Genomic DNA, 72089 nt, shown 5'->3' on the forward strand with positions numbered 1-72089 from the left:
ACTGATATAGGATGCTCATTTCTGACCATTAAAGCATATCCGGTGGTTCAGAGGAAGAAATTCCATTTCCCTTGAGATTATTATTTTTTTAAAGGAAAACACTCTCTGTGCTAGTTTTCATGTAATCCAAACTATGCCCATCTTTCAGTAGTCTTAAGAACAGGGGGCTTTTTGCAGAGGTAAAAGAAAACACAGGCAGTGAGAAATGAAATTCCACCAATTGTCCTAAAAGGTTGCATGTAATCGTGTTTTCCTCTCTTCTTAAATTCAACAACACACTAAAAGATATGAAAACATACTGGCTTGGCAACTTATTTTGTTCCGAGATCAGACAGCCCCTTAATGGCCCTTTCAAACATACAAATTCCGCCCCACACACCCATTCCACGTGGGAGGTCACAGTTTCGAGGGTGACACCTGCCTCCGCCCCCAGGTGTCTGCTTTTGAGTTTCAGGTGCACCTCGATGCCGCGGCCCCGATCTCGCAGGATGGAAAGCTTCGGGGCGCGGCCAAAGAAGTCGCGGAAGAGCCGGGCTCTTTGAAACAGGCGTTTTCGGGAAAAGTTAAAAGCCAAGAGGGTTTGGCACGACGGCGGCAGCCCCGCGGGGAACGTCAGTGGTTGTTCTTCGCTGCCTCCTTCGCCGCGATGATCAGAGGAGTGAGGCTGGAGAGGGGCTTGGCGATTTTGAGAAACTGGTGCTGGAAAAGAAGGAGACGGGTTTCGGCAAAGGAAGACCGGCTGGCTCAAGCGATAAATCAGTGGCGGTAAATTCAAAGGTGGGCTGGCACATGGCAAGCTGCCTGAGAGCAGGTGAGAGCTTTGTCCCAGTTAGCTCAGTGTTGTGGGAATGTTAAAGATAGTAGGAAAGGATATATTGGATAAGTAGCAGATTCCCCACAATATAGCTGGAAGCTAGTTTGCAGATTCGTTTGAATCTCTCAGTTAAGATTATTTCCTCGTGCCCCCATTAGATCCCTCTTAAAAGAATGAAGTCACAAGAGTCTTTCTGAGCAAAGCAACAAAACGTTTACTCACATTTCCGTTCACGATTTGATCCCTGAAAGGCAGACTGTACTTAGTGGCTACACAAAGAAACTGTGAGTTGGTTCATCTCAAATGGAGACTGAACTCACGTGCTGCTGGCTGAGAGCCAGCAGACAGCAAAATTACATTAAGAATACAAAATGGCTGCAGGAGAGCAGCATGGCAGCAAAAGATCGGCAACAAGACAATAGCAGTATCAAGATGAACGAAATGGCTGTGTGACTTGGCTCTTTTATGGAGTCGGCCAGAGCCATGCCCATCTCCCAGATCACATGGAGAAGCTCCAGACCAGTGGAACAGTTGTACAGGTGAAATTTGAAAAATTAGAATATCGTGGAAAGGTTCATTTCTTTCAGTAATTCAACTTAAAAGGTGAAAGTAATATATGATAGACTCATGACATGCAAAGCGAGATATGTTGAGCCTTTATTTGTTATAATTGTGATGATTATGGCGTACAGCTGATGAGAACCCCAAATTAACAATCTCAACTTTGGGGTTTTCATTAGCTGTACGCCATAATCATCACAATTATAACAAACAAAGGCTTGACATATCTCGCTTTGCATGTCATGAGTCTATCTCATATATTAAACTCCAGTAGCGAATGAAAACAATTGCTTACATAAATGGACTTTTCCACGATATTCTAATTTTTTGAGTTTCACCTGTAACTGCCTATCCCCCTGCCTGTGCCCATGCTAGGGAAATAAGGGATGTTGCATTTGACAGTACCAATGGATTGCATCCCATAAGTGGTGCCTACACTGACTGGCAGCAGCTCTTCAGGGGTTTTCACGTAGGGGGATTTACCCAGGCATTCCTAGAGATGCCAGGGATTGAACCAGGGACTTTGCCCTTCCCCAAAGAGCTTGCCCCAAAGATGCTGTCAAAAGAATTGTACTGTATTCTCCCCACACTCCAAACTCATAAATTACTACTATTTAGGGAAGTTTTTAAGGTTTGATGTTTTATTGTGTTTCTGTATTTTGCTAACTGCTGCTCAGAGTGGCTCAGTGAGGTAGGCGGATTGATATTAGTCCTTTTGGTTGGGGATAATTCAGACAGAAATTCCCAGGTGTCAACAAAGGTTATTTATGTATGCCAGCCACTACCGCAGCCCATCTGGGTTGTTGTTTTTAAAAGAGCGGTGGTGCAGGATAAATATTCTGTGCGGCTACCTTTCTCCAAGTTGCTGCACTTACCTGGAGGAGCTCTTTCGCAGACCCCCTCTTCTCCACATCCATCTCGAGGCAGCGATTGAGGAAGTCTCTAAAGATGGGCGAAAGCTTCTCCGGGTTCTGCAGCTCGGGGGTCCCGTTGGTAGCAATAAGATACAAAGCCTGAAAGAGAGGGCCGAGGCGGGTGGGAAGGAAAGAAGAAGAAAAAGGGCTCAGCTCAGAGGTTTTATTTTGTGCCATAATGCAGGGGTCGGCAACATGCGGCCCATGAGCCGGAGGCAGCCCACAATGACCGCTTTACCGGCCCATGAGCCGCTAAAGCAGTGCAGTGCGGGGACTCGCCAATTGGTGCCGGAAATGGACACTGCGTCTGCACATGTCCAGACACTGAAAATCGTTTCTGCGCAGGCGCGATTTTCGGTGTCTGGGCATGCACAGAAGCCATTTCTGGCATCGCGCTGTGGGAGTGATCCGGCCCATGGCCGGTAAACCTTGCTGACCCCTGCCATGATGGTTACAGTGTTGGAGACCAGGGTTCGAATCCCCACTCGGCATGAAGCTCACAGCATGACCTTGGGCCATTCACCATCTCTTAGTCTAACCTACTTCACAGGGTTGTTGTGAGGATGATATAGGGAGGAGAACCATGTATACCACATTGAGCACCTTGGAAGAAAAAGGTGGTATATAAATGTAATTTAAAAAAAATACCAGAGATACCAGTGCAAAGTCAGATAAATAGGGTGGATTTGATTTAAATCAAATCGATTTAAATCCACGATTTAAATCATGATTTAAATCACGACAGGGGTCAGCAAACTTTTTCAGCAGGTGGCTGGTCCACCGTCCCTCAGACCTTGTGGGGGGCTGGACTATATTTTTTTTTAAAAAGTATGAACGAATTCCTACGCCCCACAAATAACCCAGAGATGCATTTTAAATAAAAGCACATATTCTACTCATGTAAAAACACCAGGTAGGCTCCACAAATAACCCAGAGATGTACTTTAAATAAAAGGACACATTCTACGCTGATTCCCGGACTGTCTGCAGGGCCGGATTGAGAAGGGGATCGGGCCACATCTGGCCCACGGGCCTTAGGTTGCCTACCCATGCACTTGTCAGTAAGACTTGATTTAAATCATTTTTTTTTACAGAAAGACTCAATCTCGCTGGTATCATCTTAATATTTACAACCAGATGAAGGTTTCATTTTCGGAATAATAAATTTTCAGAGTAGTTTTTTTACAGTTATATAAAAAATGACTGATTTGGTTATACTATTAGAAATACATAGACAGATAATTATGAAGTTATTGTGAGGTTTAATAAGTTAACTGTTTATATTTGGAAAACTTTTTTCTGCTGTACTTTATTGGAAGGAGAAAAATAATCGTTTCCTTAATAACAATTTAAACAATTTATATAACTAAAACAATAACATTATAGCATATGTATCCGTGTTTGTTAACTGATGTGGTTAAATAACTTTTTTTTAAAAAAAACCACACTGAGTTTTAGCACACATGAAAAACTTAAAACAAATCCTTATTTCCTGATGAATAGCCTTTGGACTATAATGTAACTTAAACAGAAAACTATATTTGGGGGGGGGGGGAATCCTCCAAAAGCATTTTATTTGAAAAATCCAATTTAAATACAAAAAACAAATATCCAATTTAAATTTTAAAAAAATCTGTTTATTTTTATTCTAAGAAATCATTGATTTTTATCCACCCTGGGTAAATGAGAAACATTTATAATCCCCAGTGGGACAGCTGGCCTGAGCAAACCGCGAGAGAGTCTGGGAAGCCTTTTCTGGAGGGACAGTGGCGTCGCAAGTCAGTTAGAACAAAAATGCTTACCCTCAGTGGATTTTCGTTGAGGTACGGAGGTTCCCCCTCTATCATTTCGATGGCCATTATCCCAAGAGACCAGATGTCCACTTTGGGTCCGTAGGCTTTCCTCGTCACCACCTCGGGCGCCATCCAATATGGCGTCCCCACCATGGTGCTGCGCTTGCTTTGCTCGGGAGTGATCTGAGCACAGAAGCCGAAATCGGCTGATGGGGAAGGAGAGAAGAGAAGAGAAGAGGAAAATTTTAAAAAAGAGAAGGAGAAGGAGAAGGAGAAGGAGAAGGAGAAGGAGAAGGAGAAGGAGAAGAAGACGTTTTCCTTTCTTTTAGCGAAGTCCCGGGCAGAATTTGGTTTTCGCGTCAAAGCTTTAGACTGCAAGGTCTTATCTTCTTTAATATTTATGCTCTACTGGCTGAGCCATTCCAGGGGAGGCAGGAAAATAGAGCAGGGCTACAGCTCCTTCCCTTCTGGAACACCTTCATCATCATCATCATCATCATCATTTATTACTTATACCCTGCCCATCTGGCTGGGTTTCCCCAGCCACTCTGGGGGGCTCCCAACAGAATATTAAAAACACAACAAAACATCAAACATTACAAACTTCCCTAAACAGGGCTGACTTCAGGTGTCTTCTAAAAGTCAGAATAGTTTATTTCCTTGACATCTGGTGGGAGGGCGTTCCACAGGGCGGGCGCCACCACCAAGAAGGCCCTCTGCCTGGTTCCCTGCAACCTCACTTCTCACAGGGAGGGAACCGGCAGAAGGCCCTCGGAGCTGGACCTCAGTGTCCGGGCTGAACGATGGGGGTGGAGACGCTCCTTCAGGTATACTGGGCCGAGGCCGTTTCGGGCTTTGAAGGTCAGCACCAACACTTTGAATTGTGCTCGGAAACGTACTGGGAGCCAATATAGATCTTTCAGGACCGATGTTATGTTGTCTCAGCAGCCACTCCCAGTCACCAGTCTTGCCGCCGCATTCTGGATTAGTTGTAGTTTCCGAGTCACCTTCAAAGGTAGCCCCATGTAGAGCGCATTGCAGTAGTCCAAACGGGAGATAACCACAGCATGCACCACTCTGGCGAGACAGTCCGCGGGCAGGGAGGGTCTCAGCCTGCGTACCAGATGGAGCTGGTAGACACAGAATTGACCTGCGCCTCCACGGACAGCTGTGAGTCTAAAATGACTCCCAGGCTGTGCAGCTGGTTCTTCAGGGGCACAGCTACCCCATTCAGAACCAGGGAGTCCCCCACAACTGCCCATCCCCTGTCCCCCAAAACAGTACTTCTGTCTTGTCTTGTCAGGATTCAACCTCAATCCGCTAGCCGCCATCCATCCTCCAAAGAAAACAAAACAGGGTGGCTTCGAAATTCCAGGTGTACAATTCTCCCCAACCATCCTGTCGACATACTTAGCTTGACAGAGCCATCCATCCCCAGCAAGATATTGTCACTCTTGATGTCCCGGTGGATGACTTGGTTGGCATGGAGGAATTCCAAAGCCTGGAGACACTGTGGAAGAAGAAAGAAACGGGCAGCAACAATCAGCCACAGTACTGCAAACAACAAAGGAGGTTTTGTGCAGGCCAGTGTGGTGTAGTGGTTACAGCACTGGACTAGGACCCGAGAGACCAGGGTTCAAATCCCCACTCAGCCACAAAGCTCGCTGGATGACCTCGGACCAGTCACTCACTCTCTGCCTAGCCTACCTCACACGGTTGTTGTGCGGACAAAATGGGGGGGGGCGGAGATCAACGTACGCCAGCTCGAGCTCCTTGAGGAAAGGCAGTGCATAAATGCAATTAGATAAGTATATGTGTGTCACTTCTCACAGAAAGCCTTTGCAGAAAATTCATTCTGGCTCATATAATGACAGGAAGGACTGCCTCTCCCCATATAAACCACCCCCAACTCTGAGATCATCATCTGAGGCCCTTCTTTCTGTGCCTCCTCTGGGAGAGGTCCGGAGAGTGGCAACACGAGAACGGGGCCTTCTCTGCAGTGGCTCCCCGGTTGTGGAATATGCTTTCCCCAGTGAAGTTCGCCTGGCGCCTTCATTATACACCTTTAGGTGCTAGGCAAAAAAAGTTTAATCTTCAACCAGGCCTTGGGCTGATTAATATTCTACAGCGTTTAAAATAAAATAAAATTGGGGGGGTGTATTTTTTTTGTTTCATTTCAACTATTTATTTTGTGCTTCTATCCTGTATTTTTATCCCCGAGATCTTCGAACAAAGTGCGGTATATAACTTTAATTAATAAAATTATAAACAAGTAAACTGCAACTCTCGTCGCAGCTGGTCTTTGGCCATGCTGCCCGGGGCATCGGGGAGGACAAAAGTTCCCCCATCACGGACTGGCAGCAGCTGTCCTAGGACTGAGGCAGAGAAGGGTCTTTTCCATTAGCTGCTACTTGATCCTTTTTAACTAGCAGCGCCAGGATTTGAACACAACCCCCTAAAGATCACCACTTTATTTTTAGGCACCTGTTTAAACTGCAACTTTTATCCAGCATTCATCCTTCCTGATCCGCTTGCAGGGCGCATAAACGTCTTCCTGTTCATCTTTCATTCATCCCAACACTTTGCACTGCATTTCCCCGTGACTTAGAAAATGTTATTTCTTTTTCTTTCTTTTTTTAAGTGGGTTTGTTGTGGACGCACTCCAGGAAATTCAAATAATTCCATCTCTCTCTCACACACACACACACATAGGAACTCCCAAGCGGCAGCAGAGCCCTCGACTTCCATTCGGAATGAAATATATATGGAGTTTTAATTCCTTACCTCCCGGCACACGGCGGCAATCTGCCCTTCGTCCATGCAGGTCTCTGTCACCACGTCTGTCAAGGAACCGCCTGCCAAATACTCCATCACTACCCACAATTCATCCCCCACGAGGTAACTGCGGGAAGCCAGAGAAATAACAGACGGTCGTTGTGTCCCCTTCGCCAAACACACACACACACACACACAACCGCATTGCCAAACCAAGAGAGCAGAGCTATTCTGGCAGCAGAGCGAGATGGTAGCGCAAAATGGGACAGTGGAAAGTAACAGGCTTGCGGGTTGGATATGGATCGGGCTGGGGGGGGGGACCCGGGTTCAAATCCCTGCTCCGTGTTTCAGCTGCCTGAGTGGCCAGGGAGGAGGCAGTCTCTCGCTCGGCCTTGCCCACCTCGCAAGGTTGTTGTGAGGGCGGAACAGGCAGAAACCTTGTGGCTATCTTCTAAACCGTAAGAGGGATGGTTGCAGGACCGATGGGGGTTTCTATATGTGGCCGAGAAAGTCCCTGTGCACCCCCCAAAATGGGTAGGGGGAGAGAGAAATGGCATGTTGTCTTCTCCCCATCTTGAAAAATGTCCCCCGTGAGTCTAGAAATGAGCCAGGGAAAATGTGCTAGCCCTGGGAAATTTGCGGTGAGAATTCATTTGAGTATTTTGCTAGCAGAAAAGGGTGGAAACACCAGCAGAGAGAACTCTAGTGGGGCGTCCCCACATTCTGCGACCCTGAAGGGATGGCACCCCAGTCCCCAGTTTCCATAGGACTCCTTTGAGCATGCAAACAAACCATCCTCAAATTTATGAACCACCCTTCACCAACGAGTCCCAGGGTGGGTTACAACAATTTAAAATTAAGAACAAATGATAATTATGGGAATAAGGTGGGTCACACATCTCAGGTGTCAAATGACGGGGGGAAGAGGGGTCTGCATCAAACATTGCTAGCCTGGTAGCTTTCAAATGCTTTGGATCACAACTCTCAGTGTGGCCAAAATATCTGAAGGGCACCACCTTGGTCATGAAACATAAGCAGATTAGTTGTTGGAATCCGTCTGCAATGGACCAAACTGACCCCACCCCACCCCACGAGGCACAAGCCTGGACTGCCCAGACAACAAGATCCCTCTCTCAGCCTCGCTGATGTGACCCAAAGGAAAGCTGCAGGGGTTGCCGGAACGAGGCGTACAAAGCGCCGTCCAACCATCTTAGGGACTCCAATCCAGATTTGTGTAGGGTTTACTCCATGGCCTGTTCTTCTCCCGAAGATATCCCTCAAGGCAGCAGAGGTTTAGGATCAGAGCTTTCCTTCTCCTAGATGGGCTCCCTTCCCAGGTGGACGAGCCCCGTCTGCTCCGAGTCGTACCTCGGAAGTCAAACGGAATCCATTCTGGAAGTCCGCTCAACTTCCAAAATGTTCAGGAACTAAGGCGTGGCTTCCGATTGGCTGCAGGAAGCTCCTGCAGCCAATCGGAAGCTGCATAAGCCATGACAGACATTCGGGTTCCAAAGAATGTTTGCAAGCCGGAACAGTCACTTCCGGGTTTGTGGCATTCAAGGGTCAAAAAGGTTCCACTTGCAAGGCATTTGACTTCCAAGGTATGACTGTACTTTATAATGAATCAGGCCACTGTTCTATTTTCATCCATTTTGTGTACACTGCCCGGCAGTGGTCCTCTGGGATACCTGAAGGAGCATCTCCACTCCTATCGTTCTGCCCGGACACTGAGGTCCAGCTCTGAGGGCCTTCTGGCGGTTCCCTCGCTGCGAGAAGCCAAGTTACAGGGAACCAGGCAGAGGGCCTTCTTGGTAGTGGCACCCGCCCTGTGGAACGCCCTCCCACCAGATGTAAAAAAAAAAACCAACTACCAGACTTTTAGAAGACATCTGAAGGCAGCCCTGTTTAGGGAAGCTTTTAATGTTTAATAGACTATTGTATTTTAATATTCTGTTGGAAGCCGCCCAGAATGGCTGGGGAAACCCAGCCAGATGGGTGGGGTATAAATTATTATTATTATTATTATTATTATTATTATTATTATTATTATGACAGGGGATGGTTCCATCCCTACCTGGCAATGCCAGGAATTGAACCTGCGACCTTCTATGGGGAAAACAGATGCTCTACCACTGAGCTATAGCCCTTCCCCAACCTAAATGACCCTTCTAGCAGCAGGGTGGACCCTTCGCTGAAAGGTATTGCGGCGAAAGTGGGGGGGGCGTTGCTTTGGAAGTGTGTGCTAGATTTGGGCATAAGTTCAGCGTTTGGGGCACTGGACTTGCATGCAGAAGGTGCCTGGTTCAATCCCCAGCATCCCCAGCTCTGGCCGGGGGTCTTCCCTGTCTGAAATCCTGATGCTGCCAGTCAGTGTATGCAACGCTGCGCTAGATGGACTCAGTATGAGCCCCTTTCCTATGTTTCGAGGTTAGTTTCCCCACCCTTCGTTTCCACCCATGAATTTTCACAGCCCCCCCCCCCATCTGTTAACGAAGATATCCTGGTGTTTCTGTCCTCCTCCCCACCAAAACAACTTACTGCCGTTATTCAGAATAGGCTAAAACGGCTTTAAATGAATGAACAGGGACTGGGCTGCCGGAGAGCTGTGACAGCTAAGGGCATCTGTGAGGGCCGCTTCGAGGACAGCCGCGGCAGGGGACTTTTTCAGTCCGGAGAATCTCAGCACAAAACATGTTTCTGGCAAAGGCAGCTGAGCCATTGCAGCTTCTGCCCCGCTGGGAAAGGAGGAAGCGAAGTGTTCAGAGCAGCCGCGAATTCTCCTCCCCGGAGGAAAGAAAAGGAGCCAAAAGCAGCAGGAAGATGCTGCTCCCCCTTTCCGACCTGAACTCACAGCATCCAATGTCTTATGACCGTATGGTCACCAGCTTCTCTATAATTTTTTTTTAAAGAGTTCGTCAATTCCCCTTGCTAAAAACAAAAACAAAAAACAGATTATTGTCAACCTGACAACTGCCATCTGTTCCCATGGGCTTCTTTCTTATTGTTACGGCTTCCAACCAATTCTTTTCTTCCTTGGCTACTTTACCATGTTTTTGCAAACGTGATCCTCTGCAGTGTTAAAATACTTGAACGGGATTACCGTATTTTTCCGTCTATAAGACACCCCCGTGTAATTGCACAAAGCTACTATCCTACTTCGTGGGTGGCGCTGTGGGTTAAACCACAGAGCCTAGGGCTTGCTGATCAGAAGGTTGGTGGTTCGAATCCCCATGACGGGGTGAGCTCCCGTTGCTCGATCCCAGCTCCTGCCCACCTAGCAGTTCGAAAGCACGTCAAAGTGCAAGTAGATAAATAGGTACCGCTCCAGCGGGAAGGTAAACGGCGTTTCCGTGAGCTGCTCTGGTTCGCCAGAAGCGGCTTTGTCATGCTGGCCACATGACCCGGAAGCTGTACGCCAGCTCCCTCGGCCAGTAAAGCGAGATGAGCGCCGCAACCCCAGAGTCGTTCGTGACTGGACCTAATGGTCAGGGGTCCCTTTAACTTTACCCTTTTACTATCCTACTTAGGAGCTGGTGAAACTACTGGTGGGAAAAATAAGACAAACATTTTGTGGGGGAACCGCTGGTCTTCAGAAGCTGCTAAAAAAATTGCTTCTCTCAACTTTTTAACTGTGGTTTAATTTTAGAAGACAGTTTGGGCCAACGTAAGATGTGTACATTTCTTGCTCAAGAGAATGCTAATCATTGTTCTTCAAATAAATTGCCCCCCCCCTTTTTTTAAGTGCATGTAACTTGCATAGTAACAGCAGATATTCTCTGAGGCGCTTTATGTGGCCAAAACTGTATCACCCACACACTAGAAGGAGGCATCAACAGATATGATACACAACAACGAAAATTAGTGGGGGGGGGGGGACTTGGATATGTGCAAAGCATACAGATATGAACTTCAGGCCTTTTTGTGGTTGGGGTTGAGTGTTGCAGAGGCAGGCAGACTTGGGGCTTGTGGAATTAATTCCTAACTGAGGAATTTGTTTCAAATGCCAAAACCTAACAGAGCTCACTTCCAACGTTCCCTCAAGACCCACCTCCCATTTTTTTCATTTTGCTGTTGTCATTTTGTAGTTGCCGTTATTAAGCAACGATGGGTCAGAAATGAGCACCAATCTATTTCAAACTGCCTCAAGATCTGCCAGTAGATATCAATCTACCTTCTGCCTGCCTCTGGTCAATACTACAAAGAGGGACATCTAGTGTTCCAATCAGGTTTTGTCCCTAACCAAGCCTGAGCACAAGAGCCCTTCTCCCCTCCTGCAGTTTCCAGGAACTGGCAATCAAAAGCATTACTGCCGCCAACCTTGTGTGTAGAACACAGCAATCACAGCTAGTGGCCACCAATAGCCCTCTCCTCCTTGAATTTGTCCAAAGCTATCCAAGCTGGTGGTCACCACTGCTTCCTGTGGCAGAGAGTTCCACTGTTTAACTACACGCTTCGTAAATAAGTGCTTTCTTTCATCTGCCCTGAATCTTGTACACATGACATTCCCTCTTGGGGGAAAAGTGTGAATACCTGTCCAGATAGTTGACAATGTTGGGGTTCTTGTTTTCCCTCATGACGAGAATTTCATTAATTATCAGCTCCTTCTTGGGCTGTTGCTGCAAGTTCATCTGCTTAATTGCAACCTGAAATGAGGGCGGGGAGCAGAGAAGAGGAATAATTACATTTAAGACTCTAGTTGTCCGAAGCTAGATCTAATTCAAGTTTCCAACTCGTTTGTGTCCTTTGTCACAATTCTGAATTGGAGGGGAGCGGGGAGCGGGGAGCGGGGATCGAGACGAGAGGCTCAAAATCAAAGCTAGAACATCTCTCATTTAGCGAAACGGGCTCCAGTGTCTCCTAAACTCTTACCTCCTGTCCTGTAGCTACATCGATCGCCGTGTAAACTGTCCCTGAAGCCCTGAAAGAAAAGGTAAACAGTTAAGGCATGCTATTATTGTAAATGTTCAATAAATAAATGTTCATAAATGCACAAGCTGGACCATAAAGAAGGCTGATCGCCGAAGAATTGATGCTTTTGAATTATGGTGCTGGAGGAGACTCTTGAGAGTCCCATGGACTGCAAGAAGATCAAACCTATCCATTCTCAAAGAAATCAGCCCTGAGTGCTCACTAGAAGGACAGATCCTGAAGTTGAAGTTCCAGTACTTTGGCCACCTCATGAGAAGGGAAGACTCCCTGGAAAAGACCCTGATGTTGGGAAAGATGGAGGGCACAAGGAGAAGGGGACGACAGAAGATGAGATGGTTGGACAGTGTTCTCGAAGCTACTAACATGAGTTTGGCCAAACTGTGAGAGGCAGTGAAGGATAGGCGTGCCTGGCGTGCTCTGGTCCATGGGGTCACGAAGAGTCGGACACAACTGAACGACTGAACAACAACAACAACAACAAAAATGCACAAGGTAAACACAGGTACTCAAGTATATAAATCCCACATCTGAAATAGTACAGGAGAGCAATCCTGAAGCCAACTTGATTCTTCATGACCCCAAATATTTCCTCTGCAGAAGGAAATACCTTGGAGAAACCTTTTCCAGTTACAGTTACAGGTAGGTAGCCGTGTTGGTCTGCCATAGTCAAAACTTCTTCAAGAAGTGTGCATGCACACGAAAGCTCATACCAAGAACAAACTTAGTTGGTCTCTAAGGTGCATTTTGAGCAATTCCAGATCCGAGCTCATTTCACGCTGAAGGCAGAAGAGGTGAAGGAAGCTGGAGACCATATACTAACCCTTGCCCGATCTTCTCAAAACTTGTATATTTCTTCTTGGGGTCACCCACACTCACGATACCTCCTTCAAAAACAAAACAAAACAAAAAAGGAAAACAAACATTAGGATAGAATGAAAGAGCTTTGGAAGGCAGCTCAGCTCCCCTGAACAAACATATTTAAAAGCAAGCATGACAGAATCTGAGCTGATCGGAGCTCCTTGCAAGACCTCGGACCCCTGGGAATGCAATTAGCTTTGCTAAGCAGATAAACTAAGGACACATTCACCTGGTGCCATCTCTGTTGCCTCTTAGGCACCGGGCAAAACCGTTCCTGTTGTCTTGTGATTTAAATTCCCCTGGTATTCAGGAATATTGCTTTAGCTTTCAGCTGATACATTAATCACTGCAGCGCTTCTGCTTTTGTCCTTGAGGGTACCTGCATCAAATATACATTATATACGGGGTATATAAGTTCTATGAGTCCCGTGCTGATCCCAATCCACTACAACTAAGACATATGAACAGAAATTATATGTCTCATAGATGGGACATGCTGCCCTTGCGACTCTACAATTCTGCGATACCGAGCAAGTCTTCTGTGGGCTGTTTTTGGAGGGGGAACGCTCTCGAGGTTGTTGGTTTCCCTACCAACCCACTGCAAACCCTAGGCTTCCTCAAAGTCTGCAAATACAGTGGCACCTTGGTTCTCAAACGCCTTGGTACTCAAACCAATTGGAACCCAAACACTGCAAACACGGAAGTAAGTGTTCCAGTTTCCAAACCTTTTTCGGAAGTCGAACATGCTCCGTTCTGAGCGTTATGCTTCCGATTTGAGTGCCACACTTCCGTTTTGTGCATTACGCTGAGGTCTGTCTGTTTTTACTATTTATTTTGCATTTTTTGTTTTCGCGGATCTTTTTTTGTTTTGTTTTTGTGACTGTGTGGAACCCAGTTCAGCTACTGATTGATTGATTGTGTGACTGCAGTACATTGTTTATCGCTTTCGTTTTATGGATCAATGGTCTCGTTAGATAGTGAAATTCATGTTAAATTGCTGTTTTAAGGGTCGTTTTTAAAAGTCTGGAACGGATTAAGACGTTTTGCATTACTTTCTATGGGAAAGCGCGCCTTGCTTTTGGAACGCTTTGGTTTTGGAACAGACTTCCGGAACGGATTAAGTTTGAGAACCAAGGGGCCACTGTACTTCACTCTTGCGCATGGGTGTGAATGCATTTTGGCGTCATAAGAAACAGCGTTCACTGTCCGGACATTTGAAATAGAGGGAATGCCACGTGGGGAAATAGAGGGAATGCCACGTGGGGAAATAGAGGGAATGCCACGTGGAGGACAGGTCTACCAGCAGGCTAAACAGAATGGAGGCTAAACAGAAAGGAGTTTCTAGGGTGGCTCTGACATTCACACCTAACATGCAAACAGAGAGAGAGAGAGAGAGAGAGAGAGAGAGAGAGAGAGGTGCATCTCTCCTCCTTTGAAGAAGCTGAACCCACCAGCTGACACCACTGTGAGAGGATTCAGAAAGCTGTGGTTTTTTAAAAACGAAAACATCACTTCAGTGTTGTGAAAGTGCTAAATTCTGCACTTCAGCTGGAGCACAAGGTGGAGCCTGGGGAGAATGTGTGTGTGTGTGTGTGTGTATGTGTGTGAGAGAGAGAGAGAGAGAGAGAGAGAGAGAGAGAGAGTGTTGTGAAGTGGCAACAGCTTCACAGTGTGAGGTGACCTGAAATATATCCATTTCCCTGAGGTTCCATTTGAAAAACCCAGCAGTGAGAAGACTTACTTAATTTCTCCAAGATTTCCTCGTCTGTCATTTTGGGTTTCTTTTTCTGCTTCTCCGTATTCCTTGCCAACGTGTCCGGAGGGGTCGTGCTGTTTTCGGAAGGCGAGGGGATCGGGGAAGTGGCCACGTCTCGGGTCGGGGCTGGAGGAAGGGGTTCGATCACCGACCGGGTGTATATCTTCGAGGAGGGGAGGTAGAATACATATGTAAATAGTTCTGAGGTAAATCAAACACTAGATAAAGGTAAAGGGACCCCTGACCATTAGGTCCAGTTGTGGACGACTCTGGGGTTGCGGCGCTCATCTCGCTTTACTGGCCGAAGGAGCCCGCGTACAGCTTCCAGGTCATGTGGCCAGCATGACTAAGCCACTTCTGGCGAATGAGAGCAGTGCACGGAAATGCTGTTTACCTTCCCGCCAGAGTGGTACCTATTTATCTACTTGCACTTTGACGTGCTTTCGAACTGCTAGGTTGGCAGGAGCTGGGACCGAGCAAACGGAGCTCACCCCGTTGCGGGGATTAGGACCGCCAACCATCTGATCGGGAAGCCCTAGGCTCTGTGGTTTAACCCACAGCACCACCCACGTCCCTTAAATCAAACACTACAAACGGCTAAAAAGGAAGTTCTTGCTTAGTCCCAAAGTTCCTGAGATTACTCAAGAGGGAGCCCTGTGAAAAGTGACTCCAAAATTGGTGGCAAAAACTGCAAATCCGGTGGGTGGGTGTTTAAAAGAGTTGGCCTAAACAGGCATGGCCAAATTTGGCCCTCCAGTTGTTTTGGGACTACAATTCCCATCATCCCTGACCACTGGTCCTGTTAGCTAGAGATGATGGGAGTTGTAGTCCCAAAACAGCTGGAGGGCCAAGTTTGGCCATGCCTGGCCAAATAGGTCTGAAAAATGGCTTTTAGAAGTATATCTTGTTCTGTGTGGGAAAGGAGATTAACATAGATTTTGGGATCTGCTGGGAAGATCCTCTATTGAAAATGGCTTGATTAGTAAGGAGGTGTGGATAGGAGTGACATCTAGGTGACTTTAAATCTGCAAAGGGAGATTCACACTGAAAACAACAATGAATTTACAAGCTGCAGTTGCAATTCAGCTTGCTGAGAACGTGAATGCCTGGCTTCCTGCAATGGAGCCTCTCTCTAGGCCCAAACTGAGCCTTCCCTTCTCACGCTACAAATAGCAAAAGTTGAGATATTTTCTAAATGAGAAACAATGTGCTTTATGTTGAGATACTGAGTGCAAAATCCCAGCTCCATTCTGAAAAAGGGAAAAAGCTTTTCATGGTTGGGGAGAGATGCTTAAAGTATCTGTAGAATCAAAGAATCAGCTGAATGGTGCCTCCCTTTGTTTAGGGAAGGTTTCAATGCCCTCCCTTAAAATGCAAAAGTAACACATACTTGCTCAATTTGCATCTTTGTATACAGGTCACAGAACTCAGCGGTGACTTAGGACAGGCGTTGTGTTGTTTTGAATCTGGGGCAATGACTGTTGCTTTCATACGCTGCTAGAGAAAGTGCCTGGAGTTTCTCAAAACTTGGGTTTCCGGCTGTTGTTGGACTACAGCTCCCATCATCCCTAGCTATCAGGACCAGTGGTCAGGGACGATGGGAATTGTAGTCCCAAAACAGCTGGTGACCCAAGTCTGGGAAACCCCGGTCGGTCTAGAGGCACCTGGCTAGCGAGGTAACATAATTCTGCACTTTTATGCAGTGGAGCAGGGCCTCAGGGATGGAGTTGGGCAGAGTTCAAATCCCTACTCAGCCTCATTGTGGTTCCGTTCATGCAATGGATAGGGGCCTGCCTTTCACCCAGACGACATCATACTTGTGGGGCAGAAGACACCCAAATCAACTATCCGAAGGCCCAATGCTTACTACTCAAGAGGGAGCCCAGCCGCTTTGAGACTTCTACTTACGGACTTCGTGTGCTCGGGCCGGGGTGCGATGACTGGGGGAGGGGCAGCATCGTCCTCGTCGTCTTCGTCCTCCGACACAGGGGGGACGGCGGGGGTCTCGGACACCGCCTTCACATTCTGCACGGAAAGGAGAGGCGCTTAGGAGGCAGGGAAACGAAGTCACAGCCAGCTCTCAATTTACGCGCATTTAACTCGTGCGCCTTGAGTTTCACACGCTTGGCAAAACAAATTTAAGAAAATTATATAAGGGACGGGCATCTGGGGGGGGGGGGAGACTCTGGCAATCCCACCCGCCGTTGAACCTAATGTGTTTTGATTAGATGCAATTTTCGCTGCAGGCACAATTCCCAGAACCTGCGTGTAAGTTGTGGGCTCAGTGTATCTGGATGGAAAATGTATAGCAGACCAGTCTTCACCTACCTGGTGTTGTTGTTATTATGGACTACAACTCCCATCAGCCCCGCACGGCAGCAGAGCATGCCTAAGCCCATTCCGCCCCCCCCCCCTTTGGGTCGCCACGATGTGCACAATGCATACAAATTTAATAAATAAAATTGCCCTTATTGGGCGAAAGATTCCTGCATTGCAGGGGGTTGGACTAGATGACCCATGCGGGTCCCATCCAACTCTACAATTCTACATTTCTACGATTCTATGAACTTCTGCTCCACTGCTTAGCCACGGCCTTCCCCCCATGAGGTGCAGCGCAGGAAGATGCCTGGGAACACAGGCAAACCATTGGTTCATCTAAGCTCAGTAATTCCTACACTGGCTGGCAGCAGCTCTCCAGAGGACATTTCGCAGCCCTACCTGGAGGTGCAAGCGGGGATTGAACCGGGGGCCTTCTGCTTGCAAACGTGGGTGCTCTGCCATTGGGCTACGGCCCTTCCCATAGAAAGTCTATGTACAGGCATCCACGCCTAACCTGTGGCCATCGGCGGGTGGGGCCACGCAACCCCACAGAAGGGCCATGGTGTCGCCTTGTGCTTCCAATTCCTTTTGTTTGGAAATAATTTTATTTGGTTTTACAAATGTAAGTTTATAACAATATCAAATACACATCTGAATCTCGAGACTTCCCACCATCCCATCCATGGGTCTTATTCAGGGGTCAGCAGATTTTTTCAGCAGGGGGCTGGTCCACTGTCCCTCAGACCTTGTGGGGGGCCGGACTATATTTTGGAAAGGAAAAGAAATCGTATGCCCCACAAATAACCCAGAGATGCATTTTTAAATAAAAGCACACATTCTACTCACATAAAAACACCAGGCAGGCCCCACAAATAACCCAGAGGTGCATTTTAAATAAAAGCACACATTCTACTCATGTAAAAACACGCTGACTCCCGGACCGCCCGTGGGCCGGATTTAGAAGGCGATTGGGCCAGATCCAGCCCCAGGGCCTTAGTTTGCCCACCCATGGTCTTATTGTTAACATTTTCGACTGCATATTATTGTGTATCTATCCATATTGTCCAAAGTGTTTGTTACATTACAAGCGATATTAAAATCCTGCTATTGTTTTCATCTTGCTTACAGTGGTCTCCTAAATAAACTATAACATTTTTATCCCCATTCTTTCCTGAAGTTTTTTTGTCTTCTTGGTTTCTGAGCTTTCCAGTCAGTTTTGCCATAGTCCAGTCAGTTTTGCCATGGTAGGGACTCTGTCTTCTTTCCATCTCTGGGATAGCAGCATCCGTGCGGCTGTTTTCGCACACATAATAAGACTTTTCTGCTCATTTGGAATATCAGCACCTACAATCTCTAGTGTGCTTCCAATTCCACGTAGGATGCCCTTCATGAGGTTCATTCGTGGAGGGGGCTGAGGTTTCCCCCCTGGCCTGCGGCAGGGAGGCCAGGAAAATCAGCCAAATTTGGTGAGTGTGATGCAGTTGCTAAGCAACCGCAAGAGGGCTTTCTCTTTATTCCCCAATCTGACAGTGGAATAAAAAGGTGTGTGTTTGTGTGTGTTGACCGGGAAAGGGGACACTGTTGCTTATCAGGAGAAAGTCACTCAAGGGAAACTCCACATGGTTTTGCCAAGGAAAGCCAAATTTTCCTCCTAATCAGTTTTTCTCCTGCTGGCAAATTTCAGCCGGCCTGTTTTGTTTATTCCTCATAAAAAGAAGACATTTTAAAAAACAAAAAGATGTTTGGGGAGACTGCGAACCTTGAATGAAGTAATGTTTAGAATCATAGAATTGGAAGGGAACATGAGGGTCAGCTAGTCCAACCCCCTGCAATGCAGGAATCTTTTGCCCAACGTGGGACTCGAACCCACAGCCCTGAGATTAAGAGAACCGGGCTTTACCGACGATGTCACAAAAGCTGTTGTATTTCAGGTCAATAGGCTAGAGCATGTGTGGGGAACGTTCCCGAGCCCGAGGGCCACATTCCGTATCGGGAAGTCTTTCGGGGGCTGCATGCCAATGGTGGGCGGGGCCAGAGGCAAAACATGGGCGGGGCCATGGATGTCATTTCACACAGCTGGCTGCATTCCAGGCAGGCTGAAGTCAGAGATCCACGGAGGCAAGCAAGCAAGCCGGGGGCATTATCAGGGTAGCTGATGAGAGCACAGGATGGTCCACTGAAAGGGGTCTGGGTTCGAGCGAGGGCGCATTGTGCCGCACAGCTGCAGTTTGCCCACCCCCACGTAGATGGTAGGAAAGTACAGTGCTAATGTTGCAGATTTGCATCCTATAAGGTAAAAAGGGAAAGGACCCCTGGATAGTGAAGTCCAGCCAAACATGACTATGGGGTTGCGGCGCTCATCTCGCTTTCAGGCCGAGGGAGCCGGCGTTTGTCCACAGACAGCTTTCCGGGTCATGTGGCCAGCATGACTGAACCACTTCTGGCACAACGGGACATTATGACGGAAGCCAGAGCGCACGGAAATGCTGTTTGCCTTCCCGACGCAGTGGTACCTATTTATCTACTCACGCTGGCATGCTTTTGAACTGCTAGGTTAGCAGGAGCTGGGACAGAGCAATGGGAGCTCACTCCATCGCGGAGATTCGAACCGCCAACCTTCCGATCGGCAAGCCCAAGAGGCTCAGTGGTTTAAACCACAGCACCACCCACATCCCTATCCTATCCTATCCTATCCTATCCTATCCTATCCTATAAGGTGGTCAAAGCTCAAGGTCCCTTGGTGGAATGCAACACAGAAATCTTTCAGGTAACATGTGAATCTAAGCATGGATGCTTCAAGAATTATCTTAAAACAGGCCACCACCTAGACTGGACTGAGCAAAGAAGGTACTCACGCTTAATATTTTGGAAAATACTGTGGATTGGGAAGGGACCCCGAGGGTCATCTAGTCCAACCCCCTGCAATGCAGGAATTTCGACTAAAGCAGCCATGAGAGATGGCCATCCAACCTCTGCTTAAAAACCTCTAAGGAAGGAGAGTCCACACATCCCAAGAGAGTCCATTCCACAACTGCATGTATGGATAAGGGTATAAATTGGGCATATTAAAGAAAAAGAGACACATCGACTGATTAAATTATTCAAAGAAAAGGCAATATTTTGTAATCAGACCAGAGCTTCCAAAAGGCTGAACCTTTCCATAACTTCAGGTGGTTATTGCAATTTATAAACAGCCATTTATTTTTAAAACGGAAGTGCCGGGGGTGAGGGGAGGGAAGAGATTGTTCGCCACTGCCGCACTTGAGAGCGAAGCGATTTCCCCCAGACTCGCTCTTTAGAAAAACCACCAGACGACATCAAAGACAGTTCGTTGGCACAGCAACGTACTTTTGCCATGCTAACGAAGGGCACTTTGGCCGATGGCCCACGCCAACTGCTTTTATTGCTCTGATTATCAAAACGCTTGCTGGGCACTTTCTCACTAGCTCTCCCCGGACTTCTTTTGTTCAGGAAGCGCTGCTGTCACACCTGCTGGGTAATAAGAACGCCACATGCTTTTTGTACCTGACTAATAAAATGCTTATCCCTGTAGATGGGTCAAGTGGAAAGAGGGCGCCTCTACTGCAGTCCTGAAAAGTGTTTGGAAGGTGGCAGAAAGTATCTGGGCAACTTCTTGCTCCTCCCTGCTCCTGCAGAAAACTGGTGGGCACTCACTCATTTCTGGGACACTCATTTCTGGAAGTTAAACTTCCCCAGGCCCTGATAAATCCACATTTTTAAGGAGGGCTTTTGATCCTAAATGGGACACGGGTGGCGCTGTGGGTTAAACCGCAGAGCCCAGGGCTTGCCGGTCAGAAGGTTGGCGGTTCAAATCCCCACGATGGGGTGAGCTCCCATTGCTCATTCTCTGCTCCTGCCAACCTAGCAGTTTGAAAGCATGTCAAAGTGCAAGTAGATAAATAGGTACCGCTCCGGTGGGAAGGTAAACGGCCTTTCCGTGCGCTGCTCTGGTTTGTCAGAAGCGGCTTAGTCATGCTAGCCACATGACCCGGAAGCTGTACGCTGGTTCCCTCTGCCAGTAAAGCGAGATGAGCGCCGCAACCCCAGAGTCGTCCACGACTGGACCTAATGGTCAGGGGTCCCTTTACCTTTACCTTTTGATTCTATATCTCTGCTGCCTTGCAGGATTTCGTAGAATCATGGAATTGCAGAGTTGGAAGGGACCCTGAGGTTCATCTAGTCCAACCTCCTGCAGTGCTGGAATCGCAACTAAATCACTCGTGACAGATGGCCATCCAACCTCTGCTTAATAGGCTCCAAGGAAGGAGAGTCCACAACACTATCTTCAGAAGAAGAAAAATGAGCACGGTCTCTCCAAAGTGAGAAAACCAGATGAATGTGTAGGTGTTAAATACAGATGTCTAATTTTATTCGTTCTTTGGAAGAGATAGTTTTAATGCAATTACATCATGCCTACTATTTTTTCTGTGCTTGTTTTCGATTTCAACTCAATAGTGTTTGTGTGTGTGTGTGTGTGTGGTTTTGTTTTTTTTCTTCCGGCAAGAACAGAACAACTACCACAGTAGCAAAACTAGATCAACTTCCCAATTTGCAAAACAGTTTTTGCAGCCCTGCTGGTTCTCCCTGTTTTCAGATTCAGTTCACTTCCCCTCTGCCCTTAGGCATCACTTGAACTTTTTAAAAGGGAAAGCAAACCTCTTGAGCTGCTGTCATTAACAGGTCAAAATTCCACAGGTGAAGCATGCCCCTGCCTGGAGGCTCAGTGCCATGGAATATTTATTTACCTGCGGAGTTTCTGCCTGCAGTCCTGCTACTGGAGGCACTAGGTAAAGGTAAAGGGACCCCTGACCATTAGGTCCAGTCGTGTCCGACTCTGGGGTTGCGGCACTCATCTCGCTTTACTGGCCGAGGGAGCCGGCATATAGCTTCCGGGTCATGTGGCCAGCATGACTAAGCCGCTTCTGGCAGATCAGAGCAGCGCACGGAAATGCCACTTAACTTCCTGCCGGAGTGGTACCTATTTATCTACTTGCACTTTTGATGTGCTTTCGAACTGCTAGGTGGGCAGAAGCAAGGACCGAGCAACGGGAGCTCACCCCGTCGCGGGGATTCGAACCGCCGACCTTCTGATCGGCAAGCCCTAGACTCTGTGGTTTAACCCACAGCGCCACCCGCATCCCTTACTGGAGGCACTAGCACTTATCAATAAATAAGGAAGGCCTTGTTGAATCAGTCCAAAGGCCCGGTTAGACCAGCATCCTTCTCTCACGATGGCCAACCAGATGCCCACAAGTAGGACCTGGGCACAACAACACTCTCCCCCATTTGTTGTGCAGGTGAGATCCAGGTTTCAAATCCCACTGAGCAATGAATAAAAGAAGCGGCCCTTATAGCAGCTCAGTCTAAGGATTCACCAGCACTAAATGTTTAAAGCAGTATCTCAGCACTGCAGACATCCATGGCTTCCCCCCACCCAAAGCATCCTGGGAACTGAACTTTGTTAAGGGTGCTGAGAGTGCTTTGGGGGACCCCCTACTCCTCTCCAGGTGCTACAATTCAGCTGCATATTCCTGCATTGCTTGGGGTTGGACTAGATGGTCCTCAGGATCCCTTCCCACTCTATGATTTCCAAAATAATAATAATAATAATAATAATAATAATAATAATAATAATAATACTTTTATTATTTATACCCCGTCCATCCGGCTCGGTTTCCCCAGCCACTCTGGGGCAGCTTACAGCACATAAAAAATTGTAAAACATCAGACATAAAAATTTTTCCCAGATACAGGGCTGCCTTCAGGTGTCTTTTAAAAGTCAGGTGGTTGTTTATTTCCTTGACATCTGAAAGAAGGGAGTTCCACAGAGTGGTTTAACCATCAAATCCTTCCTCCCCAGGAATTCTGGGAATTGTAGCTCTGTGGGGGGGAGGGGATGTCCCAGCGACACTCTGCACCCATAACAAACTACAGTTCCCAGGATTCTTTTGGGGGGGGGGCCACGACTGGTATGAGACTGTTTTAAATGTGCAGAGTAGATGGGATGGTGGCAGTCATCTACTTCAGTTGACCAAGGTCTCAGGCAGACACATTTCCCGGTAACTGCTGTGTACGGAAATGATAGAGATTCAACTTCAGGCCTTCTGCATTCAGCGCACCTGTTCCTGCTTAAGCCTGTCTTGTTCGCCTAAGTCCCTTAGCCTAAGTGAGCAAACTGGCAGTAATTGAAGGTGGGTATACTATGACCACCATTGGGGTAGCACAGAAACGGTACCTTAAAGGAGATGACCCATTTACTTGAACATCTGCCACGGTGGGATGGGAGAGATGGAGGCTGGATAACGAAGATGTGATGCAGGGAGGGGGAGCCTACTTCTCTCCAGATGTTCTCGGGCCCCAAAGCCCACCAGCCCGAGACATGATGGGAGCCACAACTCGTGTGCCACAGGCCCCCATCACTGATGCAACACCTCCTATCACAATGCTCTCTTTATGCCAGTGACATCGGAGGGACCTAATCACACACAAACTGGGAAGCAGGGCACCAGATGATCCAAAACTCCACATACCTATCACCCCCTTCCCTTCAGAACAGGACATAAAGTATTTTCACGCATGTACCCATCATGTATTTGGAGATGGCGTTTATAAGTGGTCCATGTTTCACAAGCATACAGTAAGGTTGGTAGTACCATAGCTTTGTAAACAAGCATTTTGGTTTCCCTGCGAACGTCGCGGTCCTCAAACACCTCTGCACTTCAACCGGGAGAAAATTGAAAGATTCCATCAACGGTGTCTCCAAAAAATTCTACATATCACTTGGGAAGACAGGCGAAATAATGCTAGTATACTGGAAGAAGCAAAGATCACCAGTGTCGAAGCAATGATTCTTCAACATCAACTTCGTTGTACTGGTCATGTTGTGCAGACGCCTGATTATCGTCTTCCAAAGCAACTACTCTCTTCCAAACTTAAAAATGGAACGTGTAATGCTGGTGGTCAACAAAAGAGGTTTAAAGACTCTCTCAAGGCAAATCTAAAAAAAATGTAGCATAAACACCGACAACCTGGGTGACACTGCCCTGCTAGCGCTCCAGATAGAGAACAGCCCTTACCAAATGTGTCATGGGCTTTGAAGACACTCAAACTCAGGGCGAAACGTGCTAAGAGGAAGGCATGTTCGGCAAACCCTCACCGTGATCAACTCCCGCCCGGGAACCTATGTCCCCACTGTGGAAGGACGTGTGGATCCAGAATTGGCCTCCACAGTCACTTACGAACTCACTTTTAAGACCATGTTCATGGAAGACAATCTTACTCGGCTACGTGGGATCGCCAAAGAAGAAGAAGAAAATTTGGTGTAGTGGTGGGGGTAATGGGGAACCTGTGGCTCCCTAGATGTTGCCATGCTATCTGGGGCACATGCAAACTGGAGTCTCTCAATATCGAAAGTGTCACAGGTTCGGCATTCCAAGCGGTGACGATTGAGAAGGCCTGGCAGGCCAAAGATTCCCCACCCCTGAGTTAGGGACATGTCAGCCTGCTGGTTTAAGTGGGTTCAAGGGCACCTGACTCTGCCTGCGACTGCAGCCTTCGATATATCTACGAGACTGAACTTAGACTTACCAGTGTGTTGGAGGAGTTATAGTCTTCTGCAGATTTATCTGGAAGGGGAAAGGAAAACAGAACACCTTTCAGATCCCCTACACATGAAATCAAATTAAAACCAAAGGCTATCCACCTTCAAACCGCCGAAGACCAATTCTCTAAAATCACCAACAGAAAAGGGAAAGAGACTAAATCTGCAGAGGCATTAGTTTCAGAACAACCTTTCCTCCATAAGGACTTTGTAATCAAGAACTAGTGCTGGAGTTTGCTTTCTTTCTCCGCCCTCCCAATCCCTTTTCCTTTTGTGCTGTTTCTTTTCCAATTTAAGGCCAAATACAGAGTGCATCTCATAATTGATCGCTGTAAACTGTTCTGGCTGTAGAGTGGGGTAAAACACTTTAAATAAATAGGGCTTACACACTTTTAGTCCCCCATCCAAGACTTCTCATGATGAGCAGCTTCTCTATCAGCTATCAAGGAAGTTATAAGTGATTGTTTTGTTATAAAGTAAGATATGAATGAGGGAAATGTTGATTTCTATGTGAATGTGGCTCTGGAAACTATAATAATGAAAAATAAAAATAAAATTTGTATATACAATCATTTAGGACTTCCCTTCTTCCCCTTCACTGGTTCCTTTGATTTTCTCATCATTTCTGCATATCCTTATATATTAATTTAGTTCTCTTTTCCTGTTATTATCCCATCATTTTATATTATGCAGTCGTACCTGGGAAGTCGAACGGAATCCGTTCTGGAAGTCCGCCTGACTTGCAAAACATTCGAAAACCAAAGGTCAGCTTCTGAAAGAATGTCTGATGACCGAAACACTCACTTTGATCGTTCGGGAGCCAAAACGTCTGAGAACTAGGCTGTTCGAAAACCAAGGTATGACTGTACAGTGGCACCTTGGTTCTCAAACGCCTTGGCCCTCAAACAACTTGGAACCCAACACACTGCAAACCTGGAAGTAAGTGTTCCGGTCTGCGAACTTTCTTCGGAAGCCGAACATGCTCCGTTTTGAGTGTTACGCTTCTTATTTGAGTGCCGCACTTCCGTTTTGAGCGTTACGCTGAGATCTGTCTGTTTTTGCTATTTATTTTGGGTTTTTGCGGCCCTTTTTTGTTTGTTTTTGCGACTGTGTGGAAGCCAGTCCAGCCCAGATTGACTGATTGTGTGACTGCAGTACATTGTTTATTGCTTTCATTTTATGGATCAATGGTCTCGTTAGATAGTAAAATCCATGTTAAATTGCTGTTTTAGGGGTTACTTTTAAAAGTCTGGAACGGATTAATCCGTTCTGCATTTCTTTCTATGGGAAAGCGGGCCTTGGTTTTGGAATGCTTTGGTTTTGGAACAGACTTCTGGAACGGATTCAGTTTGAGAACCAAGGGGCCACTGTACTGTTGAATTTACCTTAATCCTGCTAACGTTTATACAGGTGAAACTCGAAAAATTAGACTATCGTGGAAAGGTTAATTTCTTTCAGTAATTCAACTTAAAAGGTGAAACTAATATATGAGATAGACTCATGACATGCAAAGCGAGATATGTCAAGCCTTTATTTGTTATAATTGTGATGATTATGGCGTACAGCTGATGAGAACCCCAAATTTACAATTTCAACTTTGGGGTTTTCATCAGCTGTATGCCACAATCATCACAATTATAACAAACAAAGGCTTGACATGTCTCGCTTTGCATGTCATGAGTGTATCTCATGAGTCTATCTCATATCTCCAGCAGCTAATGAAAACAATTGCTTACATAAATGGACTTTTCCACAATATTGTAATTTTTCAAGTTCCACCTGTATATATGTATAACCACCAGAACATCCAGTAGGTTGTTTTGTAGCCAGGATATGTGCAAATTCTCTTCGGTTCTCAAAAAAACAAATACCCCACAGGCATGCCAAGTAAAAGCTGACCAAGCGCACCTGGCTACCTGTGCAAAGAAGGGTTTCTCACCCATCCATCCATTCATCATGACTTACCTGTGAAGCTCATATACTTCTGGCTATTGGAGGTCTTTTTGGAATTGTAGAACTCTAGGACGTCGAGCACGGCCTGCGGGTTCTTCTTCTGCTCCGATTTGGTGATGTTGGAGGTTTGCAGCAAGCGGGCCCATTGCTCAGGCATCCCCTGGGAAGATGGCAAGCAGCGCAGCCATGAAGACAGTTTTGTAGGAACGCGGGAAGATGCCTTACACAGAGTCAGACCATCTAGCTCAGTACTGTCTGCACTGACCGGCAGCAGCCCTCCAGGATTTTGGAAGGGAACAAATCCAGGCCCTGGCTGAGAATGCCAGGAATTGGGCCTGGGACCTTCAGCACGCAAAGCAGAACGTATTTTTAGTTTTTTTTTATTATTATTATTATTATTATTATTATTAATACGTTTCCTAGCACAATTCAAAGTGTTGGTGTTGACCTTTAAAGCCCTAAACGGCCTCAGTCCTGTATACCTGAAGGAGCGTCTTCACCCCCATCGTTCAGCACGGACCCTGAGGTCCACCTCCGAGGGCCTTCTGGCGGTTCCCTCATTACGAGAGGTGAGGTTACAGGGAACTAGACAGAGGGCTCAGAAAATGATTCTGATTAAATTTCATGCCCATTCATTGAAACTTAGTCCCACTTCCTTCTTCAGTTCTTTTTACGAGAATGTGTTTTCTTTTTTTTAAATACAGTGGAGACGAAATATAATTGTTATTTCTGGATTTTTAAAAATTGTTTTGTGGAGGGTTTTTTGTTCCACATAAACTAGTAATCAGTTCAGGAGATTGTTGCTCCATTTGTTACAAATACAAATAAATATTATTTCAAAAGTAAATTCTGTTTGTAATAATTGTTTGGATACACTATATTTTTAATATGCTAGTTGTGATAATTTTATGCCCATTAAAATTGTCCATAGTTATATTTTATGTTTCTAAAGTAACAGAATGGCTTTCAATCTGGAAAAGAAAAAAGAAGTGCTAATTAGCATTTTTTTTTCAACTTTTCCGAAAAAACCCGGGGGGAAACCGGCTTTTTTCCGAGCTTCAAAATTTCCGGAAATTTTACATCTGCATGGGAAATATATCAATAGATCATCCAAAACCAGTTTGGAAGTCCACATCGTGATGTCGGTTCCATAATTTTTGACCTGGCAATATACCGCGAATCACGCTCTGTGTGTGTGTGTGCTATGCAAAAATCAGGAAGTGCCTCTACAAAGCTCCATCCTTATTTCAGACATCGTGATGTTATCAGTATATCGCAGGTGATAATACTGCAGTGCTGAAAACCAGGTATCGCCCAGCCCTACAACGCAGGGTTGTTGTGAGGATAAAAGAGCAAGGGGAAGACACCACGCTGAGGCCCGTGAATGAAACGCTGGGTAGAGAGAAAATGAATACCCCAACCATCAGTTACTGAACAGATCACTGGTGGCCTGCAGTTTATATCCATCAGCACAGCAGGTAAGAGCCGTCCACCATTTCCATTCATATCTCTCGCTGCCACCCCCCCCTCCCCTGCTGTCCCCCGTTCTCCTTACTGTGAATTCGCCTGTGACGGCATCGAACCCAACGTGAATCGTGTGCTCAAAGTCGGAAGGGAGGGAGATCTCGGGGCGCTCTTTCTCCTTCTTCTTGTTGGCTGTTCGAAGGGGAAGAAAAAAAAACCATCCCGAAAAGGAGGGGACTGCGTTAGTCAGCATTGTGACTATCGATTTATATAGACAGGCAAGATAGTTTATACTCGCTTCAAAGGCGCAGGGCGCATCATGGAGCACGAGGCGACAGGTCTCTGCCCCAAGAAGCTTCCCATCTGAAATCTGAGCTATGGGGAAAGAAGCTGCCATATTGATAAGAGGACTGGTGCACAAGGTGGGATAAGCCCTGCCCTCCCCCAAGGTCTTTCTCAGCACAGACCAGAGAGCTCATGCAGACGATCACCTGCAGGCTGCTGAACTACAACTCCCATGATCCCTGGGCATTTGCCAGCCTGTCTGGGGTTGATGGAAGTTGGGAGTCCTGGAACATCTGCAGGGCACCAGGTCCCCTATTCCTGCCCTAAGCAGTTTGGGAGCAGGTTATTTGACTGTACCCACACAGACCTGCTAAACCTCAAGAGCACTTGCACTGAGCAAACTACGGTTCCCAGGATGCTTGGGGGGGGGGGAACCGTGACTGTAGAAAGTGCAAATGAAGTCCTTGGAATGCATAGTGCAGACAGGGCCTTAGTGGGCTAGTAGCTACTACGGTCTCCTAAACAAGAGGGTAGGGCTGAGACCTATTTTCTTTTAAATCCCCCAAGTTTTGTGGGCAGGCAGAAATTCAACAGGTGTGGCTCTTCCTCTCCTAGAAACACAAGAACATGGGAAAAGGTTGCTCTTGTGGGCTGTGGCTGTTAAGCATGGAGGTAGCTAGGGGAAAGGAAGGAAACCCACAAGGATATTTTAGAGTTATATATTTTAGAGGAGTGTGGTGGAGTCTCCTTCTTTGGAGGTCTTTAAGCGGAGGCTTGACAGCCATCTGTCAGGAATGCTTTGATGGTGTTTCCTGCTTGGCAGGGGGTTGGACTGGATGGCCCTTGGGGTCTCTTCCAACTCTAGGATTCTATGATTAACAAGTTTTAGGAGAAAGTGCTGAACTGTATAACTCTGACAGCGCAGAAAAAGTTAAATCTCTCAGAAGAAGTGTGCATGCACACGAAAGCTCATACCAAGAACAAACTCAGTTGGTCTCTAAGGTGCTACTGGAAAGAATTTCCTATTTTGTTTCCTATTTTGTTTCGACTATGGCAGACCAACACGGCTACCCACCTATAATTAATTGTAAGACTGTAAGACTAATTGCAGCCGTTTAGAGTCGTCAACAGGTTTTCCACACTTATCAGCCTATCACCCATTCCCACCACCCTTCTGAGTAATACCCCTCCCCACTCCCCCACTATATTTAAGGATCTGGTGACTTCTGTTTCAGTGTATCTGAAGAAGTGTGCATGCACACGAAAGCTCATACCAGGAACAAACTCAGTTGGTCTCTAAGGTGCTACTAGAAAGAATTTTCGATTTTGGTTTCACCTGTAATTAAATCTCTCAGCAGAGGATATTCTTTCAAACTATATACCTGCAGTATGGAAATTAACAACAGGACACCGAAAATGGATTATCGGTGCCCTAATGGTGGCTATGAGACTGATATTGACATAGAATCATAGAATCCTAGAGTTGGAAGAGACCACAAGGGCCATCCAGTCCAACCCCCTGCCAAGCAGGAAACATCATCAAAGCATTCCTGACAGATGGCTGTCAAGCCTCTGCTTAAAGACCTCCAAAGAAGGAGACTCCACCACACTCCTTGGCAGCAAATTCCACTGTCCAACAGCTCTTGACGAATTGGAAGAATAAAGATATGATACCCTTGAATCAATGGATCGACAAATATTATTATTATTATTATTATTAGTATTAGTATTAGTATTAGTATTATTAATACCCCAACCATCGGGCTGGGTTTCCCCGGACAACACCTGCAACTTATGAACGGTCTGCTTACTGATGTAGACTTTGTTTGGATAAATATGATAACATTTGGAACGTCGTGGGCTATTAACATTTATATATGCATTAGGATAATAACACTGTATCAATATACGTAAGAATGTACGATGAGAGTATATTACATTGCATTTCTGAAGATCCACCCCTTTCTTTTACACATCTTTGTTCTCCCCCCCCCTCATCCCCCCCTTTTCTCTTCGTACCACTTTATTTCTTTTAAATGGTGATTTTTTTCAATAAAAATATTAATATTAGAACACAATAAAAAGAATCTTAATTTTTACGTGGTATTTTAACGCTGTCCTGAAGCTGTTAAAATGCAGAGACCCACACTAACTAGGGGCACTTGACTACCCCATTTAGAGCGCCCCCCCCCCTAAATTAGCCCAGCGTGGAAGGTTCTCTGCTAATGCCATTAACTCTTTCTGTGTCCTGCATAAGCCGTTTAAAAGCAAAACACAAGGCCGCAGCTATGGAGAACGACATTAATTACCTTCATAACCTGTTAAATACCACCGGCCTGTACGTTGTTATGGGATTACAAGAGCAACAGATGGTTTTCGCCGACCGAAATCCGAAGAGCTTTGGCGGTCTGAGTCTGAATGCATTAAAATATTAACGCTGTAATCTTTTTTTTTTCTTTCTTTCTCTCTCTTTTCCCCGCAATGCTAAAACACCGTACAGAGCAGCGCGAGGCAGGAGCTTACTGGGATTAGCAATTTTAAGGCCCGCTGAACCCGGATTTGCAATCTAATCCCCTTTTGATAGCGTCTGTGGGGATTTTCAACGGGGCCTTTTCCAGCGGCGCAAGCGAGGCCAGAACTTTAAAACTTTTACAACCAGGATTCTTAAAAGTGGGCCTCTCCCTTCTCTAGCGGGTCAATCCTCCCCCCAAACTGGTAGAAGGTTAGCCAAAAACCAGTGACTTCCCCCAGGTTGTTGTGCGGAAGATCTTCATTATTACGGCGGCAAGTGGTGGCTTGAAAATGAATGGGAAAAAGTCAGTTTTAAGATATTCATGGCATGTGGGGACGCCAACTATAGGGGGCAGAAGGTACTTAGGCCCCCTTAACATTTGTGGGTAGGGGGCCGAGCTGGGCTAGATTACACTCCCTCTGGAGGAGGGGGTACGTAGTTTCGGGGTACTTCTGGACCCTCGGCTGTCGCTTGGGGCTCAGGTGGCCTCAGTGGCACAGAGTGCCTTCCATCAGCTTGGGCTGGTGGCCCAGCTGTGCCCCTAACTGGCAGGGATAGCCTAACTACTGCTGTCTATGCTCTGGCAACCTCTTGGTTAGACTACTGCAATGCATTATACTTGGGGCGGCCCCTGAAGACAGTCTGGTGCAGAATTTGGCGGCCAAGCTGCTGACTGGAACAAGACGGTTTGAGCACCAATCCCGGCTCGACTACACTGGCAGCCAATTGGTTTCCGGACCCGATTCAAAGTGTTGGTTTTGATGTATAAAGCCTTAAATGGATCAGGACCGCAACACCTCAAGGATTGCCTCTCCCCATATGAACCGACCCAGCCCCTACGACCATCATCTGCGGCCCTTCTTTGTGTGCCTCCTCCAGGAAACGTCTGGGCGCCATCATTATACAGGTGAAACTCAAAAAATTAGAATATCGTGGAAAAGTCCATTTATGTAAGCAATTGTTTTCATTAGCTACTGGAGTTTAATATATGAGATAGACTCATGACATGCAAAGTGAGATATGGCAAGCCTTTGTTTGCTATAATTGTGAAGATTATGGCGTACAGCTGATGAAAAGCCCAAAGTTGAAATTGTTAATTTGGGGTTCTCATCAGCTGTACGCCATAATCATCACAATTCTAACAAATAAAGGCTTGACATATCTCGCTTTGCATGTCATGAGTCTATCTCATATATTAGTTTCACCTTTTAAGTTGAATTACTGAAAGAAATTAACCTTTCCACGATATTTTAATTCTTGAGTTTAACCTGTATAACTTAGGGTGCCAGGCAAAAACATTTCTCTTCTCTGGGACTTGGGCTAGTTAAATAATCTATTGCCTTTTAAATGTGTTGTTTTGCTTGTTATGCATTTCTGCATTTTTATACTGTGAACTGCCCTGTGATCCTTGGATAAAGGGCAGCATATTAATTTAATAAAGAAATAGTAAGGAAATACTGCATGTTGTGTATTGATTCAAGGGTTATCATATCTGTATTACTATTGTCTGTATTCACATTAGGGGAAAGTAACTGCCTTCCTGTTCCAGAAGGAACAGCTACTATTGGTTCATTCAAGTTGCTGCATTTGGATCCTCAGTCTTATTGTTTCCCACCAAAAGGTAGCTTTGTGATTGCTTGAGATTGTTCCCTCCAAAATGTATCCTTTCTAGCCAGTCTTCTGTCCCTATAAATGTAGCTTCCCTCTCCTCAGTTCCCCAGTCATGTTTACTTGAATAAAGCCCCACATAGCTTGAGGGGCCAAAATATTCCAACATATCCAACCGATCGCTGTGTTTTGCAGAAGTGCACCCCACGGCTACCATTCTATCAGGGAAGTCTGATCCTCATGATGTCAGAATTGGGCCTTCTGATATGATGGTTCCTCTACTAATAGGATCTCTCTCCTATTAGTACCAGAGGGGGTGCCTCCTCTATCAGCTTTTCAGCCCCCGTTAAAGGCATTCCTCTTTCAACAAGCCTTCAAAAACCCTTATCCCCATTGGTATCTAACTTGGAACTACAGTCGCATCTTGGAAGCTGAACGGAATCCATTCCGGAAGTCCGTTCGGCCTCCAAAACGTTCAGAAACCAAAGTGCGGCTTCTGATTGGCTGCAAGAACCTCTTGCAGCCAATCAGAAGCCGCGGAAGCCCTGTCGGACATTCGGCTTCCAAAAATAGTTGGCAAACCGGAACAGTCACTTCTGGGTTTGCGAAGTTCGGGAGCCAAAACGTTCGGGAACTAAGCTGTTTGACTTCCAAGTTATGACTGTATACTGATTTTGTGTCCATGCAGTTGCTTTAAAAAAAAAATTATATCTATTTTTTTTAATTGTTTTCCAATAATCAAGATGTTATATATTTAACTGTTTTATACATATATCGAAAATCACTTTGGGGGTTCCTCGTGAGAAGCAATTCCTTTGGAAAGACTTTATTGATGTCCGGGTCTCCCTTTCTGGCCTCTCTCAAAGTCGCTGCTTACGTCTGAGTAAATATGTCGGATCCAAAACATATTTACTCAAGCCGCAAGATCTCTCGCTTTTAAAAAAATAATTTGCACCCAAGGACATGTCTTGAGGATTCTAGCCTCAATTAGAATTCCAGCTCAAGATTGCAACTTAAACCCAAGAGTAAACAATCTTGACTTGCTGCTAAAAATATGCAAAGGGTTTGTTTGATTTGTTCACGACTGAAGAAACAGCAATGAGATGTTTTCCTGATCTGACTTGCGGAAGCCACATCTCCTGCCGTTAGAAGAGTTTGCTTTTTAAACGGCAATGTGGTTGGCAGACATTCAACAGGTTAGGCCTTTCCCAGCATAGAGATGCAGCAATGTTGAAGCTTCACCTGTTGAACTTTGGCCTGTCACAGAAAGAGCCCTGCCAGAAAAACAAGGTGTCAAACCAAGGGGCACCAGAGGTCAAACAATCCAAAGTTAGTCCAGCATTGGACTAGATCAGGGAAAGCCAACTCCCAATAGACTGAGATCTACTCACAGTATAAAAAAACTGGCAGGGATCTACACATTGTCGCAAAAAGACTGGCAGTGATCTACCAAAAGTTGTAGAACTTTTTTTTTTTAGTAAGCCAAAGATGTTGAGCTTTCTTTTGCAAGCCAAAGTTGGGTCTTTTTTGCTTTTTTGTAAGAAGATTGCTGAGGGGCCGGGGATCATTCAGGATCTACCAGGAACACCCCACGATCTACCAGCAGATCACTATCTACCTGTCGGACATGCCCTGACTAGATGATCCTTGGGGTCCCCTTCCAATTCTGTGACACGATTCCTAGACTCTAGAAACACAAAATCATAGAAATGTAGGGTTGGAGGGGGACCCAAAGGTCCTCTAGTCCAACCCCCGGCAATGCAGGGAATCGCAGTCACCCAACCTCTGCTTGGAAACCTCCTGTTGGAAGAGCAGCGATTTCACGTGGAGCGATTCTCAAATGAAATCAGTGAGCAAGCGAGCAAGCGAGCAAAAGGCGAAAACAAGGCCAGCGTACTTTTGTCTCCCGGTAAGATCGAACGGTAAAAGCGGTCCCTCTTTTTCTTCTCTTCCGGATTAGGAGGCAACGGTTTGGAGCCGTGGTTCAAGGGTCCGGCCTCTTTGCTTCCGCTGCCTATCATCGTGCTGGTGTTCCTCATCGGGGGAGCCGGAGGCTTGTCTTCAGCTTCTAGGCCATTATTGGACATCTTCAGCGACGACAGCTACAACTAGGATCAAAAGAAACACGCGGTTTGGACACGGTTGGTTGAGGCGCACGGAAAACAAGCAGAGGCGAGTATACCATGTTTTTCCATGTATAATATGCCCCCGTGTATAAGGCACCCCGTATTTTGGGGGACTCCAAATTAAGACAATGGGGGTTAGGAATTGTTGAGCTTTTGGGGGGGGCGGATTGCCCAAATGAATGAATGAATGAATGAATCTTTATTTGCGTCAGACATCAGCCATAGCAATACAAGAACAATGCAATATACAAAGAATAGAAATAAGAAGTCAATTATATAAAATACATTTTAGGGTTTTAGATTGCCCATAGTTGTTGAGCTTTTTTGGGGGGGGGGTGGCCCAGAGTTCTTGAGCTTTTTTTAAGGGGAGGGGGGGGTTTGCCGAAAATCGCTCACCCGCCTGACCTACGCTGCAAAACCCACCTATCGTCTGTCCCCTCACTGAAAGAAGCCGCCAATCGCTCGCCCAATTGCTGCAGCAACCACCAATCAACTCCAGCCCTTGCCGCAGCCAGCAATAACACACCCAGTAAAGGTAAAGGGACCCCTGACCATTAGGTCCAGTCGCGGATGACTCTGGGGTTGCGATGCTCATCTCGCTTTACAGGCCGAGGGAGCCGGCATTTGTCTGCAGACAGCTTCTGGGTCATGTGGCCAGCATGACAAAGCCGCTTCTGGCGAACCAGAGCAGCGCATGGAAACGCCGTTTACCTTCCCACCGAAGCGGTACCTATTTATCTACTTGCACTTTGACGTGCTTTCGAACTGCTAAGTTGGCAGGAGCAGGGAGCGAGCAACGGGAGCCCAGCCCATTGCGGCGATTTGAACTGCCGACCTTCTGATCAGCAAGCCCTAGGCTCTGTGGTTTAACCCACAGTGCCACTCGCGTCCTTTAACACGCCCAATAGCCGCTGACAATCTCCAGCTTGCAGCAGCAACCAGTCACACGTCCCACCTATGCACTATCCGTGTATAAGACAACCCCCAATTTTAAACAAAAATTTTAAATAAAAAAAACCTTGTCTTATACACCTACACCTGAAATTAGTTATTGTAATCATCGGGTGAACTGAACATGAATTAAGTTCATTCTGGGGTGGATCCCAGACTTTTTCCAAAACTCACCCCCAGTGCCCCCTCCCCTATAAAAAGCATTGTTCAGAAAGTGGTGTGCGTAACTGCTACGGAAGATTAAAAACACAATGCCATTTGAAGCAGTCACAAATAATGGCACATTTATTCGCAATCCAATTAGAACCGTTTAGTTAAAAATTCAACCAAACCGATGGATTCGATCCCGTGATCCCAGCTTTCCAACCAGGAGTCTCTGCTACCTGTGCCTTTGAAAGATCTCCGTGGCAGGCAAGAGTTGAGGGTGGCACTGTGGGTTAAACCACAGAGCCTAGGGCTTGCTGATCAGAAGGCTGGCGGTTCGAATCCCCGCAACGGGGTGAGCCCCCATTGCTCGGTCCCTGCTCCTGCCCACCTAGCAGTCCAAAAGCACGTCAAAGTGCAAGTAGATAAATAAGGTACCACTCCGGCGGGAAGGTAAACGGCATTTCCGTGCGGTGCTCTGGTTCGCCAGAAGAGGCTTTGTCATGCTGGCCACATGACCTGGAAGCTGTACGCTGGCTCCCTTGGCCAGTAACGCGAGATGAGCGCGCAACTTTACCTTTACCTTTACCTTAAGACAGGCTTGCTAACTATCTGGCACCTTCTGTAGATGACTGCATTACTTAGGGAAGAACCCCAAGGAAGCTGGAGTTACCGCATTCATACTTGCAACTGGGACTCATGTTTGGGCATATTAGCCCACAGATCATAGGTCATTCAGTGCTTTCATTGCCCAGCAGAGGACCAAGCTTGGCCACGTAGGAAGGATTCTCAGCACGATAAGGAGAAGTCTGAAAACCGCCGCTCCCACCAAAACAGGAACCAGTGTAGGAAAGCGTTCAGAGTTTGCCCCAAGGTCACACAAACACAGCAATCTCAAATCAGATATGCAAAGCAGCCTTGTTTATTTTGCATAATTTGCTTTGCCTCTGCAGAACATGGCTGGGGGAGGGGGCAGGGTGGAGGAGGCGGGAGAGAGGAAAGCATCTAGGGAGAATGTCGGCGTTTGGTTACCTCTCACCCAGCAACAGTTCGGCTCAGCCTTGCTGATATTTTCCCCAAGCACCAGGGCATAAAAACCTCCGCTGCCATAAGGTTTAGATCAGGGGTCCCCAAACTAAGGCCCGGGGGCAGGATGCGGCCCAATCGCCTTCTAAATTCGGCCTGCGGACAGTCCGGGAATCAGCGTGTTTTTACATAAGTAGAATGTGTGCTTTTATTTAAAATGCATCTCTGGGTTATTTGTGGGGCACAGGAATATTTTTTTTCAAAATATAGTCCGCCCCCCCCCCACAAGGTCTGAGGGACAGTGGACCATCCCCCCTGCTGAAAAAGTTTGCTGACCCCTGGTCTATATTAAACTTCCTAGAATTTAATGAAGGCCATGGTTGTCAGAACACTGCATTCTAACACCAGGGATCCAAATTCCTTGCCTGCATTATGTGATGCCGTGAAACTAATTTTGTGTGCTTGTGTGTGTTCCCTCACTGCGAAATGCGAGGTCACAGGGAACCAGGCAGAGGGCCTTCCCTGTGGACCGTCCTCCCATCAGATGTCAAGGAAATAAACAACTATCTGGCTTTTAGAAGACATCTGAAGGCAGCCCTGTTTAGGGAAGTTTTTAATGTTTGATGTTTTACTGTGTTTTTAATATTCTGTTGGGAGCCGCCCAGAGTAGCTGGGGAGGCCTGGCCAGATGGGCGGGGTATAAGTAATATATTATTATTATTATTATTATTATTATTATTATTATTATTATTATTATTCACATATCCAAGGCAGATGGAGGGAATTAAAAGAGAGAAACTGTCATAAATAAAAGAATCAGGTGTGTGCTACTTATGGAAGCTGCACTGCATTTATTCACATAACGTAACTGTATTTTTGATGGTTATAAGATAGGAAGAAGAGGCCGGCTGGATCAGGCCAATGGCCACCTAACTTTCTGTTCTCACTGTGGCCAACCGGATGGCTGTGGGGACCCCGCGAACATGACATGGGCAGGACATGGACAACGTGACTAGTAGCCATCGATAGCACTATCTCCCATGGACTTGTCTACCCCTCTTTTAAAGCCAACCGTTACTTCTTGTGGCAGTGAGTTCCACGGTTTAACTATGCGCTGCAGGAAGAAGTCCTTTCCTTTGCCTGTGCTGAACCTTCTAAACAATCAGCTTCGTTGGGTGTCTAAAAGTTCTAGCGTTGTGTCAGAAGTTTTCTCCCTAGTCTCTTTCTCCAACCCATGCAAAATCTTATACACCCCCTTCCCCGTGCAAAACTCTAAAACACGGTACCAAAAACCTATGCATGCCTTTTGTGTACTTCACCCAAGCTGGCATCCTACAGGATCCAAGCTCGCCGTTGTCATTTCCCAATTTACCGGCGCAGGAGGCATTTTAAACAAGCGGCGCCGAAATTGATTCTCAGCACCCGGAACATTTTTCTATTAGGAAATTCCCCGCAGAAAGTGATTAGTTCACGTGGTCCGGGGCAAAGTTCTCTCCCTGGCAAATGGAGGCATTCCCCAGCAATCTCCACGGTCCAGGTGGGTGTTTCAGACACCAACTTTCTCCCCTCTCCTGCTGTTCACGCCCCTGGCTTCCGGCCACCTTAGACATTCCTCCAGCACGCCAGAGAAAAGCGAAAACTGACAGCTGGAGGAACAAGTGGATTGGGGAATGGGGAGAGAGAGAGAGAAGCAGAGCTGCTTGGAAAGTTTCCGGGGAGTTCTCCTCGGCTGCATTTTAAAATGCGCTGTCGTGTTTGTCAATAAAATACATCACTTGTGACATGGGGCGCTTCCGGACTGCCACTCTTTTTGGGTGGGATTCAGTCAGAAACCACAAAATTCAGGCGGAGCAGTGGATGTGGGGGTGGGGGGAAGGGGGCTTGGACAACAAATCCACTTCCCCCCAAAATATCGGACTTTCACTTTTAAGGACAGCGAGGGTGGGGTAGAGGCACTGGAATGTGTGAGGCGACACTTTGGCGCAACATCGTCCAACCTCCCCACGAACAATCGGACTGAACGCTCATTAAGTAGCCGACATCGTCTAAAGGTGAAAGGTGGCCCATGACAGCATGCAGTCTCAGAACCGCAGCTGAAATATTCAAGGGAGTAAGGAACTTAAAAATGAAAATAAAATAAAAATAAATGGTGGTTATTAAAAGGATAACAGGTTATTATCCCCCATCTCGGGTTGCACACCTTTTTTTCCGGAGCAGAGACATGCTTGGAAATACCAGAAGCTGCTGTGGGAATCATAAAAATATTCAGTTCATGGAAGAAATATAGTGGTGATTCTCAGAACCTCTCCCCCAAACAGGAGGAAGAGGAGGAGGAGGAGGAGGAGGAGGAGGAGGAGGAGGAGGAGGAGGAGGAAGCACCTCGCCCTCGTCCCCCACATGCACACAAAAGCAAAAATTGTAACAATTCAGAAAGGCAAGGGGACTTGGCAGGTGCTACTGGGTGTCTGACGGTACTGTGGTGCCTGTTTAGAACCCAGGTCTATGAAAATCAAGTCTTGACTTTGGACTTGCAGGTTGGCTATGCTTACATGAATAATGACCATTAATAAACTTTGATGTGAATGGGTATCTTTCTAAGCCATCACCTGTTAACCTGATCTTTCTTGAAGAGCAGATACTAAGGATCAGCCCCGAAACCTTCTGCAAGCAGTGTTAGAAATTTCATGCGCAGAAGCGCTAAATCACGCTATGCGCAGAAGCGCCGAATTGCGCCGCGCACATACGCAGATACGGTGCTTCACGTTGCGCTCTTTTCATGTTGCGAACGTGCCTCCAGAACGGATCCCGTTCGCAACCAGAGGTACCACTGTATATGAGCTGGGCGCCAAATGGCTCCTTAAACCAAGGTTACAGTCGCCAAAACAGAAAGTCGTTGCCATTTGGGGGTCAGACAGCTCAAAGGTTGCATTTTTCAATATGAATTTGGTTCCTGAAATTCGTTCTGACCGTGCAGATAAAAAAACAAGGATAGAATGCTACAGGGTGTGTTTTTAGTGTGTGAAAACAGTCCCGATCCAAGGATCCCCAGGCAGGCACCTCCAGAGGATGGTGACACCAGGCACCATCTTAGCGCCTGGGCATCTTCACTTGGTTGCAAGTGGCCGACAGCAAGGTGCCAAATGCGCCTGGCGAATATCAAACGCTGTCTGCAAACAAAGTTACATTTACCGCTTGGTGGGGGCGCAGACTCAGACCAGCAGTTCCTTCCCCCACCCCACCGGTCCCTCCCAACTAATCTGGCCCCACATCTTGCAGGGCATGGCAGGGGAAGGCTGGTTGTCCCTTTCACACTTTGCTGAAATCCCAGCGTTGCCTGCAAATCCTTACTTTTAGCAATGCCCACTGTTGCGCCAAGGGACGCGGGTGGAGCTGTGGGTTAAACCACAGAGCCTAGGGCTTGCGGATCAGAAGGTCGGCGGTTCAAATCCCCATGATAGGGTGAGCTCCCATTGCTCGGTCCCTGCTCCTGCCAACCTAACAGTTCAAAAGCATGTCAAAGTGCAAGTAGATAAATAGGTACCACTCCAGCGGGAAGGTAAACTGCATTTCCGTGCGCTGCTGTGGTTCGCCAGAAGTGGCATAGTCATGCTGGCCACATGACCCAGAAGCTGTCTGCTGACAAACGCCGGCTCCCTTGGAGCACAAAATACCGTATTTTTTGCTTCATAAGATGCACTTTTTTCCTCCTAAAAAGTAAGGGGAAATACCTGTGTGTCTTATGGAGCGAATGGTGGTCCCTGGAGCTGAATTGCACAGGGGCCAAAAGAGGATCATGCTTTTTATTTTACAAAGAGAAAAGGGGGTGTTGAAAGGACCCGACTCAGCAGCTGATCAGCAAGAGATCAGGAGAGTGATAAGAGTCCCGGCTCCCTTTCAGCCCAGGCCTCCATTGTTGAATGTGCTGCAGAGGGAGGTTGTTTGTTTCCCCAGTGACATGTGACTGGCTGATTAGATTATCTGTCTGGAAACTGTAGAAAACGCTCCCTTCCTTTAGAAGCTGCAGAAATGTGAGTTGAACCCCATAAAAACAGGGCTTTTCCTCTTTGCTTTTTCCCCCTTTGCAAAAGGAGCTTTGCTTTTCCCCCTTTGCAAAAAAAGCTGCAAAACGTTTAGCTGATCCTAAAAAAAAACAGGGCTTATAGAGGAGGAAAACAATTTCTGGGTTTCCTCCTCTAAAAATGAGGTGCGCCCTATGGTCCGGTGCGCCCTATGGAGCGAAAAATATGGTAAATTCCAGAGAGGCTGATAAGCTATGAAAGATTTAGTGTTTTGCACAGTGCTATAAAGGGGAAGGAAGTCGTCGTCTTACAAATTCATCATCTGCAAATATTATAATAATAAATAATAATAATATTTATTATTTGTACCCCGCCCATCTGGCTGGATTTCCCCAGCCACTCTGGGCGGCTTCCAACAGAAATCAAATACAAAAATATCAAACATTAAAAACTTCCCTAAAAAGGGCTGCCTTCAGGTTTTTTCTGAATGTCAGGTAGTTGTTTATTTCCCTGACCTGTGATGGGAGGGCGTTCCACAGGGCGGGCGCCACTACCGAGAAGGCCCTCTGCCTGGTTCCCTGTAGTTTTGCTTCTCGCAGTGAGGGAACCGACAGAAGGCCCTCGGCGCTGGATCTCAGTGTCCGGGCTGAATGATGGGGGTGGAGACGCTCCTTCAGGTATACAGGACCGAGGCCGTTTAGGGCTTTAAAGGTCAGCACCAACACTTTGAATTGTGCTCGGAAACGTACTGGGAGCCAATGCAGATCTCTCAGGACCGGTGTTATGTGGTCCCGGCGGCCACTCCCAGTCACCAGTCTAGCTGCCGCATTTTGGATTAATTGCAGTTTCCGGGTCACCTTCAAAGGTAGCCCCACATAGAGCGCATTGCAGTAGTCCAAGCGGGAGATAACCAGAGCATGCACCACCTTGGTGAGACAGTCCGCGGGCAGGTAGTGTCTCAGCCTGCGTACCAGGTGGAGCTGGTAGACAGCTGCCCTGGATACAGAATTAACCTGCGCTTCCATGGACAGCTGTGAGTCCAAAATGACTCCCAGGCTGCGCACCTGGTCCTTCAGGGGCACAGTTACCCCATTCAGGACCAGGGAATCCTCCACACCTGCCCTCCTCCTGTCCCCCAAAAACAGTACTTCTGTCTTGTCAGGATTCAACCTCAATCTGTTAGCCGCCATCCATCCTCCAACCGCCTCCAGGCACTCACACAGGACCTTCACGGCCTTCACTGGTTCTGATTTGAAAGAGAGGTAGAGCTGGGTATCATCTGCATACTGATGAACACCCAGCCCAAAGCCCCTGATGATCTCTCCCAGCGGCTTCATATAGATATTAAAAAGCATGGGGGAGAGGACAGAACCCTGAGGCACCCCACAAGTGAGAGCCCAGGGGTCTGAACACTCATCCCCCACCACCACTTTCTGAACACGGCCCAGGAGGAAGGAGCGGAACCACTGTATAACAGTGCCTCCAGCTCCCAACCCCTCTAGCCGGTCTAGAAGGATGTTATGGTCGATGGTGTCAAAGGCCGCTGAGAGATCCAGCAGAACTAGGAAACAGCTCTCACCTTTGTCCCTAGCCCGCCGGAGATCATCGACCAGCGCGACCAAGGCGGTTTCAGTCCCATGGTGAGGCCTGAATCCCGATTGGAAGGGATCCAAATGGTCCGCTTCTTCCAGGCGTGCCTGGAGTTGTTCAGCAACCACTCGCTCAATCACCTTGCCCAAGAATGGTAGATTTGAGACTGGGCGATAGTTGGCCATATTGGCCGGGTCTAAAGATGTTTTTTTAAGAAGCGGTTTAATGACCGCCTCTTTCAGCGGGGCTGGGAAGGCTCCCTCACAGAGGGAAGCATTCACCACCCCGCGCAGCCCATCGCCCAGCCCCTCCTGGCTAGCTTTTATAAGCCAGGATGGGCAAGGATCAAGGAGACAGGTGGTTGGTTTCACTCGTCCAAGCAGCCTGTCCACATCCTCGGAGGTAACAGACTGAAATTGATCCCACGCAACTGGACTAGACAGGACTCTGGCACTCTCCCGCCCTGGCCCTGCTCCCACGGTGGAGTCTATCTCTTTCCGAATCTGAGCGATTTTATCCGCAAAAAACTTTTCAAACGCATTGCAGGAGATCTTGGGGTCCCTAGCATGCCCCGATGACGAAGGTGGCTCCGATAGATTCCGAACCACCTGAAAGAGTCTCCTGCTGCTATTTTCCGCAGATGCAATAGAGGCGGTGAAGAAAGTCTTCTTTGCCATCGCTATCGCCACTTGGTAGGCTCGACGTTGAGCTCTAACCTGTGTTCGGTCGGATTCAGAATGGGTTTTCTGCCACCGGCGCTCTAGCCGTCTCAACGATTGTTTCATCGCCCTCAGCTCCGGGGAAAACCACAGGGCTGTCCGGGCTCCATGCAACCGGAGAGGGCGCTTCGGAGCCAAACAGTCAATAGCCCTGGTTAGCTCCACATTCCAGTGGGCCACCAGGGAATCGGCTGAAAGGCCATCAACATGGGATAAAGTATCCCCTACCACTCTCTGGAAACCATTTGGATCCATTAAGTGGCGGGGGCGGACCATCCGAATTGGTCCCACCTCCCTGCAGAGGGGAAGGGTTGCGGAGAAGTCCAGTTGCACCAGGAAGTGATCTGACCATGGCACTTCTTTAGTTTCACTTTTTTTTAATGTCAGATCACCAACATCCATAGAGGTGAATACCAGGTCTAAGGCATGTCCTCGGCTATGAGTTGGACCAGACTTATTCAGGGTCAGCCCCATGGAGGCCATGCTTTCCACGAAGTCCCGAGCGGCCCCTTGTAAGGTCGTGTCGGCATGGATGTTAAAATCCCCTAGGACAACCAAACTAGGTGACTCCAGGAGAACATCCGCCACGACCTGAAGCAGCTCGGGCAGGGAATCCTTGGTGCAGCAGGGAGGTCGGTACACCAAAAGGAATCCTGTACTGCCCCTATTGCCCAACTTCCAGAACATGCACTCAGAGAACTGGGTCTTCCCAATAGGACGCCTGGTGCAAACTAATGACTTCCTAAAAATCACTGCAACCCCCCCTCCCCGCAATATTAAAGGCAGAACCCAATTAAGCAGCCAACTTCTCATGACGACTCAGACAAGCACGATTCTTTCATGCTCTGGCACAATCATACTGCCTTCATATATCATCTTCCAGGTCAAGCGTCCGAAAATGAACCAATGTGGAGACTATAATAGCTGCGTAGAGCACAGTTCTTCAAAAGAAGCCTGAGAAATTAAAGCTCAGAAATTGATGTCTTCCATCCAAGGCACAAAACACCAGTGATAATTGCAGCTTTTGAAGTATCTTTGCCATTCACAAATGATGTATGTGATGCTACTTTGAAAGCATTATTTAAACGGAGAGCGTTATTAATTCTCAACAGCGACGTTTAACCACATCTCCCAAAGCTACTAAATTTAGACTCCTCTGCGTCAGCTTCAAAGTCGCCACCACCTGTCCTGTAATCAACATGAAGCCAAGAAAACCAAACTGGATACTTCAAGTGTGCGTATTAATTCAGATCACACTCTGAAACGTTCGGCTGAGAAACTTAAAAAAAACAAAACCATTAAGGTTGAACTGTGGACAAGAGCCTACTTGGCAGCTGGTCTCATGCGGAAAAGATTTCATGCAGATATCCAAGCACAGAAGAGCAGTCCTGCTGGATCAAGCCACAGTTATGGAATCATAAAATTGAATCATAGAATTGTAGAGTTGGAAGGGACCCGGGGGTCATCTAGTCCAACCCCCTGCAATGCAGGAATTGCAACTAAAGTATCCATGACAGGTGGCCGTCCAACCTCTGCTTAAAAACCTCCAAGGAAGGTTTTTAACCTCCAGAGTGAGACCATTCCACTGTCTAACAGTTCTTACGGTAAGAAAGTTCTTCCTGATGTTGAGCTGGAATCTGCTCTCTTCTAACTTGAATCCGTCGGTTTGGGTCCTACCCTCCAGAGCAAAAAAAAACTTGCTCCGCCCTCCACATGACAGCCCTTCAGATATCTGAAGATGGCTATTACATCTCCAGTCAAAGAATCTACCTCTAAAATATAGCCAGAAGCATCTGGGACACAGAACATGGAAACAATGGCTTTCTCCTGAAAATTTCAGAAGTATATGTGTGGTCTGCAATAAAGCGTTTCACTGCAGGCTCCTGCTGCTCAGCGTTCCCTCCAGCCACGCATGCCCACTTCCAGAACACTCCATTACATACCCCATGGTTTCCCATTCCCTCCCACTCAAGAATCAGTGAGCATTCCTCATCCACTGAGCATGCAGATTCCTCCCAGGGATCCCTTGTCTCCACATCCCGCTTGGGGGATTTTTTTCCCAAGCCATTTTTTGTACTTCTGAAAATGGTGCCGTTGTTCCTCATGTCAGCCGTCGACTCCTTATTCCGTGTTGACAGGGCCATTTTGGGTACGTAATGACCCGCGCTCCGAAGAGCAGCTTGCTGTCAGTACATAGGATATACTGCTTTTGAATATGGAGGCTCTGTTTCGGTAATGCAGCTAACAGCTTCGACAGACCGATATCCTTTGTTTAATTCTGTCTGAAAGGCACGTACACTGGTGGCCCACACCATTTCATCAGCAGCATGTAGTTCGGGTACGGGGTATCTAAAGGGCACACAGATAAGGATATCTAAAGCATATTGATTGTTGGAGTCTCACCAGGACTCATAAAAGCAAAGCATTTATAATTCATGCACGCCTAGATGCAGACAGAACTGCTGAGGTAATCTCATTTCTTTCATATGCGAGTTTTTAATCTGTATTTTTTTTTTATTTGAGTGTGGGTTGTACCTGCTAACTGAGAAATGCTTCCTGTCCTATCCTGCAAAAGATCTCAGCTGTAGCTGTTCTCCCCTCGCTGAGGAACCCCCAGTTTTTCACCCACAACAAACAAGGCATCCCCTCGTAACCAATCAAGACAGTAGCAGAGACAAGCTGGGAATCCTTTACATGCATCCTTTATATGTAGGGTTCTGGCTACATATAATGAAACACTTAAGACTATGTCTTCCTTCAGGAAACAACTGGTGTTTAGATATATATGAAACCAGCATGCTGTGGACATGCTGTGGTCTAAACCTCTGAGCCTCTTGGGGCTTGCTGTTCGGAAGGTCGGTAGTTCGAATCCCCGCGACGGGGTGAACTCCCGTTGCTCTGTCCCAGCTCCTGCCAACCTAGCAGTTTGAAAGCATGCCAGTGCAAGTAGATAAATAGGTACCACAGCGGCGGAAAGGTAAATGCTGTTTCCATACACTCTGGCACTCGTCATGGTCCTCTGTGCGCCAGTAGCGGTTTAGTCATGCTGGCCACATGACCTGGAAAGACGTCTGTGGACAAACACAGGCTCCCTCGGCCTGAAAAGCGAGATGAGCGCCACAACCCCATAGTCGCCTTTGGCTGGACTTAACCATCCAGGGGTCCTTTACCTTTTAGTTAGGAAGCAGCCATGGTTTCCTGTTGCTACTCTACCAGTAAACTATCATTTAATAAAACCTGGAAGTTTTATTTTCTGGTGCATTGGGGCATGGCTCGTGTCCAGAAACCAAGATTACATGGCCTTGGTCCAGTATATCTGAAGGAGTGTCTCCACCCCCATCGATCTACCTGGACACTGAGGTCCAGCGCTGAGGGCCTTCTGGCGGTTCCGTCGCTGCGAGAAGCCAAGTTACAGGGAAGCAGGCAGAGGGCCTTCTCGGTGGTGGCACCCGCCCTGTGGAATGCCCTCCCACCAGATGTCAAAGAGGACAACTACTACCAGACTTTTAGAAGACATCTGAAGGCAGCCCTGTTTAGGGAAGCTTTTAGTGTTTGATGGATTATCATTATTGCATTTTAATATTTTGTTGGAAGCAACCCAGAGTGGCTGGGGAAGCCCAGCCAGATGGGCGGGGTATAAATAATAAATTATTATTATTATTATTATTATTATTATTATTATTATTATTATTATACTTGGCAGGTTTATCCAGAGCTCCCTCAGCAAAGAGGAAAAACCACAGCGACCTCCCACAAAAAACCCGTGCTGCTATTGCCAGCTTCCTAACTACCTCCTTGAGCACAAACACAGCCCTGCCAGCTTCCACAGCGCCCATTTAACGGAGTCCTGGTTTCATCAGATTTCTGCAAGCAAGGGCCTTGGCTTCAGCCAATCGACAGAGGTGCAGAGACATTATTCTCTTAGCTGACATCCCTTCCCAAGAGGGCTGCTTGGATGGAGCTGAGCGTGTCTAATTATAAAGCACCTCACTCAGCAAAACCCTGTACCCCACCATTCACAGAAAGGCTATCACTGGGCAGGTGCCCAGCATTTCTTAGCCTCGCCTGTCAAGGGAGGCTTCTCTCTCCAGCTAATGTTTTCGAAGCCTCACCCAGGAGGCCTTCCGTTCAGAGGAAAGCATAACGCAAGGTCTCTGCTGCAAAAAAAAACCAGGTAGGAGAACCAGAAACCGTATGTCAGTCTGCAGTAGCGAGAGAAAAAGCAGGGGTTGGACACCATCTTCACTCTGCACAGATTGAGCAGATGAGACCAACAGCGGGTGCAATGGTCAAGAAGGCTGTTTCTGCACAAGCTGTGAATGTGAGGGGCAGATACGGCTCATCCACCTGGGAAGGGAACCCATCTAGGAGAAGGAAAACACTGATCCTAAACCTCCACTGCCTTCTGGATATCTTCGGGACAAGTAAATGCTTCGGAGCAAACGCTACACAAATCCGGAGTAGAGTCCCTAAGGCGGTTGGATGGGGCCTTGTACACCTCCTTCCGGCAACTCCCGCAGCCAAGCTGGTGCCAAACGTCTTGCTCTGCTTTCCTTTGGACCACAAATACCCATTTTTATTATGTATTTTAGGTTTTTTTTATTTTGTAATGTTATGTTGAGAAGTGCACTGAGATCCCAGTACGTTTCCGATCACAATTCAAAGTGTTGGTGCTGACCTTTAAAGCCCTAAACGGCCTCGGCCCAGTAGACCTGAAGCAGCATCTCCACCCCCATCGTTCAGCCCAGAAACTGAGGTCCAGCTCCAAGGGCCTTCTGGCGGTTCCCTCCCTGCAAGAAATGAGGTTAAAGGGAACCAGGCAGAGGGCCTTCTTGGTAGTGGCGCCTGCCCTGTGGAACGCCCTCCCATCAGATGTCAAGGATATAATCAACTATCTGACTTTTAGAAGACATCTGAAGGCAGCCCTGTTTAGGGAAGTTTTTAATGTTTGATGTTTTATCGTGTTTTTAATATTCTGTTGGGAGCCGCCCAGAGTGGCTGGGGAAACCCAGCTAGATGGGCGGGATATAAATAATAGCATTATCATCATCATCATCATCATCATCATCTACAGATATAGTAGTGGTATACACAATGAATGAATGAATGAATGAAATTGTGAGGCTGAGGGGGGGTCTTGTCATCTGTGCAGCCCAGGACCTCCAGAAACACTGCCCAGGCTTGCACCCCGGGAAGGTCACTTTGGTGCTGCTAAATCAGCGGTTTAACTTCACCTCCAGAAGTGCGTTCCACTGTCTCTCGAGGCAGAATGATAGCAGCAACCACTTTGCACCTGACACTCCTGTTTATAGGATGGTGGCTAAATTTAATGAACCACTAAGTCTACTTTTCCCTTCCAGAATCAATGTGTGTGTGTGTGTGTGTGTGTGTGTGTGAATATATACCATATTTTTCCTTGTATAACACGCCCCCGTGTATAAGACGCATCCTATTTGGGGGGAGTCTAAATTAAATGGGCGGAGATTGCCCAGAGTTAGCAGCATCCCTGCTGCTTTCTCCACCCCACGCCCTGCTACTGCTTTCTCCACCACCCCATGCCCTGCGCTCATCCCGCTTGCTTTGAAGGGATCTGGGGACAGGGGTGAACGCTCACCCCTCGTCCCCAGCTCCCTTCAAAGCGAGTGGGGATTAACCCTCTGAAGGGGTGCATGGGATCGACACCTTTCAGCTGTTATGCATCAAAAGCTAAGACTGAAGATAAAGGATCTCTTATCTCTGATTGTAGCACTAAGCACCATTGCGCTAAAATAAAAGATAACATCTCCGATTGTAGCGCTGTGGTGCTGAGCGCTAATATCAGAGCTAAAATCTCTGCCTACACTTTCGCATTGAACTCTCAAAGAGAAGCCAGCATTTCTCTAATCTCCGACCTTAGCACCATGGTGGCAGACAAACTTATTGCTTAGTGGTAAAAGTCAGCAGCAGAGGCTTATCTTAGCGCTGTGAGTCTACAGCGCTAAGATCGGAGATAAGCCTGTGCCTTTTCCCATGTCTTGAAATGCCAATTGGTGCTAGACTCCAGCGCCTATCATTCCTGACTATTGGGCAAACTGGCTGGGGCTGATGGGGGTTGGAGTCCAACAACATCTGGAGGTTGCACCACAAGGGAAAAAAACCACTTTGGGGCTGCAATCCCGTATGTACTTACTGAAGAGTAAACTCTGCTGAATGCAACACGACTAACCTCAGAGTTTGTGCACCTAGAATTTCATCACTGCGCTAATTCTTTTTCTCCAATCTAGAAAACATTCCCTATCGCAGCAGAGTCAACGAGGCTGTAAAGATATATAAATAAATTTCAAAAGGACACAGAAGAATGTAAAGACTCCTATTTTGCAAAGATACATCAATACCAGCGAATCCTTGTTAGCTTCGGCAACCTGCGGTTCATATTATCATTTGACCAAAAAGAACTGCAGTTTCACCTTGGAAAGGACAGGTTCTCTCCTAGTCTCCGAGATAAATTTGGAAATAGAAAGGGGCTGCTTACTCTCATTATAAAGCCAGCACATCTCTGAAACCTCCGAAGTGGTTTAGCCCCCAACCCAAGCGCTATGCTTGTCGACAGACCCATTGTTGCCCATTGAGGCAGTGGAGCTTTTTAAATCTGGATTAAGATTTTGTTGCTTAATTGCACCCAACAAAGCTCGTTACCTGATTTAATAGCATTTCATGGAAGATGAGGGAACCCGCAAAAAAAGCCCTCTTCCTTTTCTTCTACTGCTCTGACAGCATTTATCTATTATGTATTTACTGCCGTTACGTGAGATACGATTCAAACAGCAACTGCGGTTCATTGTCTGCCCTCCAGCAAAGAGGGAATAGCAAAAGGCCTCACTGTGTTTCCTTCGCCATATGTACTGAAACACTTCCAGGAATGGCACCATCCACTATGATTAAAAACGGATGAGTTATAAAAGTGGTGGTATAGTGCAATGGTTAGAGTGCCAGACCCTCCTTACCCGTCACCAGAACACAGGGATTTTCTCCATCAGTTCTGCTGTGACAGAACAGGACCTTCAGGTCTCCTCTCCCTCACCTGGGGGCAGCCATTCCAGCAAATTCCCTCAGCGGGACAGATGGGGAAAGCAGGGCTCACCCCGTCATCTTTGCCAAAAGCTCAGCTCCATCAGGCACCTCCTTCCCCTGAACTGAGCCAGCTGGTCATTATAAGAACCATTTCAGAATTGGTGCCCGAGTTTGGGTTTTTCCTCTTCCCTCCCTGTACCTTTTTCCTTGTGTGTCATTCAAGGAATCCTGTGTGATGGCCTGGGAGTCAGACTCTGATGCTGAACCTGAGGGATCCCAGCCTGCACAGGATTTCCCGCCTCCAGAACCAGCTGAGCCGGGGCCAGGGCTTGAGCCTGAAGGATCCCCACCTGTGCTGGATCCCCAGGTGCAGGCATCAGCAGAGTCTGCTCTGGCTCCTGATGGGAGGGAGGACCCATTGCCTGCAGGTGCTCCACTCCCAGCCTCTTCAGAGGAAGCTGAGGCATCCCCTGGGTCCAGTAACCCACCAGCCTCTCCTGAGCTACAGAGGCTCAGGGCAGAGAGGCGAAGGGAGTTAAGTGTCTGCAGGAGGAGTGTTCGCCTCCAGGCCCGGAGGAGAGGCAAGTCTCCAGAGGATCGGGGCGGCCCTAAGCATAGGGCCAGATAAAAGCCAGCCAGACCCAGCCCAAGTTGCGTGAGCAACTTAGTTGCAAGCGTGTGCTCAACCTGCAACCTTGTGCCTGAACCTGCCTTGGACCTTGACCTGCTCCCTGCCCCGCTCCCCGCTGGACTGACCACCTTTGGACCCCTAGACCCAGGACTGGACTTGGACCTCGCTTCATGGACAAACCCTTGGGGCCAGCACATCCTGGTTTCTTTTTCTTGGGATGCTCTGGATTCTCCTTCCCATCGTATAGGAGGGAGCATCAGTGCATAGACCATTCTCAGACCCATGCATTGCACTGTGTCCTCCAGCAACAGGAAGCCACTGCCACCATGAAAGACGCACCCTTTTGCCTCTGGCCTCACCCGCAATTAGCATTCAGCTCCAGTGAATGTGGGCGTTGGGCTTTAAAGGTTCACCCCACCCTAGCTGAAACCCACCACATTTGCCCCGGTTGGGTGAAAGGACAACCAACCAGTCGATTTCAAATTAAAGGAGGCATTTCTTGGTCTCTTGCATGCAACTGCATGGGAGCTCACAATCTCAAAGAGATTAAGGTTCAGTATTACATCCAAATGCTCTGGGGAGAAAATGCATTTGTTCTTTAAAGAACTGCAGGCACTGCGAAGGTAGAAGCACCAGAGAAGGCAGCAGGAACCAACTTTAGCGCTGAGGATTTTAGGAGGGGAGAGAGAGACTTCAGTTGAGTGAATGTCTTGTGCCACTGTTGCATAAAGCTGGGAATAAAAGTTGCTTTTAAAAAACCTGTTTTCTTTTTACCTGGAGATATCCTGCCGGGTTGGGTTAAAAGTGCTCCAGTTTCATATACTTGAGAAAGAAAAAAGAGCTTTTGCAACACAAATAAGCTGAAGCTGGAGAACATTTTGGATGACAACTCACATCAGTCCCAGGAACTCAGGATTAACTGCAGGATAACTTCCAAAACTTCCTGAACATTGTCTAAATCAGGGGTAGGCAACCTACGGCCCATGGGCCAGATGCAGCCCAGTCACCTTCTCAATCTGGCCTGCAGACAGTCCAGGAAAAAGCATGTTTTTACATGAGTAGAATGTGTCCTTTTATTTATAATGCATCTCTGGGTTATTTGTGGGGCATAGGAATTCGTTCATATATTATTATTATTTTCAAAATATAGTCGGGCCCACCACATGGTCTGAGGGACGGTGGACCGGTCCATGGCTGGAAAAGGTTGCTGACCCCTGGTCTAAATGCTACTGAGCAACAATAACCCACATTACCTGTCTTTAGCCAGAATTACATAACCTTGGCGCAGAGTTGAAAATGAGGACACACACAATATTCTTGAGGAAGAGGGGTTCATTCTCCTACAGGAAAGTTGCTACACTTGAATACATTTCATAGGATGAGTTGGACGCAGGTGTTGGGTTGAATTCAACCGTGTCCTTCTCCTGACAGAAGGTTTCTATTAGCACAGGGTAGGGAATCTCAAACCCAGAGGACGGAATGAGGCCAATCCTTCCTCTCTCTGTAGTCAGCCCTCAAGAATTTCTCTAGAGAGGCGTGGTATGAAAAGGTAATCGTTTTTGGCAGTTTCGGAGGAGTTGACCCTGAAAGTGCAATTATTTAGGGTGGTGATTAAAAAAACCCACAGATTTTAGAATTTTTTGGCCTGATTTCATTGATTATAAAGCCAAACTGGAAAATCTCAATGAAATACCACCACGGTTTGCATTTTTACATGGGTCTGGATACATTTGGTGGGTTCAGTGAGTTTACGATTTATTAGGCATTCCCGTGAAGCAACACAGATAACAATCTTTTTATTTTGTATCAAATTAAAATGTGCAATTATGAAGTAGCCAGATTTTTTAACTGAGGATCAATCACAGCCAGTCCCATCAGTTGAAAAATAAGACTTTAGAGCCGTCTTAACCAAAAATGGCAGCTAGGCATTCCGTTTTGGCGACTGTAACCTTGGTTTAAGGAGCCATTTTTCGCCTGGCTTATACATCTGCGTTTCTAACATTGGCTGTGACCAGCTCCCCTCCCTGCTGTCTCCCTGAACCAGAAGAGGCATGAAAAGGGCAGAGGAGAGGCTGCACACAGGCACAGTCTCATATTGCTTGGGCAAACCCTGGAGAGGAGGGGACTTTTCAGTCTCGGCAATCAATGCATGGGGCAAGACCCAGCAAAGACGAGCTGCTGTGCTCATCATGTTTTTGCTAGTAAATAGTTTGCTGGCTCACTCTTTGACAGTGTGTGTAAAACTGCCTGGGCCACACACACCACAGCTCTGTGGCATCTGAAAGGCGGGGCAGCGGCGATTGCGGCCTTCAAGCCTAAACGGTTAGTCACCGCTGCTTTTAATTGGAGACACAAGGAGCTGAGATGGGGACCTTCCACGTGCCGCCGACCTGTGCCCCCTCCCCAATTTCCTTCAACAAAGACTTCCAGAGCAGAGGTGGCCGGACGCAGCGAGAGATGAGGTCCATACAGGGCAGGGGGCTATGAAATTAAGGGCACATGGGTGGGTGGGTCATTTAGTCCTGTTGTATATTTTTTTTAAGGTTTTAGTGCAGGATTCCTCCCCTCCCCCCCACACATCCCTTGCTTGCCGTCCACCCGGCCCGCACAGATGTGTCGCCAGCCGCCATGTATTATGCAGGAGCGAAGAACGATCTGCAATTCCAATGAGCTGCGTTTTCCATCACTGGCCTTCGGCACTGAGCGGCGTTCCTGAAGAACGGAGCGAAATCAAACGCGCGGTGGGGAGGGGCGGCTTTCAGAGGAGCAGCGTGGCAGGCTGTGCGGCCCCACCCCACCCCCCAAGATATACGTCACTGCGCTTTGCAAAGATCCTCTTCCCAAGAACTGCTGACAAAACAACTGTAAAGGCCACACACACACCCCAAATCTACACGGAGGGTTCGCGTCTATCTTGATCATACAGCTAGACGATTCGCATGGCAGGCTGGTCCCCCAGTGGAGAACAGCTGGCTCTGTGCGCCTGGTGCTGAGGGGAGACCATTTCCATCATGTCATCAGGAACAATCCATCAACTCTCAAGTGCCTCATTAAAGACCTTTGGATTCGCATGATTCTCCGAGGGTCAAACTGCTAAAGACAGAATCAAAGAGTGACAGATAACGCAATCGAGATGTCTCCCCTAAGGCCACCAATAGGGATGTTTTTAAAGCCACGTCAGCGGGATTCTAATTTTCGTTCAACATAACCTGGGTGGCAAGAATTTCTTCCTTGGCTCTCATCCCCAGCTAGAGACAAGGCAGAGTTATCTAAAGCTTCCCACATCCATCTCTGGTTCCCCTTTGATGCCTCCCTGAGAATCAAATGAGGCACTATTATTTTATTTGTTTGTTTGTTTGTTTACATACTGCTTGATGTCAAAATAGCACTCTAAGCTGTTTATGTGTATGAAAAGCCAATTATACAGACAATAAAATATAAATTCAGGTTGTAAGCTCTTCGGGACAGAGACCTACACATTTTCGTTGCTTGCATTTATTTGTAGAAGTGCTGTGTACAGTGATGGAAGCAGTGTGGTGTATTGGTTAGAGCAGGGGTCGGCCAACTTTTTCAGCAGGGGGTCGGCCCACTGTCCCTCAGACCTTGTGGGGGGCCGGACTATATTTTTTTTGGGGGGGGGGAATGAACGAATTGCTATGCCCCACAAATAACCCAGAGATGCCTTTTAAATAAAAGCACACATTCTACTTACGTAAAAACACCAGGCAGGCCCCACAAATAACCCAGAGATGCCTTTTAAATAAAAGCACACATTCTACTTATGTAAAAACACCAGGCAGGCCCCACAAATAACCCAGAGATGCATTTTAAACAAAAGCACACATTCTACCCATGTAAAAACACACTGATTCCCAGGCCGTCCGCGGGCCGCATTTAGAAGGCGATTAGGGCCACATCCGGCCCCCGGGCCTTACTTTGGGGACCCCTGGGTTAGAGTGTTGGACTAGGACCTGGAAGAGCAGGGTTCAAATCCCTCACTTGGCCATGAAACTCACTTGGTGAATCTTGAGCCAGCCACTGCCTCTCAGTCTAACCTACCTCACAGGGTTGTTGCGGGAGTTAAATGAGATAGGGAGGTAGAACCATGTATGCTTACCTTGAGTTACTTGGAGGAAAAGCGTGGGATATAAACACAATAAACAAACAAACTGCAAATAATCCAAATTACGCCACACAATTGCGGGACTTAGCATCAAAGCCCAGAATCCAGTACCCTGAAAAACTTGAACCCGGGGCTTTGAAAATTGAAGTTTATCGGTTTTACGGATGCAGAGACTATACAAATAACAAAAAATCACATACGGGCAACATCTGGTCACATTTCCGAAGCTACAAGAAGACCCATCGGGATTCCCAGTGGCCCAAGGAAATAATTTTGGTGCTCAGTGAAGGTGGCTGTTCCAACACAAGCACAATGCAGTTTGCAAAAGATGCAGATCTTTGCAAAATTGATCAGCCTGCATAATTCATTAGCATCACGAAATCTGGAAGAATTTGGGTTCTTTCTGAAGGACGTGCACAGCCTTCTGTTTCCGCCATGGTCCCAAGGTAGGCATTACTGTGGTCATCTGCAGCAAAGGAGTCTCTGTGTGAACATCTGTTTGCATGTAGTTTCTGTGCACACCCAATTGTGCCAAGATGCCCGTAATACGTAGAAGGGCCTAGGTTATTAGCCATGGGGCAGCTGTTCCAAAGAACTGCAAAATTTCTACCGGCTGAAAATACAGCTAAAAAACCAGGGGTTCCATTAAGCTTTTTATACTTTCGCTTGAAAGGGAATATGGTTCTCGCTGGCAAAACATTTGGGGCTCAGGCCCAAGAACAAATTTAAGGGGTTTGGGTAATAGTCGCCTCATACTGAAGACAAACATTAGAAGGTATTCAGTTCTTCTCTGCCTCAGATTAAAATCAAGAGATGGAGAAGGCTGCCCAATTTATCTCAACCCATCCAAACAACCTCAGAATGGCTGGTTGGGGCTGGAGGGGACAGTCACTGTTATAAACTCAGATATGAGGAAAAAGAAGGCACCTTTTGACATATGTGGTGGACTTGTAAAAGCAGTGAAAGAATTCTGGGAGATGATATATAATGAACGGGGGGTGTGTTTAAAATAACTTTTTATTTTTTATTTAAAAAAAAAAAACCCGAAGCTTTTCTTCTAGGAATTATGGGTGCCGAAATACCAACAGATTAGAAAAGACTATTTATTTACCACAGAAGAAGTTGATGGTCTCTGTCAAAATGACCGGGAGAATCAGAAATCAGGAAGACCAAAACTTTAATAAGGAATGGGGAAAATATATAATTTACCTTAAAAATCATTGTTAAACAGTTAAAATTGTTAGCAGGGTTGAAATAACACTTGTGGTTTAACGCTGAATTATGCTTGTAATGGAAATTTAATAGATTTGGATTAACAGAGAAGATGCAGGAGGAAAAAGTTAACTAAGGACCCACAAAGGGGAGGAGGGGAATTCTAGGGGAATCTACAGAATTCTCTTTTTATTTTGGTTGTTTGACAATTGTCTGTAAATTTCAAAATTTGAAAAAATATTTAAAAACAAAACAAAACCAAAAACCTCAGATATATAACCTAGGCACCAAATGGCTCCTTAAACCAAGTTTACAAGCTCAGCAAAGGGAAGGGCGAAGAAAGGTGAATGGAGGAGGAGGGTTGAGGATAGGGGGGCAGTGAGTACCATAGACATCTCAGCTTGCTTACTGCAGTTTGGTGAAATTTGACTGCATGCCCTATTAGGCCCACCAGCTGGCATTCTCCACCCCTTGTCTTCCAGGAGATAAGGCACCTACAAGATCCTCTAACTGTCTCCTTCCCTGTTTGCTGAGTGGCACACCCAGAATCCTGATTCTTATAGCTAGGGCTGGGGGATGTATCAATACATCGAAAACTGGCTTGAAGTTCACACTGCGGAAACAGTTTCAGAATACAGTGTGGTACCTTGGTTCTCAAACGCCTTGGTACTTGGACAACTTGGAATCGAAACACTGCAAACCCGGAAGTAAGTGTTCCGGTTTGCAAACTTTTTTCGGAAGCCGAACGTGCTCCATTTTGAGCGCCACGCTTCCGTTTCGAGTCTGTTTTTGCTATTTATTTTGCGTTTTTGCTTTTGAGGCTGTTTTGGTTTGTTTCTGTGGCTGTGTGGAATTCAGTTCAGCTACTGATTGATTGATTGATTGATTGTGTGACTGCAGTACTGTACATTCCTTATTGCTTTCATTTCATGGACCAAGGGTCTCGTTAGATAGTAACATTCATGTTAAATTGCTGTTTTACGGGGTTGTTTTTAAAAGCCTGGAACGGATTAATCCATTTTGCATTACAGTTGTACCTCAGGTTACGTACGCTCCGGGTTGCGTACTTTTCGGGTTACGAACTCCGCTAACCCGGAAGTGCAAACCACCGCACGCGCGATTTGCACGTGCACAGAGCATTTTTCGCAGTTTTCCCGGTTTTTGGAACGAATTGTTCGGGTTACGTCCTTTTCAGATTACATACTGTAACCTGGAACGGATTAAGTACATAACCCGGGGTACCACTGTACTTTCTATGGGGAAGGCGCGCCTTGGTTTTGGAACGCTTTGGTTTTGGAACGGACTTCCGGAACGGATTAAGTTTGAGAACCAAGGTACTGCTCTATTCGACGTGGCGATACCTTGCAAATCACGATGTGTGCGCATGGGTGCCAGAGAAGGGCTGGGGAGTCGAGAAGCAGGCAGGGAGAGGTGTCTCTGGGAGTTGCCAACCCCACACCCTGGCCATAGGAATGCTTATGCAGAATCAAGCCTCACCGAGTTCAACGGGACTTATTCCACAATAAGCTAAGCTTCTGTTCTGCCTTAAGCTTTCACATCATGCCCAAAAGCCCAATTGTAGCCGCAGGGATTCCCAAAACCATTTCCCCCGGATTAGGCAGCTAAATCACAAATTAGGGAGCTCCCTCACACAAGCGCAAATCAAATAGCGCCAGCTGTCAGGGAAGTTTAATAACACAAGGGGCAACAGAAAGCAGCCTTTAAAATTGGACGGGGGGGGGGGGCGATTTTTTGACAGCTAGTCTTTTGAGGGCACTGAGGAATGAGTGACTCACCACAGAAGAGAACTGCAAAGGGTTGAAATGCAAAGGAAACAGGGGGCACACCTCGGTTCACAGATCTCTTGGCTTCTCAAATGCCAAGAGGAGCGCTGCTTAAGCTAGGTATGAATGTGCCAGATTTCACCCCGAAGGGCGATGCAGAATGGGCAGGAGAGAGAGAGAGGAACAGACTGGTGTTTTTTCGCAGAAATTTTTCCACCACAATAAATCAGCAAACGTTTTCAGCAGGGGGCCGGTCCACTGTCCCTCAGACCATGTGGGGGGCTGGACTGTATTTTGAAGGGGGGAAATGAATGAATTCCTTTGCCCCACAAGTAACCCAGAGATGCATTTTTAATAAAAAGACACATTCTACTCATGTAAAAAAAAAAACTGATTCCCAGATCGTCCACGGGCCGGATTTAGAAGGCGATTGGGCCGGATACAGCCCCCGGGCCTTAGTTTGCCTACCCATGCTATAAATGCACAGCTTAAAAGCATTTAATTAATAGCACAATGAATAAATGGATATAGTACAGGATAAACCATTTTTTCAGGCAACTGCTCCCCAGAAGCACATATGCTGTATTTATGCACCATCAATTCAATGTGTTAATAGTTCTCAGGGTCTTATTTCCACCACCGCCCCTTGAAATCTAAATAATGCAAGCAAAGTGGCACGCTGTCGAGTTGTCGTGTCTCAAAACATTTCTACAAGTGTCCCAATGAAATTAATCCCCAAGTAGAGATTTGCATCTGTTTGAATGGAAAGTGCACAGTGTGCTGTAAAATGTTATTTACCTTCCTCTATAGTTCAAATGCTCTTAAGCAACGGGGCAAAATTCAGACAGCAATACAGCACATAAAACCAAAATAGTACCTTTTTTTTGTTTGTTTCGTTCACTAAATTGTAGTCAAACGCACATGCTAAAAAGTGGGTCGGCGTCAATTTACAGAGCAGCAAAATACCCTCCCGATTCAAAAGTTTACAGAGAGCCCACATGTTTCGGATGCCATGACAAGAAGATGAAATATGCTAGACCAATTGTCTCTCAAAGCATCAGCTACTAACTTAGCCATCTATATCCTAAGTTGCTTATCAGTTTTTAAGATTTACCTGCCTTTTCTAATTTTTTGAGCATTTTTCTTTAAAGAAAATTATGGCTGTGTTGGACAGGAAGCTTTAAATTAGGGCAGCAGACGCTATGAGGAAAAGTAGATATATTATCCAGGACTATTTTAAGAGCAGACTATCAAATTGCTATACAAATAAATACACAGTCCTAAGCCAGGCCCTCCAATATTACAGCTGCCTGCTTTGGGGGAGGCTGGACAATAGCACATTAGCACCCCCCCCCCAAAAAAAAAGGTGAGAAGAGAGCAGTAAGGTGTATTCTAATAGGTATTCCTCAGTTTGATAGCTGGGGTTCATCTGACTTTCCCTTGAGACCAGACCAAGGGAGATCTTTTAGTAGCACCTGAAAAATCTGGGTCTCACCTACGTAGAAGCTCAGCATGTGGGAATGCTAAGAGAGACCGCAGAATGAGCCTTAAAATTCAATTGGTGAAAACAAGAGGGGGGGCAGAAAAAAGAAGAACGCTTTTAAAGAGCCATCCTCCGAAATTATGGAGTCTTCCACAGCACGGGACATAGGAGCCAACTTCTAGGGGCCGTGGGGGGCTTCAGTCCCCACAAGAAAATATTTGAGGGGACCGGACCCCCCACAAAGTTGATGGGCATTGCCATTCAAATGGTTGGTGTGTGTGTGTGTGTGCACTGCATCATGTGATTGATTATGCAGGGTGGGGCTTACCTGGGCCCCCACAGTATTTTATTCAAGTTGGCACCCCTGACGTGGAACCTGCAACACTAAATGTCCAACTTCTAGCCATGTTTTTGGCCTCTGAAATACATGGAGGAACTAACAGCACTCTTCCAGGAGATGTCAAGTATTGGACTGGGACACGAAGAAGAAGAAGAAGAAGAAGAAGAAGAAGAAGAGGAGGAGGAGGAGTTGTTTGGATTTGATATCCTGCTTTATCACTACCTGAAGGCGTCTCAAAGCAGCTAACATTCTCCTTTCCCTTCCTCCCCCACAACTCTGTGAGGTGAGTGGGGCTGAGAGACTTCAGAGAAGTGTGACTAGCCCAAGGTCACCCAGCAGCTGCATGTGGAGGAGGGAGACGCGAACCCGGTTCACCAGATTACAAGTCCACCACTCTTAACCACTACACCACACTGGCTCTTTATAAGTTCAGGTGATCCATAAGGTAACCTTTAGGACATAGGTGGGCAAACTAAGGCCCGGGGGCCAGATGTGGCCCAATTGCCTTGTCAATCCAGCCCACAGATGGTCCGGGAATCAGCATGTTTTTACATGAGTAGAATGTGTCCTGTTATTTAAAATGCATCTGTGGGACATAGGAATTGATTCATATTATTTTTTCAAAATATAGTGCGGCCCCCCACAAGGCCTGAGGGACAGTGGACCGGCCCCCTGCTGAAAAAGTTTCCTGACCCCTGCTTTAGGAAGAACTTTCTGATGGTTCAACAGTGGAACGGTCTCCCTCGGGAGGTGATGGACTCTCTTTCATTGGCAGGTTGTTTTTTTTTAATTTTAAAATAGCTTTATTTAATTTCACACTTCTAAAAAACAACCATATCAAATCAACCAATAGAAACAAACAAACAAACAAACTCCCTAAGAAACATATAATCTATACATTATAATCCACAAAAGTAATATTTGAAAAAACAAAACACAGAAAAAGCAACAATTATAAATAACAATTAAAAATTGACTTCCAATTGTCTGTGTATCGCTTCCCTTAATAATGAAACAAAACTTGCTATACCTTATACAATGATTGAAAAATATATAACTAAATAAATAGCTCACATTTTCATATAAATCTCCCCACATATATCTCAATCTAAGCAAATCACCAAATCCGTTCTTATACCTTCTTTTTTCAGATAGTCTTCCACATATTTCCACTCAGCCTTAGATCTTTGTTTGGATATATTTTGAATTGCTGCCGTCATCTTAGCCAAATTCATGAATTCCACTAATTTAATCAACCATTCTTGAATTGTCGGAATTTTCTCCCCTTTCCAATTTTGGGCTATAAGTAACCTGGCTCATTGGCAGTTTTTAAGCAGAGGTTGGGTGGCCATCTGCCATGGATGCTTTAGCCAAGATTCCTGCGTTGCAGGGGGGTTGGACTAGATGACCCCCAGGGTCCCTTTCCAACTCCACAATTCTATTAAATGTAAGGGCCTTTCCACACTTAACAGTGGTGGCTGGTCTAACTCGGCAATTCTATGAAAGAGTTGATTTTGAAATTGTCAAAACTATTGACAAGTTTTTCATTATTGCTTTGGCAAACTGCTTTGAGGTACTGTTTTTTACAACCAAGTGTTATATAAATTGTATGAAATAACTACGTACACACAAAAACACACCGTTTTTCATTCCTGAACACCCTGGTCTGACAGAGGAGTCCTGCATGAATCAGCAACTAGCATGTTGCATTTTTAAACACACAGACACCAACACAGTTTCCCTCGCTTGGCTTGTTCTGCTGCACCAAGAAAAGCTTGCTAAGACTTTTGAGTTTATCCCCACCCGCCTTTCTATACATTGTGTGCCTATTCGACACAGACATGCAGCTCCTTACGAAACTGTTCCAGTGCAGATCTACCCCGCCAGCTACGGTGGCTAAAGGAAATCCCTGGTGTGAGAACACAATTGGATGGGATCAAAAATGCAGCGCTCGACAGATTCTCTAGGCAAGACTCCCCACCCCGCCTAGCCCCCCGGCAATCCCTTAGGGCACATTTGCCTCTCCCAATATAGATTTCCGGAATGGGGTTATGAAAAACAGCTCCTTCTTCACTCTGAATTAATGTATAATTCACGTGCCCCCATCTCTGAAGGCCGTCGGGAAAACGACATCAATCAGAGATAAGTCGTTTGTAATTTAAACATAATCTTTGGGGTAAAGGAGCTTGATGTCAGTGAACTATCCTGGGGGAAACAGTCTACACTAAGGTGGGGAGGGGTGACAATTTTTTCCCCTCCCCAAGGGGAAAGGAGCTGGGATGGGGTGTTGTGAAGTGGAGGAACAGACCTAAAGGACCTTGCAGAATTCAAATTTTCCTATGTTGTAGGTGCTGGGGAAAGACCTTGGAGAGAGTGACTGGAGGTGGACTGGCTATCAAAGAAAACAGCACAAAGCTAGGTAGGGCTTTGTTTTTTAAGATTTAAAAAAAAAATCTAAAGGAAGCAGACAAGGTATTATATTTGTATGCTACAGTGGCGAAAAATTGGGAAAGTGTCCTGATACCAACAAAAACAGAGTGGCTTGCCAAATTAATGAAATATTATAATCTGACTTAAGTTAATGGGAAATATTGGAAGGGTCTCAAAAGATAAAATGGAGAAGGAATGGAAGGTGTTTAAAGAATATGGCTGATATTCTTTAATCGTTGCTGTGGCTGATTTGGTGAAACGTAAAAGGAAAACTCCTACTTCTTGGGAGGAAAGCAATGACAAACCTAGACAGCATCGTAAAAAGCAGAGACATCACCTTGCCAACAAAGGTCCGTATAGTTAAAGCTATGGTTTTCCCAGTAGTAATGTATGGAAGTGAGAGCTGGACCATAAAGAAGACTGATCACCGAAGAATTCATGCTTTTGAATTATGGTGCTGGAGGAGACTCTTGAGAGTCCCATGGACTGCAAGAAGATCAAACCTATCTCCATTCTGAAGGAAATCGGCCCTGAGTGCTCACTGGAAGGACAGATCCTGAAGTTGAGGCTCCAGTACTTTGGCCACCTCATGAGAAGAGAAGACTCCCTGGAAAAGACCCTGATGCTGGGAAAGATGGAGGGCACAAGAATAAGACAAGTTCCGTGATCAATATAGGGAGAAAAGAAAAAAGAAATCTAAAATATTAGAATATAAATATTGAAATATTAGTTAGTACTTATACTAATGAGATACAGAAAGATAAGAAATGCATAAAATTAGCAGTATGCAAGAAGAAGTAATGGAAGTTTAAAGACTGATGGCGATTGGAAGCCTAGCACAGGGTGAGGTGAGGGGTTCTGGTGGGATAAGGAAGTATGTATAAGGTTTATTGTATTTGTGTATGTATGAATGTTTTTATCATGAAAGTGTGTTTGAAGGGTTCACCCACTTCTTTCAGAGAGCTGCAACTCCCAGAATGGTTAGCAGTTAATACCTCTTCCGATTAAGGACGCGGGTGGCGCTGTGGGTTAAACCACAGAGCCTAGGGCTTGCCAATCAGAAGGTCGGCGGTTCAAATCCCCGCGACAGGGTGAGCTCCCATTGCTCAGTCCCTGCGCCTGCCAACCTAGCAGTTTGAAAGCACGTCAAAGTGCAAGTAGATAAATAGGTACCGCTCCGGTGGGAAGGTAAACGGCGTTTCCGTGCGCTGCTCTGGTTCGCCAGAAGCGGCTTTAGTCATGCTGGCCACATGACCCGGAAGCTGTACGCCGGCTCCCTCGGCCAGTAAAGTGAGATGAGCACCGCAACCCCAGAGTCGTCTGCGACTGGACCTAACAGTCAGGGGTCCCTTTACCTCTTCCGATTGGGCCTGATTTCTATTTTACGGTGGTACCTCCTGAAGAGCAGCACTTTCAGATTGCAAACCATTTGTTGCTGGTTCTGCTTGCGATATTCTAGCACCGAGGACCGATGAAAAGAGACCCAGCAAAACAGCACAGCTTGCACATAAATAAAACAGCCTCCCTTTTGCTCTGCTGCCTTTGGAGTGCTCCGAATGGAGAATCTTAATGTTCATAAAAAGAGGATGAACTGAACCAGGAATAATATAAGCAGGTGCTTTGGAATTTTTAATAACCTTTTTTTAAAAACAAAACAAAACCCTTGCTTCACGGAGATCAGCTTCGGCCAATCACAGCTATTTCATCCTCCAAGACCCTCCTGCAGGCTGAGGACCTAAGGGCCCCAGTCCCCTATCAAACATTAAAACCCTGCAGCCGAGTACAATAATTAAGACACATAACTTACTGTCCTTGCAGAAACTTGAAACAGATGGTGTCTCATGCCAAAAAGGATGGAAGACAAATGAGCTGGGGCGGAAGAAAACAATTTATTATTACTGCCTATGCTTTAGATCGGAAGGTTAATCAACTAGAATGCTGAGTTGAAACAGAGGTTGGGTGGCCTCCTGTCAGGGTGTTCTTTAGCTGTAATTCCTGCATTGCAGGGGGTTGGTCTAAATGACCCTTGGCTCCCCTTCCATTTCTATGATTCTGCGTTAGAATGAAGGCCAACCAAGTTGTTGTTGTTGTTGTAGTAGTTCAGTCGTTCAGTCGTGTCCGACTCTTTGTGACCCCATGGACCAGAGCACGCCAGGCACACCTATCCTTTACTGCCTCCCGCAGTTTGGCCAAACTCATGTTAGTAGCTTCGAGAACACTGTCCAACCATCTCATCCTCTGTCGTCCCCTTCTCCTTGTGCCCTCCATCTTTCCCAACATCAGGGTCTTTTCCAGGGAGTCTTCTCTGCTCATGAGGTGGCCAAAGTACTGGAGCCTCAACTTCAGGATCTGTCCTTCTAGTGAGCACTCAGGGCCGATTTCCTTGAGAATGGATAGGTTTGATCTTCTTGCAGTCCGTGGGACTCTCAAGAGTCTCCTCCAGCACCATAATTCGAAAGCATCAATTCTTCGGCGATCAGCCTTCTTGATGGTCCAGCTCTCACTTCCGTACATTACTACTGGGAAAACCATAGCTTTAACTATACGGACCTTTGTCGGCAAGGTGATGTCTTTGCTTTTTAAGATGCTGTCTAGGTTTGTCATTGCTTTTCTCCCAAGAAGCAGGCGTCTTCTAATTTCGTGACTGCTGTCACCATCTGCAGTGATCATGGAACCCAAGAAAGTGAAATCTCTCACTGCCTCCATTTCTTCCCCTTCTATTTGCCAGGAGGTGATGGGACCAGTGGCCATGATCTTAGTTTTTTTGATGTTGAGCTTCAGACCATATTTTGCGCTCTCCTCTTTCACCCTCATTAAAAGGTTAGCGCCAACCAAGTTGAGCGGTGTTTACTCCCAAGTGTGCAATAAAATTGCAGGCACAAAGAGATTTCGATTAACGACATAAATTCCAGGTTTTGTTTCCAGTCTAGTGGAAAAGCCATTCTGTTTTAATAGACAAAAAACAAAACCTTTTTAAACCTGCTTCTTTAAATAAATTAAATAAAAATAGGCATTAGCACTCTCTTCCTAGGCCAGAGGGTAGCAGCCACGGCAAACCACAAGCATGGCGCTGTTAAATGTCTCTCATCGTCACAAGCCTAACTCACCAGGAGGCAAAGGAATAAGCGGATGAAACGCTAACTTGATACGACTCAAGGTCAGCTATAAAATTTCCCCTTTGAGATGCTTGGAGGTTTCCATTCATTATGAATCAAAACAGGAGAGTGGGACTGAGAGGGAGCAGGGGGAGATGGTATCCCCAGAATGTACAATACCATGCCTCCTACGCTCTTCACCCACATTTGGATGAAAATATTCCGTCCATGAAAAGACCTTGTGTAAAACAAACCAGGAAAAACAGGAGGAGTGTTTTGCTCAGAGGTGGGTCCCATCAAAGTCAGCAAGACTTGCCCTCAAATCAACTCACCCAGGACTGCAGCATTTTATGAATGAATAGTTATTTCCATATAAATGTTTATGCAGCATCAGGCTTCAAAGTTGCCAATTTTCAGATTCCCCGCATCTCAGTGTGCCAGATGTAACACAGAGCCACTGTAGCGCTGGTCGGCCTTTTCCAGCCTGGCACCTCCTCCAAGTCCCCTCTGTCCCAGTCAGGGCGGCTTGGTTCACACTTGGGAGTGGAATGAGGAGGAAGGATGAAGTAGAAGATGGGAAGCCGAAGCAACTCTGATAACGCGGGAAAGTTGCACGGTTTGGAAGGAGGATCGGGTGTGCACTGCGACCGAGCAGATGACTAGGAAAGGAAGGAGCGAAGCAAGGCGATTTATGCCTCTCAGCAGTGTTCGAAATTCGTCAGGCGCCAGGAGCGTTTTGCACCTGGCTATCAGCCACTTGCAACCGAGTGAAGATGCTCGGGTGCCAGGATGGCGCCTGACGTCTCCACCTGTTGGGCTTTTGGTTTTACCTGGAAAAAAAGCCTCAAAACCAGTTTAGCACTTGGAGTGGTGTCCAGATACGCTTCCTCTGCGTTTTCCTGCTTCTCCAGTGCTTTTGCAGAGTTTTTCAGACTTCTTACTTCTTCTTCTTGTGCAACAGTATGTGTGCCTTGTGCCAGCAATAAATTCCACCACGTCTGGGTTGTTTCAAAGTAAGCAAGCTTTAATTAAAGGTAAAGGGACCCCTGACCATAAGGTCCAGTCGTGTCCGACTCTGGGGTTGTGGCGCTCATCTCACTCTATAGACCAAGGGAGCCGGCGTTTGTCTGCAGACAGCTTCCGGGTCATGTGACCAGCATGACAAAGCCACTTCTGGCGAACCAGAGCAGCACACGGAAACGCCGTTTACCTTCCCGCCGGAGCGGTCCCTATTTATCTACTTGCACTTTGATGTGCTTTCGAACTGCTAGGTGGGCAGGAGCTGGGACCGAGCAACGGGAGCTCACCCCATGGCAGGGATTCAAACCGCCGACCTTCTGATCGGCAAGCCCTAGACTCTGTGGTTTAACCCACAGCGCAAGCATATAAATCATAGAGCTTCACCCTGAGACTGGGACGACATCCCCAGCCTCTCCGGTTCGCTGAAAAGCGAAAGTAAGACTGACCAGGAAAAAAATGGTGCATCACATAAATCACAAAGACATCGCATACAGCAGATACCCGGATGTTGTTACACATCTTCCTCCCTGTGGGAGGAGCGAACTGTTGAGCTTCTTTAACCCTGAAAGCTCCAAACCTCACACCACCATCAGGAGGTGCATGCCTGGGAGTCCTTGGATCTGGGCTGTTTTCACACACTAAAAACGCACCCTGTGGAATTCTGTCTGTGATATTTTATCTGCACAACCAGAACAAATGTCAGGAAGCAAAAAGTCATATAGAAAAATACGACTGTCGAGCTGTCTGTCCCCCAAATGGCAACCATTTTGCCAACTGCAACCCTGGTTTAAGGAGCCATTTGGCACCTAGCTTATATATCTGAGTTTCTAACACTGCCTTGGAGTCTCTCTCCGTCCTCTGCTGAGATAACAGTACCCCCATCAGGCTCCCATAGGCAGTGCTAGCTTTTTCCAGGTCATCTCCTACCTCACTTCAGCTACAGCTCTGATTCACCCAACCAGGAAATGGAGAACAGTTTAGCATTTTCCAGAAAGAAAGAAAAAATACATCGCTTTTGGTCCCTCCAGATATTTCGGACTAAAACTCCTATCAGCCCAACACCAACACGGTCAAATGGTCAGGGATAAAGGGAATTACAGTCCAACTTCTGGAGGTTTGCGGAAAGGCTGCCTTACCTCTTATGAGATTCCAAACTAATCTAACAAATAAATTTACGGGGATCATAGAATCATAGAGTTGGAAGAGACCACAAGGGCCATCCAGTCCAACCCCCTGCCAAGCAGGAAACACCATCAAAGCATTCCTGACAGATGGCTGTCAAGCCTCTGCTTAAAGACCTCCAAAGAAGGAGACTCCACCACACTCCTTGGTAGCAAATTCCACTGTCGAACAGCTCTCACTGTCAGGAAGTTCTTCCTAATGTTTAGGTGGAATCTTCTTTCTTGTAGTTTGAATCCATTGCTCCGTGTCCGCTTCTCTGGAGCAGCAGAAAACAACCTTTCACCCTCCTCTATATGACATCCTTTTATATATTTGAACATGGCTATCATATCCCCCCTTAACCTTCTCTTCTCCAGGCTAAACATACCCAGCTCCCTAAGCCGTTCCTCATAAGGCAGCATTGTTTCCAGGCCTTTGACCATTTTGGTTGCCCTCTTCTGGACACGTTCCAGCTTGTCAGTATCCTTCTTGAACTGTGGTGCCCAGAACTGGACACAGTATTCCAGGTGAGGTCTGACCAGAGCAGAATATAGTGGTACTATTACCACTATATTCTATAGATGGGCTAAAGATCAGTGGCAGAGTCCCAAGTTCAATCTTCAGGCTCTCCAGTTAGGATTGTGAGACTCTGGCTTGAAGTCCCGGACAGCTACTGACAGTCAGCATAGACAGAACTAATCTAGATAGACCAATGATCTGACTTGGCATAAGGCAGTTTCCTATGTTAACACACATTGGTGAACCGCGGGGATTCTAGTTGTTGGGGGGGGGAGAGACCACCCAAGGCAGAAAACAGTCCGTCTACCCCTGCCTTAAGGGAACGAAACCTCAGAGGCAGATCTGAAAGTTCCCCGCAGCTTCTTCCTGCAAAGCTTGACTGCCAATTCTCATGTAGTATAGTGACTGCAAGGACAAAGGCAGAGCTTGCAATGTGTACCAAATTAATTAGCAGTGCAGGAAAAGAATATCGCTTTCGGTGAGTGCTCCCTTATCAACGCAACTGCAAGCACAGCAACTTTAAGGCAATTGTTGTGGGCCTTTATCAAGCAAAGAAAGGAGACAGAATCTCGTTTCCCTCTTTCTTTATCCCCATTCGTCCCCCGAAACCCCAATCGTCTTGCATTGGCTTTTTATCTGCGATGCTCTACTGGCACAGCAGAGAGAATGAGCCAGACTCTTGCTGAAGTCTCTCGAAGTCTTGCGGTTTGAAAAACGTTGCCAAACCAACCCACTTGGCGTCAGTGGTCCATTGCAGGGAATGTCTCGAGCGTCAGGAAATTCGAACTGCCACCAAGAGTTAAATCTCTTTTGTGGTCTGAGGAGGAAATGGGTGTTTCCACCGCTGAAGACAGCCCTGATGTATCACTTTCCAGGTCGCAGCGTGTAAAATTATTCCCTTCTGTACAAACGTGCGCACGCGCAAAAAAAAAAAGGAGTTTGGAATTTATATGTCTGGGTTTTTAAAAAGGTATCTTAATTGTATTAATGAGTTAGTTTTATAAATATGTGAAAGCCCGGCTGTTGCCAGCTTTTTAAGCCCCCCCCCCCCCCGCTAGCTTTTAGTCTTCATACCCAAAAGCAAATGCCTAACTCTGTCGAACGATAGGGCCGGGCCCAAGAGTTGTTGCTAAACACTGTGAACAGAACAGAACCAGATATAGATCTACGGTCTGTGTTGCTAAAATGGTACCACCCAAATTCATGAACAACCCTATTGATGGTTACTGGCTAGGATGCACCTCAGGTTAAGAACTTAATTCGTTCTGGAGGTCCGTTCTTAACCTGAAACTGTTCTTAACCTGAGGTACCACTTTAGCTAATGGGGCCTCCCGCTGCCGCCACACGATTTCTGTACTCATCCTGAGGTAAAGTTCTCAACCCGAGGGACTATTTCTGGGTTAGCGGAGTATGTAACCTGAAGCGTATGTAACCTGAGTTACCACTGTATAAGCTAATTGCCAAATGGCACCTTAAACCTGGGTTTTAAACCAGGACGCCTCCTCTGAGAGCCAGCTGGCTGTATCTCTATACAAGGAGTAACCAAGTGATCCAGCCACACCCAAAACACAGAAGCAACAGAATTACAGAAGCCAGAGCAGCAACTCTTGCAGAGAGACAACCGTCTCCCTCCAACGATGGGTCACTCTTCAGCACCTCTGCATCTGGAATAAGTGCTGCTGCCTGCATTCAAAACACACTTTCAGAGTGTAAGAAACATCTGCTGTCTTAATAACAATCCTTACAACCTCCCTGTAAGGTAGCCTAGCAATATTATCCCATGTTGCAGATAGGAATACAAAGATGGGAGAGGTTTATGGCTCAGCCTCTTCTTAACCATGCAGAGACAGAAGCATTAACCATCTCCAGCACAGGGTGATTAGGCCAGAGCAATAAATTATAGAGAGAAAGACCAAGAAGTCTCTAGCATGGAAAAGCACTTTAATGAAGAATTTGCTCCAGCCATCCATTCCTTCCTTAACAGCTCAGTAGCTGACCCTTTCAGGAATTATGGCCCTAAAACCATTCGCTGAACAGCAGAGATGTTGCAGAGCATTCCCAAAGATTCTAACTTCTCTCCTGTATGAAAAGTGGGCTCTCTTTGGCTGAAGGCCTTCAAGCACCAGCTACACAGACATGTGTTTGAGATGCTCCAGCCCTGGGTAACTGCCTGCATCAAGCAGTGGTTTAGGATCCTATAAATCAGTGGTGGCCACACTCAGCCCTCCAGATGTTTTGGGACTACAACTCCCATCATCCCTAGCTAACAGAACCAGAAGAACAATCCGAGTGAGAGACTGCTGGTGTCCTTCTATCGAGGCAGAGCACAGAGAGCATTCTTACATACTGTATCTGTGCTTGGTCTGGCAGTTGCACAGTCACCGGCAGGAAAATGCTCCAGAAGATCATAACCACAGCCCAAAAGATTATCGGTCATCCTCTCCCATCTTTGGATGAACTATATAGCTCCCGTTGTCTCAAAAAAGCAAACAACATTTTACAGGATTCATCTCATCCTGGATATAGTCTTTTTGCACGGTTGCCTTCGGGCAAGAGATACAGAACAATTAAATCAAGAATGAATAGACTAAAAAAACAGTTTTTATCCAAGAGCTATAACTATTTTAAATGCTGTAACCAAATGATATGACCGTTGGGGAGTCGTGATGGATGGTATGTATGTGTATGTGTGATTGTAAATGTATAAATGCGTATATGTGGCTGTAAATGTGGGATTGCATTCAATTTTGTTCTGCTATGTACAATGACAATAAAGTATCTATCTATTTATCATCTATCTATCTATGATGGGAATTGCAGTGTAGGTGGGAGCTCACCAAAGGATAATAAGAGCTGGCAATATGAGAGTATTATTGGCAGAGAAATGGAAGCAAGAAGAACTACCGACAATAGAAGAATGGCAGGTGAAGGTGATGGACAAGATGACAGGGAGAATCCGAAACTGACGGGACCAGAGATTCTTAGAGGACTGGGAAAATTTTGAAAATTATCTGAAAAACAATTGTAAGCAACAAATTACGCTAGTAGGCTTGCAGGAAGTTTTGTAAGGTGGGTGATATGAAATGTTATGAAGATAATTTGGGAATATGAAGAAATCAGCCCTGAGTGCTCACTGGAAGGACAGATCCTGAAGCTGAGGCTCCAGTACTTTGGCCACCTCATGAGAAGAAAAGACTCCCTAGAAAAGCCCCTGATGCTGGGAAAGATGGAGGGCACAAGGAGAAGGGGACGACAGAAGATGAGATGGTTGGAGAGTGTTCTCAAAGCGACTGGCATGAGTTTGGCCAAACTGCGGGAGGCAGTGGAGGATAGGCGTGCCTGGCGTGCTCTGGTCCATGGGGTCACGAAGAGTCGGACACGACTGAGCGACAACAAAGTTTAAGTAACAGTGGAATAATGAAAATACAAGATTAAATCTGGAAAATGCAAATCTCTAGACGTGGTAGAGGGAAGCCCAAAAATGTTGTATAAGATTTGAAGAAATGTTAAATGATGTATGGAAAATTTATGCGAAATTTAATTTAAAAAAATGCTTTTAAAAAAAATAAAATAAGAGCTGGCAATATGTTGTTGTTAATGATCAAATCTGTACAGTGGAACCTCGTGTTATGTACCGTCCCCCTTACGAATGCTTTGGGTAACGTGCTACGCTAACCCGGAAGTAGATGCCCCTAGTTGCAACCTTTGCCCAGGGATGCAAGCGGAAGTCGTGTGCCAGCAGGACGGAGCAGCGGGAGGCTCCATTAGCGAAAGCACGCCTCGTGTTAAGAATGGTTTCGGTTTAAGAACAGACCTGAAAGGCTCCTAGGGGGGAATAGGTGAAGGCTTTTTAGATTGTAAGGTCCTAGGGGCAAGTTCCTAACCGCCCTCCACCTCCTAAAGTTTTGTGAGCGCCGACAGAGGAGCATCACTAGAGGAGGAACCTCAAAAGTCATCTAGCCCAACTCCCTGCCGATGCAGAAAAAAATCAGCTGCAAGGAAAACCGGACCTCAAAGTCACTCCGTTAAAAATAACGAGCAACCCTAATTAAGGCTATTGATACAACGCAGCAAGCCCAAGCTGCAATCCTTTGATCCACGCTGAGCATCCCGCACGAACTGATCTTGCAGAACCAAACCTATGGCAAACTGAAGCATCTTTGATGGAAACGGGCAGATTAGCTACAGCGCTGAGAAGGGGAATGAATGTCGCAAAGAGCCACTCAAGCAGGTGACATCCAAGGCTCCCTAGTGCAACCTGCTCCCCACAGACTACCCACAGCCTTAAGAGCTGGACAATTCTCTTTTCGCAGTGGAATTGCATCTGACAGGCACCAGTGGAAGAAGAGGGGCTCAGACCACCCACAGGGAAGCTGCTGCAACTTATGTCAATCGCTTCAGCTGTCTCGACTTTCAAGGGACACCCCCTGCTTAGCCTGTGCCCCTATTCCCCTTCCTTTCGAAAAATTGTTTAGCGTATACAGACTTACCCTAGAATTCTTCA

At 46.6% G+C, this 72089-nt stretch overlaps 1 protein-coding gene across 1 annotated transcript; it reads right to left on the reverse strand.

Annotated features, from left to right (window-relative positions):
* Positions 1-548: 548 nt before the first annotated feature.
* On the reverse strand, positions 549-34264 carry PAK1 (p21 (RAC1) activated kinase 1). Its single transcript, XM_033146003.1, has 14 exons — positions 34060-34264; positions 27849-27949; positions 26306-26453; positions 24328-24365; positions 16309-16425; positions 14386-14563; positions 12607-12670; positions 11727-11775; positions 11388-11500; positions 6867-6984; positions 5493-5592; positions 4092-4288; positions 2251-2388; positions 549-699 (listed from the first exon to the last, which is right to left on the reverse strand). Exons 1-14 carry the CDS (start codon positions 34247-34249, stop codon positions 613-615), a joined length of 1638 nt encoding a protein of 545 aa, XP_033001894.1. The 5' UTR covers positions 34250-34264; the 3' UTR covers positions 549-612.
* Positions 34265-72089: the final 37825 nt, after the last annotated feature.

Source organism: Lacerta agilis, chromosome 4 (genome assembly GCF_009819535.1).
Source record: "Lacerta agilis isolate rLacAgi1 chromosome 4, rLacAgi1.pri, whole genome shotgun sequence".
NCBI lineage: Eukaryota > Metazoa > Chordata > Lepidosauria > Squamata > Lacertidae > Lacerta > Lacerta agilis.

Coding starts and splice junctions, on each gene's coding strand:
- PAK1 (XM_033146003.1), bottom strand. CDS start 34,249: ATGTCCAATAATGGCCTAGAAGCTGAAGACAAGCCTCCGGCTCCCCCG. Junction 24,366..26,305: donor GAAGTATATGAGCTTCACAG/GTAAGTCATGAT, acceptor TTCCCCTTCCAG/ATAAATCTGCAGAAGACTAT. Junction 2,389..4,091: donor TCAACGAAAATCCACTGAGG/GTAAGCATTTTT, acceptor CCTCTCTTTCAG/GCTTTGTATCTTATTGCTAC.